This window comes from Aulostomus chinensis, chromosome 17, assembly GCF_037954235.1.
Source record: "Aulostomus chinensis isolate RoL2024-O1b breed Wild chromosome 17, RoL_Achi_v1.0, whole genome shotgun sequence".
Taxonomy (NCBI): Eukaryota; Metazoa; Chordata; class Actinopteri; order Syngnathiformes; family Aulostomidae; genus Aulostomus; species Aulostomus chinensis.
In genome coordinates, this window is record NC_141336.1 from 24,961,238 (window position 1) to 25,033,326 (window position 72,089).

Here is a 72,089-nt window from a genome sequence, read left to right on the forward strand (position 1 = left end):
GCACTGTGAGAGTTTATAGATCTACTTATATAGTTTATATCTCTTCCTCTACGGTTTTCTTAAGACGCAGCCGGGTGCTGGCAGCACTGCTAGTGAGACTGCTGTTATTGTTATTGCAAACTGTCCTGATTTTAAACAAATGCACAACATTCGTACCACGATAAAACTGGGGCCGTCTAGCTAGTCTCACAGAGACCAAGAGTGAGCCCGCCGTCACCGCTGCTGTCGCTGGGCTGGCTGACCAGAATCACAAAGATCTTCGAAAGAAAACAATACGATTTCATGAATCATCATAAGGCCAAGTATTGTCTTTGCAAGTTCTTATTTATTTTCACGTCTGCTGTGTGACAGTGAGAAAAATCAACGACTCCAACAGAAAGACTAAGAAGAGTGTGGATTATATGCATTCCTCTTGCATAGTTGTGAGGCTGGACTGGGCAGCAGGCCTGCCTGCCTGCCGGCCTGGATAATGAGGAAGTTTGGCTCTCCAGACTTGACAAGAAAGACTTTGTTTACCAGCCAGAAAACATCAGAGCCCCCGTAATAAAGATGGAGAGGAGGATGGTTGGCTAATACTGAACAGGAACATCTATCAGCTGCTTGGTATGGCCTGGAGTTCGGCCTACAGGTCACAACGTTGGGATTATTTCACCAAAATTCAGATGGAAGAAGACCACCTCTGGCTGGCTGGAAACACGGTTTTACTGTCAAATACAAATGGAGCATCCAAATGTCCTCTAAGGCTCTTCGTTTGGCTGATGGCCTTTGATGAGGACAGATCGAGTCTCAACCTCCGTCTAACACAGGATTGATTCTTAGCAGTGCGATGCACATCCAGTGTTTTTCCTCAGAGGAACCAAAACCTAGCAGGACGTCAGTCGTTCCTGCAGGAGCTCGTTCAGAGTCTGGCCTGTGATGCTAGGAATCCAAAGTTGGAGCGTTTTGATTCACAACAAAAGCAGGAAGAGTCTGAATTTGAACATGGTGACGAGGAAACCCCGCCTCTAACCTTCCATGTGTTTTAGCCACAACCACTTTATGACCGCTAGATCAGAGTAGAAGTGAAACTGCTTGTGTCTGGAGCGTGCGCGTGTGTGTGTGTGTGTGTGTGTGTGTGTGTGTGCTCTCAGCCTGTCTTTAGACAGTCTGCTGCTTTGGTACTAAAATAACACACACACACACACACACACACACACACACTCACATCAGTCCATGTCAGTTGAACCAAACGGTACCCGGATCTTACTTTATGCCATCACAGGCTGATGAAGCGGTCAAGGCTGACTGGACTACACTAGAGGCCAGCTCTGTGGTTTCTATTACCCATCAGGCCACACTGGTCCTGCCAACTTCCAGGATTTCTCTATGAATGCATATAATAGAGAGTACAGAATCAAACAAAACAAAATAAACCAGACAGATCAAGAGGGCAGATCGAAGTGGCAGCGACCACATCGATGTACAGTAACTGCTGGTAATGGTCTCCTGAAGAGCTGACCCCCCCCACCCCCCCTCCATCTCCCTTAACAGCCGTGAACACGATAAAAATAAGGCTCTGCTTGCTGTGTGTCCGTCGGTTTCTCCGTGTCCACACAGCAAACCCGTCTGCGTGTGTGTGCTCATGAATCCAGCCCAGCTTCAGGTGCTGTACTCACGTCTGACTTCAACCTCACAGTTGCTTCAGCTTTGCTTTCACTCCTGAGGTTTTGTGTACCGGACACAAACGGCCTTGAAGTGGCCTTGAGATGCTGACGCGTCGAGTGAAAGCGAAGGCTGACGCTGCTTAAACACACTCGCCGGTCGACCTTTGTAATAGCGACACACTCGAACGAGCACTTCTAAATGGCATCACACCTGCGCTCTGCTCAGACCAGCTGGTTCTGGTGTGACTCGTCAGTACTAGCTGCATCCTCCGTCCCTTCAGAAATACACCCATTGATTCAAAGTAAAAAAAATATACTGTTAATATATATTCATATATAGTCTTTAATTTTCAGGTGGACTCTTTAGTCATGTGGTAAACTGTTTGCTAGTCAGATAGCCTGAGCGACCCCCATGTGGAATGTCTGTTCTAACTCTAGCAGCAAATCACTCTGCAGCTCCAAAGTTCCAGGACTAAACTCTCCCGCTGAATCTGACCTTGACCGCAGGCTTGTCAAGCAACACATCATATCAGGCACACTGGCCTCACGCTCTGAACTCTTCCAGCTTAGAATATCTCCATTAATCTCATACCGGCGGGTTCCATCCCGGCCTCAGGCTGGAGCGTTTAGTTCTTGATGTGCTCTGAGATTGAACCAAACTCCTAGTCTCCTCGCCTTTTGTTTAGTTTTACATTCACTCACAGTGAAACAGGTGATGAGCAGAAGAAACACGTAGGAACACGGTGAGCGTTTGGAACCTCTCTGCTTTGGCTCTCGTGCACTGTAGAACTGCACTACGCTGGACTGGGAAGTCTGGGCTGCACACGGTCGACCCTGAGCGCCATGCAGAGATGGAGGATAGAAAATTTGTGCAACGATGCTGCAAACCTTCAACAACTCATCCGCGTTGGATCCGAATGTCCAACCCGAATATGCAACCCAGACAGCCAGAGGAACTTTCGGATCCCCATCAAACGGAAACTGCAGCCACCAACGTGACGGTCGGTAAATCTTTGCATGTCTGCTTTGGTCTGTTTTCACTCCAGCCAACAAAAACACAATGTGACATGTTCCCAGGTCCTGCACAGTCGAGCCCGCAGTGCAACAAGGCCAGAGTGGACTAAGAGCCACTAAGTAGGAAAAAGAGCAAAGAAATTGCCAAATGGAAAAGTACTACAAGTGTGTGTGTGTGTGTGTGTGTGTGTGTACATGTGGGCACTTTCAGATGTCTGGTTCAGTTTGTTCCACTGTGGTCTTTGGCAGCATTAAACACATCAAGGGAGGAGAGCTGATCCAGTGACTCCTATTATGAGTGAGCTAGAGGCCTGAGCTATTGTCTCCCTCCTCCTCCTCCTCCTCCTCCTCCTCCTCCTCCTCCTCCTCCAGAACCCTGAGAACGAACGATTCTGTTCCTGTTTCCTGCTGCACTGGAGGTGATAAGACTACAATGAACGTGAGCGAGCCCACCCTTCCTAAACACACACACACACACACACGATGGCTGTTCACACGCAGTCACACCATCGTTTCACACGGATGAACATACAGGCACGCTCCAAGACATGAGAGCATGTGTGCTGAAACATGCTCTAGCAACGGCAGCTCACATTAACCCTACAGTGTGACCTAAGAATGAATAACACAAAAAGCCAATATAAGTTGGGGAGAGCTGAGGTTTGGAAAGTGGTGAGACTCCAGAGGCCTTCAGGCACAAGACGGCTCAATATCTAGCCATGAGTGATGACACACAGGGATCAGGGAGAGTGAGGTTCTCCGTCGACAGGCGTTCTGTCTGCTGATGTGTGAAACTGTGTGAGCAGCAAGCGATCGGCCTGGCAGCAGCAGCGCTGCCTTCGTCGTCTCCTTGGAAATACCACACAGAGCTCTCCCCTCAACTACAATCACCTTTGGCGTGTTTGGTGAAAACTACAGAATACAGAGGCTGCTCTCATGCATATTATCTACATCCACCTTCCAGTTTTTGTGGCCTAAAAGGTTTTAATATCACAAACACAATAACTTTTGATAGAGAATCTATCCTTCATATAGGACTTTAGTTCTGCACCCACTCAGAAAGAATCTTCTCTGTGATTAGATCATATATACATTGTATGACTGGGAATATATATAATCATATTAGAGTTATAGTTTGGTAAAACCACAGCATGTGTGTTTACTCTAGACAGTCAGACTGCCACACTAACATCTGGAGAACGACAGGACATCGAGGAGGAAGCACACACGTGGAATCTGGTAAAATCAGCTCTTTAAAATCTGTTGCTTCTAAAACTTTTATTTCCTGATTTCAATGAATATCAACTGCTGTGGTTTCCTCGACCATCATCAGGCGATGACTATGTACGATACAAACTTCTAACAACGTAAAATCTCATCAAAAAAAAAAGAGAGAACAAAGCAGAGCTCTAAAAACAGAGAGAGCGATGAGAGGAAAGACTAGAGGAGGGGAGCAGAAGATAAAATAAAAACCAACACTTGTTTTGATCTGAATGTTGGCGTTTCTCTCCCCTCAAGCATCTGCGGTTTAACATACAGCTCTGCATGTCACAAAAACGCTTGGTACCAAAGTGCAATTCTCCTGAGATATGGACCAAGGACTAGAGATGAACCACCAAAGTCCTCTATAGACAAGCACACTCTTGCTGGTAGACACTGGCCCACCTCAATGCTGGTACCCTAGCTCCATGTCATGACTCGACACTGTAAACCTCTAGACTTTGATATGGACCTTCACAGTCTGCTGTGCCCAAAACCTCTGAGAGTCAACGATGACTGAGCTGCAGCCAATCAGGAGGCAAAGCCCTGCGAGTCGACGGTTAGATTCCTTGACTTTGCTTTGATATTCCTGTTATAACCCAACTGAAAAAGCCTCCATAAGACCTGTGTGTAGGGTAGCTGTCACACACAGCAACAGGACGCAACCATACTGGGCCCAGACGTCCACTGGACTACACACTACTCAGGTTCCATCTGGTCTTCAGCATCAGGCTTGATTAATGGTGAAAGTGCGGGTGTTCGTTCACCGATTTCAAAAGCTATAATCAGACGGTAAACAAGACTTGAACACCCGAGGAACCAGCCAGTAACAGACAAGAACCACCCAGAGAACCAACTACATTCACCTCAGACATCAACAGGCCCAGCAGGTCCTCTCCTGACAGCATGGATTCACAACCACTGCACCGCAACTCTCCTGCCCCCCCTCAATAAAATCTACTGGAGATATAAAATATGTGCCATTCTTTATCAACCTAAATCTTTGAAAACAAATGTATGATTAGGTTTTGGCTCGCCGAGGAGGCGAGGGTTTGTCAGATGGCAAGATAACCAGCATCATCACAGGAAAAAATAAAGGGGCTGTTTCCAAGGCAACTGTGACTCGAGAGAAACTTAAATAAAACACATGAATTGATTGTTTCCACACACCCATACTGGACATCACTACCGCCACTGTCTTGGTCACAGGGTTGGTAAAAGCCTACCTGAGACAAACAGAATTGAGCCCGACGACCCAAAACCATGTTGTGCTGTAGGAGCCGTTTCTCAGAAATATAACAAGTCTTGGCTGTCAGTGGACTCTACAATGCCCGAACTCATTTTCTGCCACGACGATACAGTAAGCCTTCACTGACAACTGGCCGACAGACTGAGGGTTTAGTTACATTCAGTGCATCTTTTCTTAATGATGAAATGTGTTTTCATACCAGAACGAGGAAGCCACTGATATATATATGGCGCAATGGAATGAACATCCAGTTTTCTCGTTCCATCGTGATGCACAATCCTGGTCTTGTATGTCACTTGATGTCATGGTTCCCTTCCATCATGGCAGCGTATAGTTGGAATTATTCAAAGGACACCAAATAACACATGTTCAGTAGAAAATGGCTCTGAACTAAAAGTCTCGATGTCTACAAGAGCAAAGCTATGCAGGGATCTTCATCCTGAATAAATAAAACAGGCGTGGATATTTACCACCAGCTCACGACAGAAGAAACACAACTCACTGTGGCTATGAACTTGGAAGACGGGGCTTCCTGTGTAGTGAGGTTTCGTATGTTGACAGGTGAGCAGGGTGGTTCAGTGTGAGGGAGGCAATCATGGAACGTTACTCTCCGCAACACTGCCAGTAAGGTGCTCAAACTCCTCATTAAAACAATTTGGCTTGGAAATGCCACTCACCAGCTCGAGACGCTCAGAACTCTGAGTCATGGCACTGACGTAGCTGTTGCTGAGAACTACATTACAACTGGTCCGCACCAGCCACAGTTAGCCATATTACAGTGGAAACTCCCACCCTGCTGGCAAGGCTCCGAACTACTGGACAAGTGTACACGAGAAGCAGCAAAGGATGTTACCCAGGAAGTGATTGGTAGTTTACACACCCAAAACTTTTGCAAGAGTGGAGCAAATAGACACAGAGTGAGGGTTTAAAAAACAAAACAAAACAAAAAAGAAATATCATCTCACAACTAAAGCTAGTAGCTTGTGTCTGAACGCACACAAAGACACCCCCCCCCACCCCACCCCCCCGGTCCACCACTCAACCAGCCTACTGGTCCTGATCAAGCTGTGAGCAGGATAAGAATATATTTGTTAAATACACACAAAGCCTCTGCAGGCAGGGGAACGACCACACAGGAAAAACTAGATTATGCACAGAATGGGTCAAAAAGATAAGGAGTCAAATAAAAAAGAAAAACAAATCAAAGTTACATCATACAGAGAGGCTCTGGAGGTTATTAAGGTGAGGGAGAGACACTGAGCTTTGATTACTCATTGTGGACAAGACCAGACCAGAGAGGACTGTGCCAGACAGGAGGACTTGTCAGGCAGCACAGTGACACGTAAATCACCATGAATTGAGAAATACTGGTGGTGAGAGATCAATGGTTGGTGTCAAACTCAGTGAATATACTGCATTTTCTTAATTTGACAAGCATGTTAAAAATCCGTTCTCTTGTCCTGGAATTGATTAGAAAATCAGGAAAGACACCTTTGAGTGTTAAAACTGCTGTGAAATGAGCTCAAAACTATAAAAGGAACTAAAAGCAAACTACATCTGCTGCCATAAATGAAATGTATGGATTGCTTGAGGTTTAGTTTGGATGTGTCAGGTCTGCTTCAGAGGTTAGAGATGACATGGACCTGCTTGGCCTGGTCTGGTCTTGACACAGTGTAGGCCGTGGTGTGTTGGATCTGTTGGTCTTGGCCTACATGCCCATGCTGAAGGCCTGGAGCTCACGGTGGAAGTGCTGGGTGGGTTCGGACAGAACCAGGCTAGAATCCAAGCAAGGGTGCCAGACACGACCCAGGCCCAGAGAAACCTCTTTGACCAGGTTATGGACCGGGTCGCCTTCCATGCACACCGACTGGTCTGGGTCAAAGTCGATGCTCTCCTCAGACACCGTCAGGACACGAAGACTGGAGCCCCGCAGCCGAGAGATGGCCACCAAGTTGTGTGACCACACAGTGTAACCTACGAGGAGAGGGCCGCTGACGTTATTACAAGAACAAACAAATAGGAACAAACTCTAATTCATGAAATGTCGAGGGTGTAAAGCCTGGTTTATGCGCCTGTGTCACGGCGACGCCGTAGGACGCAGGCCCCTACGCGGACCCTATAGCTTGGCCTGACGTGCACCTCCAAAAAATCCTGACTACGCGTCGCGTCTCCGGAAGAAAATGGCCACAAGAGGTCATGTTTGCTTTCATGAATCAAACTCTAAACTCTGAACATGACAAACAGTCGTTCAAAGAAAAGCCTCGACCCAGCACCAGCGTTACAGTTAGCTACCAGTTAGCTACTGCTTTTATTTGACAGGCACCTGGGAGCAGTTTGCCAAAAGTCATTTTATAATTCCAAAAAATGTCACCAGTCTAATTTTGATTTATTTTTGACGACTGAAGGGACCTGATGTGATAAACTGACACGTATGGAAATGAAAAGCCAGAAAATGTTCTGCATTAACGCTTGAAAATAATCCTTGAACAAAAAGCTGCTTGTCAGTTTCCTGAGCGCTGAATACTCTCAAAGCAAGTTTCTCTGTGACTGCTGGAAGTGCAAACATGATGAGCACGGACCAGAGGTTGACTCCCATCTGAGAGACACTGAACTGGTCTCACCGTGTATCACCAGTACAGCCAGGTGGGTACATCTCCATGCCAACAGGACCAGCGGGTCTTCGTTACGATTGACACTGAGGTCGGGGAAGTCAGGGTCGTCCCTCAGTAGCAGGAAGTGAGTCAGCGTTTTGTTGTATTGTTGAGAGATGAGCTCCAAGGTGGCGTCGGTCACCAGTGTGCTGTAACTGTCCAGGTGGAGGCGCTCCAGAGGAAGGCTCGGCTTTAGGACCCTGAGGAGCTCTGAGCTGTTGACCTCCAGGGCCATGATGTACACTCGCAGATTGGCACTCGCGCGGACCTGACGAGGACCAGGTAAACTTGACTATACAACACTCTGAAGCAACAACACACACAATCAGAGGTAGCTGTTGTATTACCAGAGCCTTCCAGTCGTCCTCTGTGGCTGTCCCTTCTAATGGTTTGAACTCCAGGGCCGCGCCGTTGAGCAGCAGGGAGAGGCGATGCAGTGGAGTACGGCGAGGAGAAGCTAGGAGACCACACAGCTCTGACGTCAGATCAGAGAAATCCAGAGCCAGAGAATGAAGAGAAGAGAGACGATCCAACTCTGATGGTGAAATGAGCGGACCTGAAGGTGACACGTTTGAAAAAATTCATGAATTCTTCAACCACAGATGTTTTTTTACAGAGTTTAAAGTGCACGTAACATAAACCGCTCTGAGAGCAGAAAGACATCCAATTTTTGAAGAGACTGTACAGACAAACAGAACCAACATACCCAGCTGGTGATCCAGTAAACTGAGGTGCTGCAGGGTCTCAGCTGAAGGGTTGGACAGGCAGGCTAAGGAGCAGGGGGTCACCAGACCCAGCATGAAGCTGCAGGACAACCACCGCAGCTGCCTGCTGTTGGACAACATCTCCATGAACAACTGCTGGATTCTGCAGAGAGATGAGGGGAGGAGGAGAAGAAGGAGAATTAGCTTCAGGTCATTTCCCCAGCATGAGATGCCCAGAGCCGTTCAAACACAACTAGCATGTTGCATCCTCAGTATAGCGTGATAACTCACAATGGGGATGAGTTCAATCAGTTTTACCAGGGCTGGCGACACCTCCGACGTCACACAGTCATTTTATATTGTAAAGAACCTGAGAAACAGTCCCCCATTAATACATCTTGCTCCATTTATTTGACCTTGAATGCGCTGACTGTGTGTCCCCGTCTACCAAATGCAATAATGTAATATCTGCTCAAACTTAGTTAGCTGATGAAGAATGTGACGTGTATGGCGGCTCGGGAGCAGCTACGAATGTGATCCTGATACGAGACGCTTTAATCTCTTCCTGCTGACAAGGTCAAGAATGACGGGCGCATCGGGGAGTTTTCATCAGCAACTGATAGCCAAAATATTCCATTCATCTTAATGCTCATTAATGTCTCCGCAGCTGTCCTTGAGTTTCAGTCAGGGGGATCATTGTGCTGCTGTGAGGAGGAGGAGGAGGAGGAGGAGGAGGAGGAAGGGGGTTGGTGGTGGGGTTGTCCAACTTCAGACTTGACCACTGATTCCAACGTGTCCTGTTACAGCTCGTCACTGCTAATTAACATGTCGGCAGAATCTGGTGTTGGAATATTTTAACATTATCGCCATTACTATATTAGCATTCTGACAGATCACACGCACACACACTGCTGAGGCTTACTCGTTGATTTTTTTGTCCCCCTGGTGAATCTGGTGCAGGTTGGAGCTGTCCAACAGTCCCTCCTGTTGGAGGACACATGTGTCTCCATACAGGCTCAACTTCTGCAGGTTCCTGGAAGAGAAGCAAACAACATTCAACGAGGTTCAATGGTACCGGGTCAAGGTTTTTCCACGGCTGATTACAGTTTATATTGCAGATATTTTGGGCCAGTTTTCTAATTCTATTACATGATTTAACTGAACAAAAGAATGATATAGAAAATTACTCCAACTGCTCTGCATGTGCTCATTCTCAGTTGAAAATATATCAACAAAATTATTCTCAAAATGTACTCAAACAGAAAATTTGTAACAAAATAATTTTGCGACAGGATACAAAGCATTTCCTGGTTTCTGTGAGGACCAACAAGAACTGAATTGATGCTCATTCGTCTGACGAAGCAGAACACGCAACACGGTTAAGCGAGACACGTTTTAGATGCAGCACGAAGAACAGAACTGTCACTCGTATCATCAGATGTCTGATGTATCTATTAATGTCTGGTCAGAGGAATGTTTCTCCACAAGTTGCAAACCTAAAAATAAACCCGTTGACCTCAGGAACTGAAAGAGGCTGAAAATGACAAACATACAAAACATCAGTTCCTCTTTATCTGATAAATTACAATACTAACATAAAACGATCTCAGGATGAGGTGAGTGAGAACTGAAGAGTATCGGCTGAGAAATATCACTAAACAGGTGGACACGACGCAGCCCTGCAGGGGTCTAAGATGGAGGCGCTGTGTGATGCTGCAGGGAGCAGCTGAGTGATGGAGCGCGTCTGAAGCGCACCAGCTAGCGCCCTGGTCGGATGGACTGATGCAGAAAGCAGCGGTGGCTGGTTCACTTCCTACAAAGTCCCCGCCTCACTACCTACAGGAGACAACAGATGTCTCATCCTCACATGTAAAACAGCGTTCTGTCTTTACAAAAGTGTACAATGACTTCCACGACACAGGAAGATGAACGCGCTGCCGATCGTCACTGGAGTCTCTGACAACGAAGTTTACATTTCAGCTCTCTGGTTCGTGGTTTCGGACATTAATCAATCAACCCCAATGAAGTTTAAGGGGAATCTCCTCGTGAACCGTTTCTTTAAGGACTGAGAATACTCATGTGAAGTCCACCCATGTCCAGTCCATGCACCTTCCAATCAGCCATCCTGCGCCAAACACAGACCTCGCACTCTGTACGGTGCCGAGTTGGCTCCTCTCATGCACGTTATCACGGCTGTCCTAGACTTTCAGGAACTGCTGTTTAGAGCCTGTTACATCCCGGTACCCGAAATAGATGAACAATTGGCAACACTCGAGCAGGAGTCTATTTGTTTAAAGTGAAATGCTTTGAGAAGCAGTCGAGCACACACAATTACCTTCTTCCACACAGACAGCCGACATCTGTTGTGACAATGTTTGGAAGGACAAGTTATGAGAGTAATTCACATTATGAATATGAAGAAGATTTAGAAATAGAGAGGATCATTTTCTTGTTCATCTGAAACTTCCATATAAACACAGACAACTGCAGAAGAACAACTTGTCCTCCATCATCCTGCGCCTTATTTATAACCTCCGTCTTCCTAAATCACGTTACTTTGCGAGATCCTAACGTGAGAATCCAGCCCTAATTTTCTACGTGGTCGCCCCACACATGGCTCTGCGGTAGAGACAGCACTGCCAAATCTCTACCAGTAGACGCATCTCTGCTGTTGCATTATATATAGGGTTGTATCGTCAACCCTGTTGTGAGGAAGAACTATCATCTGCCTGCATGCCACACAGCCACAGTACTACCTCATCTGTACTGTAAACATGATGTGTGAAGCCCATTTCCAGTAGGTCATTAAAAAAAACGAAGCTGTGCAAAACCACTCTGGAATGAGACCAACAATCGTCTCACGTGCAGCTACTTCCTGCTGCTGCAGGTCTCCTCTCAGCACCGTAGCAGACCACATCCGATGCAGTGGAATGAAATTCTCATTTGAGTGACCTGACAAAGTGAGAGCTGCAGTTATTTGTGTTGGTCGGTTTTTGAATCCTAATGAACAGCAACAAAAGAACAAGGTTTGTTATTGGATTCCAGCAAATCTGATTAGATTAAAATACTAATCTGCGTGGAACCTTTCGTGCAGACTAAAGGAACATACTTTGTTTGGGGTGAATAGAACGATCAGTTGTTCATTAACTGTTGCTACCTGGATGATTTTCCTATTTTAGATTTAACAGCTTCCCTGAAGCCAAAGATGAAACGACTTCCAAGGTTTAATAATGTCTGGGGTTCTGTCACCATCATCACCATCCAATAAAATGAAAACTGTTGTACTTGACAACTATTTCTCCGAATTTGCAAGGACACAATACGAATCATAATACAGTTTGTTACGAGTTGTCAACAAGTCTGGGTCAGTTTTTATTCACATCTGTCAATACCAACACTTTCCTCTTCATAATTGTCAGTACAACTCTTGTTGTTGTTGTTGTTGGGTTCAAGGTTACATCGTGAGGCTCTCCTGAACAATCTAGAACACAAAGCAAGATCCTGATGTCCGGTTCATGGTCCAGCACCAGCTAGGGAATGTAATCTGGTTTGGAATGTGGATCAGAAGTATCATGCCGATATCTGATCTGAGAATACAGTCAGGATCCCCACTTTCAGCGATATTCCAGAACAGATATCTCATCTCTGACTCAAAGGACAGAGGAGCTTTCAACCCCCTCAGTAGGTGAGCAGCCCCTCTCTGGATGGCTGCTATTTAAACACATCAAAGCATTGTAGGGAATAATGGAGAATGTGGGAGAAGCTCTAACAGAGTGGAGCTCTGCACTGAAATCAGGAAGCTTATAAAGTTTTAGAGAAAAGCAACTGGCTCAGCAGAGATGAGCCATGTGACCAGCTTTAAAATCTCTCTCTTTCTAAATTATATATATATATATATATATATATATATATATATATATATATATATATATATATATATATATATATATATACACACACACACACACACACACACACACACACGACATATACATATCCCACAACATGCATTGTCATACCAGGGCTAAATATACCAACACACATACACTGAATTAAGTCTGTCAGTGCTGAGATCAGCAAGTCAGAGCCAACAAAGCCTGTGTGGCCAGCAGCACTGCTGCGTTTTATCTGCCTCTCTGAGGATGTTACACAGACATGAGGCCTGTCAATAAAACACACGTTTAACGTGCCGCTGACACGAGAGAATACGGACGTGTGCGGTGGCTGTTCGTATAAGCAGTAAAACACTGAATACAGTTACAGTGGAGAGATATAAAGATCCGGTTTTCTCCTGGCTGCGCCGCAAAGACATGAACGAATTACGTAACTGCTAATGTCAGGGTTTGTTTATAGCTAACCAGCTAGCTGCTAACTGGCTAGCAGCTAGCTTACGACGACGCAGGAAATGCAGCGAAATGCTAAAAAAAAGAGGGGGGTGTGTGACATAGCAAGATGACGCGTTGAATTTCATTATAGCAAATACAAGGAACGTCACCCTAGAGCAAATGTTACCTGTTATTGCGGATGCTGGTGAACACACACAACACCTGGTCCAAGTAGGTGGCCACGGCGTCCCTCCATCGCTCCGAGAGCTGCGGGTCATTATCGGAACCAGGGGGCTGGTCCACCCTGGAGGGGTCGTTGTTCAGGGGGCTCAGATAACCCTCCACGGGTGCAAGTTCCAGCTGCAGCTCACGCACGAATGAACCGAACTTCCGCATGAGGAACTCCAATCTCAGGGTCTCCTCGGAGCTGGTGGAGCCGCCGCCGCCGCCGCCGCCGCCTATCCGGAGCTTGAGCTCGCTCCACAGAGCCGGATAGAAGAGACACTCCCTCCACCGCGAGCACACGGCCGAGGCCCGGAGCTTGTCTCGGTCGGACAGAAAGGAGAATATGTGGACGATAAGCTCGCTGGGTAAAGCCATGGCTCCGACACCCCCGCACAGAGCCATGGCGAGCTAAGAGAACCGTTCCGTGGGTACCAAGCAAATTCAGGTTCACAGTTACAACCGTTCTTTAAAAAAACAACAACTCCGGAACGGTTAGGGTGAGCACGGCTTCCTCTGTGGCTGAAAACAAACTGCTTTAGTTATGTCTTCGGTACTATTGGACCGCACCACCTGCTCCCGCTGCCTGGGGAGCAAAACATTACTAGAATATGTGAATCAACGCAAACAGACTGGTCCCGCGTAGTTAATGGAGATTTGAAAAATGTATTTATAAAGTGACTAACAGTTTTACCTCCACCACATTGTTGGTAAACCAGGTTAGCATCACTCTGTGCCCTCAAAAGAATGGTTTCGTCCGGTGGTGCTGTTATTTTTGCCATACTAAAGCGCGCCGCTGGAGGGTGCTGTGTCCCGGCTGCTGCTAACTCTGTTCCGACACGTGATCTTTATTTTGGAGACACACCCCCTTCATGGTTCACTCTGACAGCGGCGGGGTGTCGACGCTCAGCCGACGCAGCAGAAATAGACCAGATTCTCCATGTAGGCCTAAACTACACCCTCAAGAGAAGCACTGTGGATGGACTGGCGTCATCTAACATGCATGTGTGACGTTAGAATGTTCATGATGTGTGCGATCGATCAGGACACAACGAGGAGGCCTTTTATCCCTCATGGATTAAAAGCCTGCTGGTGCTTAATTTATGTCATATTTGATTTACTGTTATTGACGTGAGGATTTAACCACGTTGTAAGAGTATTAAAGGACCTTTAAGGTGAGTGAGTGTCAGGTTTGTCAATGGCCACATGAATGATAGGCAGATTTATCCAGTTCTTAGCAAGAATATTAGAAAAACGCCACATTTACAGTCGATGAAGTACAAATGAAGATTGTTTAAATATAAATATGAATGTAATGAATTTAAGACAGGATGAACCTAAGCGGAACCAAATAAATGAACAACTAAAAGAAAACAGTTCTCATCTAAAACAAATTAATTCAGCACATTAAAACAATGCACAAATAAATAATTGAATTTACTCTGACTTTTATTCTCTTTTAATCCGTTTGATCTCACACTCCCAGGCCATCATAAATTACTTACAACCTCACAACTACACTTAAGATAAAAGGAAGTTTGTGTCAACCACTAAAAGCAAAATAGATAAATAAATAGATCTCTTGATATCGTCTTGGGTCTCAGGGGGTCTCAGGGGGTCTCAGGGGGTCTCAGGGGGTCTTGAGTGATCCAGAGTTGACAGGCAGAATGAGTCAGAGATTGTCAGGGGGACGTTATGACATCTTAGAACCCATCGCCCCAACCCGCCAAACAACAAGCGGTAAAAGAATAGAAGTATTAGTCGTGGAAGTGGTAGTAGTGATAGTAGTAGTGGTGGTAGTAGTGGTAGTGGTAGTAGTAGTGGTGGTAGTAGTGGTAGTAGTGGTAGTGGTAGTAGTAGTGGTAGTAGTGGTAGTAGTAGTAGTAGTGGTAGTAGTAGTAGTAGTGGTATTAGTGGTAGTAGTGGTAGTAGTGGTAGTGGTAGTAGTGGTAGTAGTAGTAGTAGTAGTAGTAGTGGTAGTAGTGGTAGTAGTGGTAGTAGTAGTAGTAGTAGTAGTGGTATTAGTGGTAGTAGTGGTAGTAGTAGTGGTAGTAGTAGTAGTAGTAGTAGTAGTGGTATTAGTGGTAGTAGTGGTAGTTGTGGTAGTAGTAGTGGTAGTAGTGGTAGTAGTAGTGATAGTAGTAGTGGTGGTAGTAGTGGTAGTAGTGGTAGTGGTAGTAGTAGTGGTGGTAGTAGTGGTAGTGGTAGTAGTAGTGGTGGTAGTAGTGGTAGTAGTGGTAGTGGTAGTAGTAGTGGTAGTAGTAGTAGTAGTGGTAGTAGTAGTAGTAGTGGTATTAGTGGTAGTAGTGGTAGTGGTAGTAGTGGTAGTAGTAGTAGTAGTAGTAGTAGTAGTAGTAGTGTATTAGTGGTAGTAGTGGTAGTAGTAGTGGTATTAGTGGTAGTAGTGGTAGTAGTAGTGGTAGTAGTAGTAGTAGTAGTAGTGGTATTAGTGGTAGTAGTGGTAGTAGTGGTAGTTGTGGTAGTAGTAGTGGTAGTAGTGGTAGTAGTAGTGGTAGTAGTGGTAGTAGTGGTAGTAGTAGTAGTAGTTGTGGTAGTAGTAGTGGTAGTTGTGGTAGTAGTAGTGGTAGTAGTAGTGGTAGTTGTGGTAGTAGTAGTGGTATTAGTGGTAGTTGTGGTAGTAGTAGTGGTAGTAGTGGTAGTAGTGGTAGTAGTAGTGGTATTAGTGGTAGTAGTAGTGGTAGTAGTAGTGGTATTAGTGGTAGTAGTAGTGGTAGTAGTAGTGGTATTAGTGGTAGTAGTAGTGGTAGTAGTAGTGGTATTAGTGGTAGTAGTAGTGGTAGTAGATCAGAGTATTCAGCAAGGTTTTGTAACGACCAACAACCCCTTAAATGAGGGGCAAAGCACAAGAGGGAGGTGAATTCACACAAGAGCACAGGAGGGGGGAGCTTCACCAAACAGGCTGAGCAGCAAGGCTGCACCATGGAGCGTCTGAGAGGACAGTGGATGCTGAATAAATCACAACGTTTCCACATAAATCATGGTAAGAACATGTTAGCAGCGTGGATCGGAATTTTTACCAGAGCAGACGTGAGCCTCGGTGCACCCGCTGCATTTCCCTCTGTGAAAAGAACGAAATAGCAGCGAAAAGACAAACCGCCATGATAAGAAACGCTTACATGTGAATGCACAGGGGAATTGAGTGTCAGACAAAAAATTTGGGCTGATAGTGTTTCTTTTCCCACTGTGAACTGCTGAGATAATAATAATAATAATAATAATAATAATAATAATAATAATAATAATTACAGCCTGTAAATCCCACCAGTCAAGAAACCAGATATCATTTCGTAGCAATTTGTTTGAAATAAGCTTGTTTTCTCGGCCTTTGAGCAACGTTAAAATGCTCTGCTGAGCTGCAGGTCATCCTCTGACATCATTTTCCTCACGCTGCACAATATTTCTGTTTTTGAAGTCAGAATTCATGCGCAAAACAAATCAGATCAAGAACAAAATGTGTCCATCTGCTGATTCCAATACAAATAAAAAGTCATGTTATTGGTTTAAATGTACACACGAGGGTGTAATTACTTCCTTCTTGTCCAGTGGCGTGATCTGTCCTGCAGCATCTGACTCACAGGACAGGAGACCTTCGCCTTCCTTGCTGGCTGTTATAATTCTGCTGAATCGGCTGCTGCTATTTGTTGTGTCTTGTACAACAAGAGAGAAACTGTTTGCTCTGCGTTGTTCCTTCCATTAATTAAATCTGCCTGCTGGTCGTCCTGGTGTTTAGTGAGAGATCATTTCATCCTCTCAAGGCCAGTCGGCGTCCCGCTGAAGCGTCATTGAGCGAGATATTTAATCCCAATGTAGCTGCACCATCACCAGAGGCTAGAAGACCGACTCCCTCCTCAGATATTAAAGTACATGGCATCAAATGAAGCCGAGTGTTGTCGAATACCAATGTGCAGCAGAGATGTGCCGAAACTACAAATCTCATCTGCTGTTTTATCAAATAATCTGTGTTCAAGCGCAGAGCGAGACGGCAGCTGCTGCAGCTCTCGTGTTGGTACCTTAATGACGGTTCCTGCACTGATCCCTGGTGCCTCCCCACTCATGATTCATGTCTGTAAAAATGAGAACAAAGAAATGTTGAGTCACTTGCCCCAACACCCTGCTGCAGGTTTGCGATGGTGCACTGGGTGGCGATAAAGCACCATGACTGGAAGTCCACAGCAGCACAGTCTGATAGGTGTGGTGAGGTGCCACCACAAAGATGTGCTGAGAAGCAGCTGCAGACACCACAGCAGTAGACAGTGCAGTATAATACATGAATCCCTCCATGTTCCCCCTCTCCTCCTGTTCAGGGTGGTGGGGGTGGAGCCTATCCCAGCAGCCTTCCCCCTGGACAGGTCACCAGTCCATGGCAGGACCAACACATAGAGACAGACAACCATTGGCTCTCCCAGCCACGCCTACGGTCAATTTAGAGTCTGGATTAACCTGGTCCCTCTTGATGTCTTTGGACTGTGGAGGAAGCTGGAGTACCAGAGAGAACCCAGCAGGAACAGGGAGAACATGGAGACTCACCCAGAAAGACCCCGTGCTGCAGCCGGGGCTCCACCCACAACCCTCTTGCTGGGGGCCACCGTGAGGACCACTGCTCCACCGTGCAACAGGAAGAAAACAGACATGAATGAAAAACTACTTCTTACTGTTGGATCAAGTATCCGTTGATATTTGCCAAATGAGCAGAAATATGCAAACATAAATACTCATGAAAAAAAAAATGCTTTTTTTGGCCTTTAGGCGAATTTTTGGCATATCTACCATAATCACTTTTCATACGCACTTTTTCAGAGAAATAAGCAAAAAAAAAAAAAAAATAGCCATGTAGTTTAGTTATTTAACCAATTCAAAGACACAGAAAACAACTGAAACAAAAATAGGAATCTTGAGCTCACAATTAAGCTCTCAAAGCCTCAGGTTTTTGAGGGAGACGTGCAGATTTGGCCTGAAGCTCATGGTGACTGGCGGCTGACGACTGCAAAACCATCCTGTGAGATCCCCATCTTCTTTATTCAGCCGTGTGCTCAGTGACCCACAAACGCGTTGATTTGAGATAAAAATGTAGAAACAATAAACCTTCCGGTTCGGCAGTCATTCACAGTCGTGCAGGGCGGGACCAGCTGGCGCATTCGCTTGAATCAACTCGTTCACGCGCTCTCATGGTAGCAGGAGACGGGAGGCGGCTGTTGATTACGAAGCATGCGGCTGGATAAGGAAGCTGTGGATTACGCTGGATTAAGTGCTTGAGTTTGTCAGTGGGTGTTTTGGGGCAGTTTTGCGTCAGCCTCTATCAGCTTCAAGCTTCAAGCTCCATTTCTGCATTCTGGAGTCACAGAGAAGCAACGCAGGAGGGAAAAAATGTCTTTTTGAGCTCAAGACACCTTTGTTTGAGTTTGGGATATTTTTGATGATGTATCGCTTTAATTTTTTTTTATGGTGTTTTGGATTTTTAATTCTCTGCAACATCCCCATCACAATTGAACAGTAATTTGCAGGGAGTGAGGGATCTGAGCGAGGAGCTGCAGCTCCAGAGGGAAGACCTCAGGGAGCGTCTAATAGAGGCAGTGAGAGCTGTCAAGGGGAAAACGGTCACTCTCTGTTCTGGAGAGTGACCATCTTTTTTTTTTCCCTGGCAGCTTTTTCAGAGGAGCCTGGAGACATGATGGATGGAGGATGAGGAGGAGAGGCTTGACAGGCGGCTGGTCATGAGCACCGATAACCATCCAGAACGCCCTGCTGCTGCTGGTCATCGTGCTGTAAGAGGCTCCCCCAATCAGGGGTGAGCCACAGGGAAAATAAGCTCCCGCATCGAGTTAGTGCAGCTTTATTTCTGTCAGTATTTTTACTGTTAATCCAAAGTAAAATGCATAGTTACAGTATCTGAGGACGACTACAAAAGCCGGACAGCAGTACAGTACACGCCCGCTGACTGATGCACAGCATGCTGGCTTCCCTGGCCAAGGCTGAATTATTACTTGAGTCAATAACACACAGCGCTGATGGCATCTATATATCTGGATTTGTGTGCAGGATCAAATAAACCAAACACCGGAGGATATTTCTTCCACGTGGAGGTGAATGTGTGCAGAGGGAATAACAGATCTGGTGGGGTGATAAGGCCGCACCGACAGGAAAGCAGAGGGAGGCCTCTGACCTCTAAGTAGGTTTCCTCAAATAACGCTATAATACATCAGTTGTCACGTTAGCGGTGAAATAATATTGAGCCAGACAATGTTTCCCCTCTCTGGACTCACTCATCTCACACCTCCTGTGTGACTGTCTGCAGGTGATGTGCTGCCTGTGAGCATTCGACACCATCATGCAAAGAGCTCTTTGTGACCTGGAAAGTTTGCGACACGGAACTGCAGTTCAGTCTCCTGTTAAAGAGCTTCTTCCCCCCTAAAGTCTATCTTTTCCTTTCAAGCACTCACTAACAGGTGACCTCTGCTCACAAAGATGGTTTTCCCTCCTGTATTGCGTCTCCGTCCTGCATTAACGAGCTGCTACAGTTAGTTAGCTTCGCACAATGAACGCTAGTGGGTGGGGATTGTTAGGTTGAACGAGTTCTTTATTTTAAACATATTTAAAAAAGGCGAAAAAAACACAAAAATATGGAAATAAAACAAGAAGAAAAAGGCTGGATAGATGTTCCTGCATCACCCTGCGTCTCTCGAGACCACAACAGCTAAGTAACCGAGATGATGGCAAATATCAGAAGCCTGATGAGTCGGTGAAAGACAATAAGAGAGGAGAGAAACACTGGAGGACTGCAAGACACAAGACTGTGGATGATTAAAGAAAAAAGAGTAAAATATATCCAGAGCAAGAGTGGCCGATTGTAAATGGCACAAGACAGAATGAAGGCATAATTAGGGAGCCAGAAAAGAGGCCAGCGCTGATTAATGAATCTGAACCAGAAGCATGAGCTTGGCTTCTCGTCAGCGTAGCCCGGACGGCGTGTGTCCACCGTGACCAGGACAGCTTCAAGATCAGGACCTGGAAAGACAGACACATTAGACACACTTAGGTGTGAACATCCAGTTTTCCTTATGACAACGATTTCTGCATTTACAGAACTGGAAAACCCACTTTAAGTGCAACGTTTTAACAGGTTCACAAGCATCTAATTCCTGATTTGCAGTCCCACATCCAGCCTGTTTGCCTCGGAGCAGATGAGCACCCGTGTGTGTGTGTGAGGAGGAGGGAATACGTGTGTGAGCAGCAGGAGTGCTGAGGCTCAGGGTCACTGCAGGAATTAGCACCCCATTACTGGGCAAAGGTACACACTTTAGCAAGCTTTGATGCCTGAAACGGCTGTTTAAAGCGCTTTATTAATAAAAGGTGATACTCTGTGTTGGACAATTTATTTTGCTTTTCAACGACTTTGACATTTCATTGACATTTTGTTGATGGTATTTTGAAAGGACAACAGTTCTGTACACACAGTGGAGGCCTGCAGGCAGACCCCTCTCGAGCGCTCCACACTTCTGGTGTAAGTGGAAAGGGTGACGGTGTAATTAATTATCGATCTCAAGGCTTTTTTTCCCACCAAAACCACACTTCTGTGTGTTGCGTTTGCTGTTTAACAGCGTGAGGTTCAGATACAAGTAAAGTACAAAGACACATTTATCTGTTTTCTTCTCGTGCGCTCAAGGAGTGGGATGGAAGTCAGAGCGTCTCCTCGTAGTGCCAAAGGTCAGTTGTTGTTTTCAACATTTTTGTTATTTTGCTGTTGGTTAAACCATTTTTATTTCAGATTTCATGATTTCAGAGACGTCCTCCCCCTGCAAACACATTGTTCACATCTCTAGTAGCCTGAGCTCGTTGGAATCCTCCTGTTGTAACGTTAAAAAGAATGAAGCGAGAAATTAAGTGTCAGTCATAAAATGCTGGTGTAAGGAGCAAGCGTGACGTCACTCGCCGGTGTGTTTTGCCAGGCTGTCAGTGACAGCCCGCCCTGGTACTGCCAGGCCCTCTGGAAGCGGCTCCCAAATCTTCTTAAGTCCCGAACCCACCGAAACATTCTGCTCCCTGCTGTGTTCCCCTCCACTTCCACAGGTGGCGCTAGTGACCAGGCTAGCATTGCTAACTGCTATCGCTCACCCCATCGGATGCGCTATGCGAGGCCCGGGCCTCTACCCTCAAAATCAGGACCAGATATTAGAACTAGACTGGAAATACAGGACCCTCGAGTTCTTATTTCACTGAACCTCATCCTGTTCTCTCTCTGAAAATCGGAGTGTTTTCCTCAACAGCAAAATTTCAACAGCGTCCAAGTTATTTCACGTTGGAACTCCAACCGCGTCACAGACATTTGAACCAGACTGAAACGATGTCCGACACAATTCACATACGACACACACACACACACACTTCACATACGACACACACACACACACACACTTCACATACGACACACACACACAGTGTCCCTTCAGGTCGTACTTTATGGATACTGTGCTCGCGTGCAGCTGAACCACCACTTGCTGCTCGCGTTGATTCCTCAGGATCCTTAAGATTTGTTGGACTTTGCAGAAGCAACGGGACAAACCTTTTTGTCATACAAAAGTTTAATGAGAAGATGCTTCCACGCGGGGGCGGGGGGGGGGGGTGGCATTAGATGAAAAGGGTTGGTATCACAAAGAAGACATGCTGGAGCTCTGAGATATTTCTCTTCAGCAGTCACGTGGTGCAGGGAGGCCTGGAGTCATGGAGATTTGGCTGCTGGGGCCGTTCATGGCTCTCCATCAGAGATTATAGAGCTTTGGTACTGAAAGTTCATCCCAGTATTACAATATTATAAGGGCCATAAATTCCTAAATAAAAAGAAAAACACTCAGCGACAATACTTTCACTTCGCACTCTGACACCTCGAGCCTCAACATAGATTCCGACGTGTAGTGCGTGTGTGTGTGTGTGCGTGCGGTATCTCTGTGAGCGTTCTCACAAGAGTTCTCGAATCTTTCTCTCGCTCACCGTTAAAAGATCAACTTGAGCGGTGAGCGTACGAGTCTGGGATCTCTGGGATCCATCCATTCTTTGAAGAGGAATATTTTTGAAAGATTCTGAAGATTAAAAGCTTCCAGGCACACAAATACACAAACTAGCATGCAGAATGTCGTACTAGAGTTCTGTTTAACTTTAACTTCTTAATTTCTACTTGAACTTCAATGTGCTGCATGTCTGCCGCGCAAGCTTGAATGACTGAACGTGCAGAAGATGGCGTATCGCTGGTGTTCAGGGGAGCCTGGTGTCTTCTTCAAGGTGGAAAGGTTTCGCTGAGCTGGGATGGGAGATGATTTGCAGAATGATTGTCAGCAAAAAGCTCAAAGTGTTTGCTGTGCACAAAAGATAAAAGTGACAGGATTATCGTTGCCGTCAGTGACGTAAACCTCCCTCCCTCCTGGTTCCTGCAATGGCTGCAGTTTGACATCACCGTCAGGCTCGGGAAGAGAAATCAGCCTGGCAAAGAGTGAGAAAATTGAGCTGTCGACCATTTTAGCAGCGAGAAGGACCCGAGATGGTGACGGTGTCACGTCTCTCCTTCATCACAGGAGCTGAGTAGGTGACTCATCTGCTCCGTGGTCAATCCATCAAGGTGCCGTCGTTCGGTATACTTCCAACAGTCACCTTGAACTGGACAAAGAAGTGAATTTCTGACAGGACCTCGAACAGGATTCACAGACGACACCTTCATCACGCTGGTGTTTTGATGTCCTTGGTACATCCAGGCAGGGACATGAGAATAAAAACCTTGTGCTGCTTCTGCGAGAGCAGCAACATGATGGTGGCAAACGCTGTTAAAGCTGCTGCAAACAAGACTTTTAGCCCAACCCTGGCAGGCCAGAGCGCGGCTGTTGAGCGTTGTAGGCAGCAGCTCAGCGAGCAGAGAGGGCAGGCGTGTTAGCGTGGCGCTCAAGAACATTCCCACGAGTCGAGGGTCATCGTCGTCCTTAACAACGCCCCCTTTTGAGACACCATTTTGTTTTATGGGATCAGAAGTATCCAGGTTCACAAATACAATGCAGCCATGATCCTTTGCTCGTTTCTTTCTTGCCACGAGATGAGATCAACTGAAGTTGAGGCCGTGGAGGAGAGGATGATCCACTCAAGTGGGGAACGAGTCCTCGCCACGAGGGGAGGGGTTGAGGGACTCGGAGTAGAACCGCGTGATCCTCGATTAGAAATGCTGAACCTGCAATTAAATCTTTTATGCCTTTATTTTGTAATCATGGGATCTTCATATCCTCCTCTGAAACAAGGGCCTGGCCCGTCAGACTTGGCGTTCCCTCCTGCTCAGGTCAGTATGATGTCATATTTATTGTTTTAATGGAGGAAGAACAATCCATTGTAACATGAAGAGTCTCTCCAGAGGCTGTTGACTTTATTGTTCTCAGCACTGGATGTACAACGCCATGAACCAGCGGAGCAGAGAAACTCCTCATACGTGTTGATTGATTTTCCAAATTCCACTGAGAGAAAATGCTGAAGTGCTCAGCAGCTCCAATTAAGCGGCAACAGAAACTTGAAGCCTTAAACAGCTTCACCCTGACCACCAGGGAGAGCTGAGGCGATCACACACACCTGCACACACCTGTCGAGAAAAACTGCACCTGGACGCCGCGGTGGAGGAACAAATTCTCACCTTTTCCTTCACTATCTAACACGGCCGCCCACCAACCAGTTGTTTGTTTCAGTCCATCGCCATGAAACGGACTTCTTGCCACCCGAAGGAAGAAAACACCAACCTGGTTCGTTAGGATTCCTGCTCTAACGGACCAGTTTTCAATGTGTTTATTAGCCAATGACATAATCAACCAACTCGGCTTTTTTTCCCTTCAATTCCTATTATTGTTTCCTGATATTTCCACCTCAGGTGCCCCTGTGGAAGAAAAGCTCACCCCCCCCTCCAATTAAAATAATTCAATTAATATATTACACGCATGCTTATTCCTAAGCAGCAGATAAAGTCTAGTTGTTCAACATGGAAATACTCCTTAATAACTTTGGGTTTAATTTTGGCCACAGAGCATTTGCTAGCAGGCTGTGACAGAACAAAAGGGTTTAGTTAGTAAGTTGCATATTAATTAAATACGGGGCTTTAATGACCTGATTACTTTGTCAGCGGCGTGCAGTCTGTCAGCCATCGTGGGCTTTTCTGAAACCGTCAGCTGCTCTTGTGTGCACATCTCTCAATGACATTTTTCAAGGGAAAAACGTGCAACGAGTCTCCTGCAGATAATAAATCATCCATGAGTGAAGCTTCAGCTGCGCACAATGCAGGTATCAGGACGGGGGCAGCAGCCAGTTCATGCATACCAATGCTGAGACACTCCAGGACGACTCCTCCAAGCAAACAAAGACATTTCCACCTGATATTTGAGGGAAAGACTTGTTCCAATACGTTCTGGGCGACTTTGAAAATGGAGAAATTCTGAAGGCTCGACGAGCAGCTCAGCTAGCAGCAGGTAGCAGCTACCAGCTGGGGTCAGGGGAGGGAAACTTGTGAACCGGATCAGATGTACCCAAGGATCCACGGAGGACGCTGAATTCATGGATCTGCTGCCAGACACCAGCTGGTGCTGTTCATGTTTTGGCTGATCCCAGTGTTGAGTTCACGGCTGATGGCGCCTGATGTGGCTGTCGGGAGAAGCTAAGTTTACGTGGCTGGCTCTTTCTGCTTTCCTGTGTTACAAAGAAGCGAAGCAGCAGGGAAAAAAACATCTTAATGAGCTCAAAACTCCTAATTGTAAATACCTGAAAGGAAAAATACACTTTTTAGGTGCTTTCATTTGCAATTTTCCCCACAATCTCCTCTTTTAAAAAGTATTTTATCCACTACAGTCCCACATCACCCTGTCCATCCGTCTGATACTCCACTAAAATTGCAAAAAAGTGGGTTTCCCAGCAGCTGCCAACCCCCAGTGGAGTGTTTCGACTGGGAGCGTCGCTCTCCAGAGATCTGCTGCCCTTTTCCTCATTCTCACTCAGTCTGTCTCTCCGTCTTTTACTCGGCTGCCATTTTCTCATTGTGGATGGACCGAGGCGGAGCAAAGGTTACAAAACAGCCTACCTGGAGAATGGAAGGAGAACAATCATCTGTGTGTGTGTGTGTGTGCGTGTGTGTGTTCTCCACAGAGACAAACCCATTAGAAATAGCTGCAACTGCACACACGCTTTGTGCTTCTCTGAGGACTTGAATACATTCCCGGGCTAAACTGCTCACATCGCCCGCGACTCAACCTTCACCCGATTCTGACCCCAATTTTGAAACCAAGTCTGAAACCTCCCTCCCTTCACTTTGTAGGTCAAGAACTGTAAACTGCCTCAAAAAAACAAGAAAAAACCAAAACCCTCCTAAAATTCGGTCTCTCCAACGCTCAATCGTTCAGGTTTGTCCTCAAATAATCGCACAAGGACACACAAGGACTCACCCTCCACTTCTCAGGATAAGAAGAGAACTTTTGATCATATAAATGTTTCATTCTCAGTCTCATGTCCTTCTGTATTCACCCCCCCCCCCCCCTTTTTAAGGACCAGAATCAAACTCATGATTTTTCGAATTTGAAGGACAGAGGAGAAAATGACTTTCATCACTCGGTTCATCGCAGGTGAGATTTTGTTCCCTAAAAGTTCAGGACTGACTGAAGACTAATCAAAGTTCCTTGAGTCCCGTGGAAGGCGCCAGACGTCCAGAGTGACAGAGGAAGGACTGATGTCACAGTATGCAGGGCGACTGAGAGGTACTTGCTAGTAAAAGTAAGTGCACACACACATCCCTGAACACACACAGGAGCTGTAATCCAAGGGGTTAATACCTCACCTGCAACTGTAATGAAGTGACTCGTACCACAGTCCGGCGGTGAATACTGGCGCCTGATTGGCTGCGGGGTGTCTAACAATCCCTGACCTTGTTTAGTCCAGGTATTAAGATGTGGTTTTTGTGATCAGACCACAAGTGGAGACACACAACCCAGTGTAGAGGACCTCAGATCACCGAGGCAGTCTGGGATGCGTTTGACCACATCGGCGTTGTAAACACTGATGCGTCTCTGACAAGGACGGAACTGGAAAATACATCATCAATTCAGAGCGTGCTTTTTACTGGTGACGGCTCATTACAGCTGACCTGGAGAACTGGACAGAGGACAGCGTGTGTGTGTGTGTGTGTGTGTGTGTGTGTGTGTGGAGAGCACAAGATGTCTCATCTCCATTTAGACAGAAGTTTCAGCCCAGAGAAAACTAGTGGATCATAACCGGGCCGTTGACCAGGGAGCCGCTCAGCTGACGGAGGGAAGTCACGAGCACTTGCAGCTGGCGTGCGTAAAGCCAGGCAGGGGGACTGCGTCTGGAGCGGCGGTGTGAGGTTAAAGAGCGCAGTGGAGGTGAGGATCTTCTCAGGTCACGAGAGGTCAGCCGCACGCATTCTAACCGCGGGTTTAATCAGTGACGTGTCACAAAAAGACATGTAAAACCAAGTGTTGGCTGAACCACTGACACACCCAAGGAGTTCCAGTCAAACTGCCTCTTCTGAATGAGTGTGCTGGCTATGTGTAACCATAGCAACAGGGAAGCAGCTAAATCTGTTTACAATCTAGTTGGACGGCTGGATGGACGCACACCTCCACCTGTTGAAGACTCTCCATGCTACGCTCGCGACTCCCCAGGAGAGAGAAGTCTACCATCCTCAAAGGGTTCTGACGCCACTCGACTCCTCCACTCGGTGGTCACCGCGGCCTCTGGCAGTCGAGGCACTTCAAACACACCGAACCCGCAGAGGGACTGGGATGCATTCATTCATTAGGGAACCATTACATATTCAAACGAGTGGATTAAACTATAAATTGACCTCTGCAGTCAGCCAGACTCTGGGTTCAGGGCTCAGGCTGCGTTCAGCGCGTGAGGAGGGAGGAAGTTGGATTAGGACTCCGTTAATTAATTTAGTCTAAACGACAAACCCACCATGCATGTAAAGCGAGAGAGTTACACAGAATGGAGATTTACAGTATGACCCATCAGCTGTGGATTAACTGCTTTATACACTCACACACACACACACACACACACACTCACACACACACACACACACGCAGAGTTCAAATAAATTTAAATTCGGGGTGAGGCCAATTGTGAATATTTAATAGTGTCATTTCTCTGAAACAGTCTCTGAGCCACTGAATGAATGACTCATAGCCGTGTGTGTGTGTGTGTGTGTGTGTGTGTCTTTGTACTTGCTCTATTCCTATTGAATAACTTGCACCATCCCTTCTCTGTGCGTCACTGAGTGAAGCTGGATTCCTCCATCAGAACAACGCGCGGCCTTGTAATGTTTCACCTTTGATCAACAAGTCATTTGTTTCCCCACAGTGAAGACGTTTCATCATGGTGGTGACCACAGACGTTCCCTCAGCTTCTCCCTGTTCAACCATCAACGTAACACCTACAGGCTTGGAAACTGGATCTTCACCAGCTCTGGTCCCAGTGGACTCCATCCACTTCAGCTGTCTGAACCATCAGTCTGGCGCCGTTCAGAGCTACACACAGCATCTTTAGCTTTATTTAGTTCTAATTTCTTGTTATCGTGTCTCAGTCCCCTCCGAGGACAAAATGATGTCTCCATCAGCGCCGCGATGGGACGTGTCTCTTCTGTCTCTGCCTCGCGGTGCTCATCCTGTGGGGCCGCTGCCTGATACTCAACCACACAGACTGACGACTTCATCAGCAGACGTGCTTGATACCAGCCACAGAGCACTTCAGCACACACAGACACAGTCTATACAAGATCAGCTTCTACGGGGGGGACACAGGGGGCACTGTTGATCCGTACAAGACCACCCAGCTGTGTGTGTGTGTGTAAATCTTCCTCTCTTCCTTCATGCCAAAAATTAATGAATTAATTAATTCCATCCTCTCTACTGTTCTCTCTCCCTCACTCTCTCAGAGACACTCACACACACACACACACACACACACACACACACACACACACTCACAACGATTGCCTTGAAACTGTTAAGTATTGCCTAATTTTTGTTGTTTGTGACAGCAACCTACGAGCCTAGCACTTGCTGTGACTCTGCAAGTGCGTGAGTGTGCGAGTGTGTAAGCGCGTGAGTGTGCGAGTGTGTAAGCGCGTGAGTGTGCGAGTGTGTAAGCGTGAGTGTGTAAGCGTGTGAGTGTGTAAGCGTGAGTGTGCGAGTGTGTAAGCGCGTGAGTGTGCGAGTGTGTAAGCGCGTGAGTGTGCGAGTGTGTAAGCGTGAGTGTGTAAGCGTGTGAGTGTGTAAGCGTGTGAGTGTGCGAGTGTGTAAGCGTGAGTGTGTAAGCGTGAGTGTGTAAGCGTGAGTGTGTAAGCGTGTGAGTGTGTAAGCGTGTGAGTGTGCGAGTGTGTAAGTGTGAGTGTGCTCTGCTTCCTGCGCCTCTGTGGGGGAGGCGACTGCTTTGACTCACCTGTTGTTGCTCAGACTCCTACAACATCTGGATATAAATAGTCGCCATTCTGGCCCGCAGACGAGGATCCGGCTCCTCCTCTGCTGGAGGCCGGCCCTGTGTGGTCCTCTGCTCCATAAGCAAGTAATCCATGCTGTGATGGAAATGGGTTTTGTTTTTATTATTTTCATTAAAAGCAATGGCAAATCTTCCTTACAGCAAAACTCTGCTGCCAGCAGTTTGGCTTGTTTTCCACCCTAAGGACGGAGGCCTGATGCAGGGACCAATCAGGGATGCCTGACTCAGGGCAGCACCTCAGATGTACGTTTTGGAGCAGAAGTTTGAAGTAATGGTTAGAAAAACAACAGAAATCAGGTGAGGGCAAAATAAGCTTTTCACCTGCTGAAACAGTGAGTCAGTTGGGAGGCTGATAACGAGTTGGGACTGTCCCCGCGAGGATCCTACCTTTTACTGCTCCACTTGTAAAATATTCATGCATACTGTCTCCAGACGGAGCTGAGGTTTGGGCTGTGGGGCCGGCTCAGCCACTGCTGGGGAAGGAGGTGGGATTTACTGGAGAAGAAAACATGTCTTTGAGCGTAAGAAAGTCCCGTCTCCGAGAAGCGAGGTGGTCAATTTTGGAGTTGAAATGGAAAAATGTAATGTGCTGCGAGATGAATCGCTACTGCCAGACACAGAGCAGTAACTTACAAATTACACCCACACATTCACAAAGACTTGGCTGGGGTTTGGGGGAACGTGTGCTTGAATTACACGAGAACACATGATTTCCCCCCCGAAAAACATAGAGGAGTGTAATCTTTCACCTCGGCTAAAGTGAGAAATACATCCTCTTTTTGTTTGTCTCTTGTCTCTCTCTCTCTTCCTCTTTCTTGTCAGAGGAAATTGTCTTTTTCAAGGCTTCCATTCAAACTGCTTTGCTGTTTGTACTGAATATATTATTTGGGTTTGAAAAGACTTTAAGAGCACACAGGAGCATCGTTATGAGCTGACAAACTCAAATTAGATTTCCTTCAAATTTCGCCTGAAATCTGGTTTCAAATGGGTTTCTTTGAATACTGCGTTTTCCCTTTCCTCCCAGCAATAAATCAGTGTGGCAGACTGAATTATGCCTCCACATACGAGGAGTTGATATTCCTCTTCTGTGCAATAATCCAACAATATTTCTGGGCATGAATACAGCTGCAAAACACTGGAAAGAGGCGGCTCTTCATCAGGAGATGAGGGGATTTCTGTGCAGAGAGGAGAGTTCTCCCAATGTTGGTTCTATCGTTCTATTTTAGGAGACGAGTTCTATCTGTGAGATACAGTGAGGCAGACGGAGCACTTAGTCAAAGCACTTAAGCTGCGACGCCCAAGTCCATTACAGCCTCTGAAATAGCAGACCCTCCGCTGGATGATGAAGCAACGCCGAGGACGATGAGTTCTCCTGCCGTGGTTTTCCTCAGAACAGCGGATCAGAGGTCAAACAGCCATCTGAGACGCGATCGATTCACTTTTGCATCGCGTCCAGCAACGGCTGAAGGACTGGACATGAGACGACTCACTCAGGAAGCACAGCGGGCCGGGGCATGCAGCGGTGTCAGAAATGAGAGAAGATGTGGGGGCTGGTGTGTGTGTGTGTGTGTGTGTGTGTGTGTGTGTTTGTACCAACGCATGGTACAATGGTACACACAGATTTCTTTCTGTCTTTTCAGGATCTTTTTAGCTCTTTGCAGCATCTGTTGTGTTACAAAGCCCTCAAATGGCCATTTTGTGTGTGTGTGAGTGTACAATATTATATATATTCTATGATATTTCTTGTTCCCACAATGTGATTATCTTCAGATCACAAGTTACCACTGCCTCCTAATTAATTAATTCATGATCACAAGAGAAAGTAAGTAGTTCCAGCTTGCAGCCCCCCCAAAAAAGCTACATTGTCAGGAAAAAGTGAGATATTTTTGCCTCAAAGTAACGACATGTTGGGAAGGAGTTCAAATAATTTGCAGACTCAGTATTTGTCCATCTTCCCTCCCTGTGGTTGGTTGAGGGCTCTGTGGTCCAGACGCCTTGTAACATGAAAGTCTTCGAAGTTTGCAAGTCGGTGATTGTTAGTTACAATGTTGAGGAGTTGCATTTTCACGTTACAGATACACGCACGCCAGGGAGCGATACACGCACGCCAGGGAGCCATACACGCACGCCAGGGAGCCATACACGCACGCCAGGGAGCCATACACGCACGCCAGGGAGCGATACACGCACGCCAGGGAGCCATACACGCACGCCAGGGAGCCATACACGCACGCCAGGGAGCCATACACGCACGCCAGGGAGCCATACACGCACGCCAGGGAGCGATACACGCACGCCAGGGAGCCATACACGCACGCCAGGGAGCGATACACGCACGCCAGGGAGCGATACACGCACGCCAGGGAGCCATACACGCACGCCAGGGAGCGATACACTCACGCCAGGGAGCGATACACTCACGCCAGGGAGCCATACACGCACGCCAGGGAGCCATACACGCACGCCAGGGAGCGATCCACGCACGCCAGGGAGCGATACACTCACGGTGGAAAATGTCTGTCGTCTTCCTTCACTTGCTATGTTGTTATTTCTCCTCCAGTGACTTCAATGATTTATAATTTAAATCTCCAGGATCTTATTTTAGATTGAGCATAACTCATAAACATGAACCTCATGAAAGATTCAATTTGTATGTTGCATTAAGCTGCTTGACGCACGCACGCACGCACGCACTCACACACACACACACACACACACACGAGCTAATTTGATTCCATCTCTCTCTTCATCCGGCCTTCTAATTCTGTTGGCTTCACTCATTCATCACTTGGATTGGGATTATTTCAGTTTTGTAATGGCTTGTTAAGTAATTGATTATACTAATAGACATAATATTTCAGCAGATGTTAAACGTTAAGCACAGCATAAAATATGTTTTGCATAGAATCAGTGACACAGATTCACACACCCACACACAGATGCTCACGAAAGGAATGACAGTGGAAACAGATTCCATCCATGACTTTTGCTATCTTGGAAATTAATATTTTGCCAACGACCATGCATGAACCAGAATATTGATCGTGATAAGAAGGGGAAAGAGTGTGAAGGATTTTTAATAATGCTGCCGAAAACTTGAGGAAGACTTTCAGAGAGATGCTCATCTCCTAAATCAGGGGTGTCAGACTGGTCCAGTAAGGGCCGGTGTGGCTGCAGGTTTTCAATCCAACCCAGCAAAAGCAACACCTGATCCAACAAATGAGCAGTGTGGACACAGCTTGATTGATTTAAGTAGAATCAGGTGTTGCTTTTGCTGGGTTGGAATGAAAACCTGCAGCCACACCGGCCCTTTACTGGACCAGTTTGACACCTGTGTCCTAAATGAAGCAGCGGTTCAAAAACATCTTTCGACGTTTAATCATTGGTTATCAAATTTGATCAGTTTGAGCTCAGTTGTGTTGCGCTTCTCCCCAGTTGTGCATCAATAATTCGCTCTACGTCCCTGCTGTCCTGCTCACTGCCCACAGATCTGCTCCAAACTCTAGAGCACCGTCTGGTGGTGAATGAGCCTGTGTGTTGCATGGGAGCCATGTTGGAGACAACTGTAGCCCCGCCCAGTTGTGCAGGACGTCACCAATCCTGTCGTTGGAGATTCACAGGAATCGGCACAAATCAATAGTGGACCAGGTTTTGGTTTCATGAGATGACGTTGCCTCAATCCTGATTTGATGCGACTCCCAGCTCTGGTGCAGGGTTGAACGTGGCAGGAGGTCGAGTTTCCGTTATCTTTACTTCAGCATTGAAACACATTCATGAAAAAAAGCAGCAGCTGAGCCAGGCTCCGCCTCCTGCATCACACCAGACACGGCACATTAAAACACTGACCCAGGACCTGATGTGTGCACATGCAGGTGCATGCATGGCTGTGTGTTCATGTGAAGTGTGTGTGTGTGTGTGTGTGTTAATGTGAAGTGGGTGTGTATGTGTGTGTGTGCACACCTATTTTCCTTTGGCTGTCAAATAAGTTCACAACGCTCATTTAATGAATCCATAAATACGAACCTGGCAGGCAGCAAATATAATTAACCCACATTAACAAGGTAGAATGTTTGTATGCTTGCGCATGCACACACACACAGACTCAGACACACACACACACACAGACTCAGACACACACACACACAGACTCAGACACACACACACAGAGACTCAGACACACACACACACACACACACACACACACACACACACACACACACACACACACACACACACACACACACACAGAGTTCTGGAGGTACAAACACAGACCACACAGGAGCACAGCCTCATGCATGAATGTCATTTATGATGACTTCTTTCGGTTTTTTTGGTTAGGATTTGCTCTTTTATAAAACAAGAAGAGAAAAACAAGAAAATCTTACGAGGCTTCGTGACCCGTCAGCTAATCTGTTCCGTCCCACTCCGGCCTCCGTCTCTCCATCCTGCTGTCTTTGCTTCTGGCCGGTCGAGGCAGATGGCCGCTCCCACAGCTCCTGGGCCCCTGGATGTTTCTACCTGGTAAAATGCTATTTTTCATCGAGCTGAACTAACAAAAATGACTTGAATTGATTTCCACCGACATTCCACAAACTCTCCACTGGGATCACCAGGACCACCTTATCTAGCATGCAGGCCTCCCAGGGGCAGGGGAGATTTAATCTGTCAAGCACAGCATCAGCTATGGTGGCGGTCCGATGACGCAGCCCATCACCTCAGAGGACCTCAGCGGCTTGGCTGTTGGCAATCGACACGACCTCAAATCACCTCGACGAAGAAGAAATATTCAACCTGGGAAACTGCGTACTAGACATTTGAACTGTACACACACACACACACACACACACACACACACACACACACACACAGCACTGGTTGACGACTGCACTTCTGATCTGTTACTGGAAAAAAAAGCTTTCCTGAATATTTCATTTGGTTCACAGAGCAACTGAGTCAAGGGGTTTTTGTATTCAAGGCTGTTTTTGGTCTGAACTGGTTCTGTCGGGGTTTCCCAAAGTGGGGCCTGAGGTAGATCTGGTTCAGATGTAAATCTATACCAAAGTAGAAATCAGCATGGACTGTCCCATATTCCCAACCGGAGCGATTCTACATCTCACCCGGTCTGGGAACGGCTCCGGGCCCCCAGGAGGAGCTTGGTGGACGGATGGTTTGAAAAGTGGATGAAGTTTTCATTGATTCTTTCTCTTCACTTTGGCAAGAGGGAATAATTCACTTTAAGTAAAACACAAGTGTAATAAGTATAACAGTGATGCAGTCAGACGCCAGGGATCACTCAGGAGGGGAGAACGCTGCCGGCGGCAGAACCGGGCCCACCGTCACCACCTCTCTGCAGAAACCGAATTTCTCTTTGGGGACAGAAAGTGTTTCAGTAATTAAATTGAAGTGAAGTGAACGAATTTACATTTCCTGTCCATTTAGAGGAGCATTTCACAAGGCAGCAGTCGTTCCATTAGGCTGTTCTGTGATTAGAGGCTACAGGGACCTCCCCGCCGATCGGCCTTGTTTTTGTTTCTGTCTCTGACATTTTCTTGTTATTGCACAAGGGAGCGTTTCATCAGATCCTGTATATTCTGTGTTTGTGCCTGGGGAGGGAAAGGATTGGCCCCGTCCTCGAATGAACCGTTGAGGAGGTTCTATGTTATCAGCCACGCTTCTGTAAACTTCTAGCTGTGAGGAAAATAATGCAAGAAATTTGGTAAACTCATAAGCCCAGGGCGCGCAGCTCAGCTCGCGTGTCTCCCTTTCTTGTGTTTTCCTCTTCTGTTCTCCCTCTTCGCTCGTCTCACTCCTTTTTACTATCTCACCTTCTCTCACCCTCCTTCCCCTCTGTCTGGATCACTCCACCCCCCCCCCCCTTTCCAGTGAATGCCTCTGTAATTCCTATTCTTATCTACTCACCAGCACGAGGATAAGAGCCTTTCTACTTATGTGCTCCTACTCTCTGTGGGGAAGAAGAAACAGAAAAAACATTTTCAAAAACTAAAATTACATGCAGGGAAGCAGGGCAGAGGAGGAGAAGGTGGGAGGGGAACAGAGAAGGAACATTGTACACTGGAATCACATGCAAAGCTGGCGAGCGCAGAGAGAAGAGGGTTGATAATAAAAATATATATATATATATATTAATTATCCCGGGGATGTTCACTTCAAGTTGAGCTAATCCTGTCTGGGGATGTTTTGTGTTTTTCTGGCGATGCTCAGAATCCCTCGCAGGCCTCCGTGACAGAAAATAAGCTTTTTAAAGAAACTACTGTCGATTCTCACAAAACTACACACACACACACACACACACACACACACACACACACACACACACACACACACACACACAGAGGTTTGTGTGGCTATCCTTATTAGGACATTCCATTGACTTCCATTCCTGTGAATATCCTAACCCCAGCCCTAATCTTAATCCGAACCAGTTGGTGCCTCACCTCAACCTCAAGCTGACTGCAGGTTCCACCTTCACTCTACCTTTGACCAGGTGTTCATAAATGAAGTTCTGCTGCATCAGGACCGCTCTTTGGTCGCGTGAGGACTAGGGGTCCTGATAAGGTCAGTGTTTATATCAGAAGAGGTCTCCAAAAGATAACAAAAACCAAGTACACACACACAAACTTATATTTTTGTGAGGACCTTCATTGACGTAATTCACTTTCTAGCCCCTTTTACCCCAAATGTAACCCTTTCTTCTCCACCTATGACAAAATTGTAACCCCGACCCTAAAACGTTCACACGCATTCTTTTTTGCTCGTAACAAGTGAATAGATTAGCACAGCAAGAAGGTTCCAGGTTTGAATCTGCTGGCCAACTTGGGCCCTGTGGTGTGGAACCTGTATGTTCTCAGCGTGCGTTCCCCACAGCCGTGACAACTTCCTCCCACACGCCACTAAAGTTCTAAATCCCCTGAGGTTGAGGATGTGTCTATGTGTGCATGTGATGGACTGGCGACCTGGCCGGCGTGTACGCCAGGCTGGCGTATCCAGATCCATCTTACGGTTGGGTGAAATGATCCGTCAGAGGAGTGAGAGGAACCCAAGTCGTCGTGGTTGTAGGTTACTGTGTCAACATCTCAGCATAGCGACCCCAGAACTGAACCAGGGTCAGTAGACATCAGTCTGGGCTTCAAAAAAAGTTATTAGTGGGTGTGGTTTTTATCCTTGAAAGTGGCTTAAGTCTTTCTCTCTCTCTCTCTCTCTCACACACACACACTTGCATATCGTGGTGTGCGGGTTCAGGCTGGCCCTACAGGGACTGTCACACACCGACTGCTCATTAAAAGATTTCATTAGGTTTCAATCAGGCCATAAGTAGGTCAGCTGCTCGACTGCAGTGAATATTTGACTAGAACATGACTGCAAGAGACATGATATAATCAATGAATCAGTGTGTGTGTGTGTGTGTGTGTGTGTGTGTGTGTGTGTGAGAAGCATTTCGTTGAATCAGAAGTTGGGGGGGGGGCAGTAGATTGAATCACTCTCAAAGTGTTTTCTCTCCTCTGTTGAAAGTTTAATGTTTGTCCTCGGTGACTTTCTCCAGCAGCGTCAGAGATAACATCCGGCCCACATCCACATCAGGGAGAAGGTGGCAGCAGGCTGGAAGTAATAGAAAAAACAATCATGGTATCCGAAGCCGAGCTCTTCAGGCAGCGGAAGATAGACGGCCAAATTTAACAAGTGGCAGATGAATAATCCAGACTGGGAATTAGGTTGCTCTCAGTTGTGAAATTGGAGGATGACAGAAAATTATTAATATTGATCAAATTTGTTGAAAAGAGAAAACTTGAATGCTCGTCGAGGGACCAGCACAGTTGTTTTTATACTTTCTCACAGACGAATCGCTCCCGTCTTCAGCCCTGCTGCTGGAGTTCCCTACATTCATTTTACATGAGTGATATTTCACATTATACTGTCGTTACACAACAGATTACAGGAAAGCAATTTTCATGCCAGAATAGACGATGCCAACATTTCCAAACCTTAAGAAACAATCCCAGACTTGCCGCATTTATTTAGCTTGAAGCTAATGGCGCCTAACAGCCACCGGCGACCAATAACAGCAAAATCACCCGAAAACATCAGTGCAACAAACCAACAAAGCAGAAGTGTGTTTGTGGATTACTAAGAAAACAGTTCAAAAAGATGTGTATTATAGAGAATGATGACAGCAGTGCCGTTGTTAGCCTCCATCTAAGTCTCCATTGGCTTCAAGCTAAATAGACACAGCTGGCTCTTCCTGCGTTCTGGAGACACAAAGAAGAGATGCAGGAGTGTCTTGTGAGCTCAGGACTTCTATTTATGAGAATTTGAGAACGAAATAAAAGGCACTTTTTGAAGAAAGCATCAGTTTAATCCTCTTATTCATCCTACCTGCGCCTATCAGTGTCGCACCACTGGAACTAGATGCTCTGGGAGGAGTAACTTTTATCTCATCCTAACTTTGTGTGAATTCTCCCAAAGTCATCATTTTGTTTGTCAACTGGAGCAGCTCTCCTTTGGAGGACAAAAAAAAAAACAAACAGCCCAGGAAATATTTCAAACTAATTGAAAATGATGAGGAAAGGGCATGGCGTGCTGCTAAAAATGCATCCAGTGTGATCGCAGAGTGAGTCAGGGTTGATTTTCCAGGCTGCTGAGTCACTTCGACTCCACGCCGGGTCATTTGTCTTCTGAGACACTGAAAAAATCATTAGGTGTTATAAAGAAGGATCCTTATTCACAGCAGGGGTGGACTGCAGTGAGAAGGTGATATCTGGCCCAGCATTGACCTGATACATGATTCTAACCCACACAGAGGTGCATGATAAGAGCTGAGAAATAAAGAGAGCAAACACAAGCATGATATAATAGAAAGTGTACATAAACACAAGAGCACAAATAGAATTTGGCAGTGCAGCAGCAGCTTCTACCTACAGGCCAAGCTCTATTTACTATTGCTGTTCTTATTTGATTACACAAAGACCCCAAGGCATGTTGCCAGATGAGCAGCATCACAAACAAAGAGAAAACCCCACAATAACCCACCAATGTCTGAAAACAACTCTTAAATATGCCTCCAGGCGTAAATATTACTGCTGAATGAATTTCTGTTCAATCCCATCACCTACAGAATAAACAAATACAGATATATTCCTCCAAATATCTCCAGCATCAAATACCCAGAGGGCTTGAATATTAATGTTGAACCTTTTGCTGCTGTTCGAGCGGTTGGTGGCAGGAGGAAGGAGCGCACACGTGGAGAGGCGAGTGCACATAAATAAACCACTGAGATGGCCAGCAGAACCTGTGAGGTGATGCAAGGCGACAGTACTTGGAATGGGCTGGACTGGGTTATCGCTGTTACACCGAGAGAGGAGGAAGAGGAGGAGGAGGAGGAAGGGGAGGAGGAGGAAAGGATGAGAGGACACACGAGGGCGTAAAAGACAGTAAAATAGTTCTGTGAGGAGGGTTGAGGGAAAATAAGGAGAGAAAGGAATGAGAATGTGAGGAGGAAATCAAGGAGGAATGGGAGGACACAAGAGAGGAGAGAAGGAAGGAAAAAAGGAGGCGAGAAGTCAAACAATAACACGGAAATAAAAAGTGGAGATAAAAGAAGCTAATTGAAAGATGAAAGGAAGGAAAACGAGCCAGGGAGAGGAAAGGCAGCGGCCCTTACACATGCATTATAACCTGAGCGGTTACCATAGCAACCTGGGGACACCTATTATCCCAGTCTGTCACTCTGATGTAGATGACTGTGTGTGTGTGTGTGTGTGTGTGTTTACATGCTTGTATCGAAGCGTTCGGAGATTGACTGGTGCTAATCTCTCCGAGTTGATTTGTTTCTGGACTGATTCAATGATAAAGTCTAACGAAGTGCAATGATAATGCACATCTCACACACACACACACACACACACACACACACACACACACACACACACACACACACACACACCAGTTTTCAGTGGCCTTTCACTGGCTTTTACGTGCCACAGTAGATGCAAACGGCTTTCCACCTGAGGTGACAGCTGCTTTCTGATGTACAACCTTTGAACTCTCGTGTTTCAAATCTGGTCGCACATGTCAGTCTGATGTCATCGGCGCGCTCAGCGGTGTCTGATGTGGTGACCTGGCAGTCCCTGGTGTAAAGGGTTATTCACACTCACCTGCTGTCATGCACAGATCAGAGCGGATGAGGAGCGACTGCTGCATCTCTGGGCCGCTGAAATGTGGCTCTTGTGGAATTTAGAATGAATATTTGACAGCTTTATTGAATGAGTAAGATTTTACAATTACACCTCGAGAGGAAGGCGAGAATAATGTGACAAAGATGAGCTGCACAAGTTATTATCAATTATTTACCCTGGAGAGATGGGAGTGTTTTTGTTGGACGACCTGGAAGTCAGCCTCGGCGTAAATTCTGTGGATGACGGGGTTCTTAGGCTGGATTTACTGCTGCCATAAACAGAAGTTAGAGACACTTTCACCTTTTATTCAGCAAGATAAACTCCACTGATTAGCACCCCCCCCCCCCCAATTTTTTAAGCATAAATGCAACTGCTAGAAGAACAAAGTTATGCTATGAGCGAACACCACGGACACATGACTTCCACGTCATCACTGCGTCAAATCACAGGACGTTCAGCCTGTAGTCTGCTTTAGCTTGGTGCTACTGCTGTAGTGCTTGTTTGTCTCCGTTAGCTTCAAGCTAAACATATGTGGCTGGCTCTTTCTGCATTCTGGAGTCACAAAGAAGTGATGCAGAAGGGACCAATGTCGGTGGGCTGAAGACACCTACTTGTGGGTGCTTGAAAGGTAAAACGCACTTAGAATCTCAGAAAGTCTCCTCATTTGGAGGGCCGCCATGATCCAATCGCTCGTGATTCTCACTACAATTCTCCGATGATCGGCCGGTCTGTCGTGTCCCGTGTTGGTTCTGGCATGGAGACCACAGTGCAACTACTCCCGTAACCTCATTACTCTCATGAAATGTTTATGAGGTTATTTCTCCAACGCCCTGGACCAAAACAGAGGTTTACAAATTATCCCGTAATCATGGAAGTATAATCAAGAGCACCTGCTGTCACTGTAATGTGCAGCGTGCAAGAGGACGCTGGGGATTAGAGCTTCACCGTGAACACAAGCAAAGGCAAACTCTCTGCTGAGGGGTCGGAGAGGAATGAGAGTGTCTCAACTCATCTTTCCCTTGGGATGAGATCAACGTGCACCTGCCTGACACAGATTCAGCCACCATGGCCGCACAATTACCTGTGCCAGGCCTGCTGGAACAGCAAGGTGCCGGGATCAGCTCAAGACAGATCCCTCTTCACGGCCGACTGTTGGGCATCTAACACCTCAAGAACATAATAAACATAATGGACATTGTTTTAAAACGCCTCCCTCAAGCCAAGAGTTCCACTAAACACACACACACACACACACACACACACACACACACACACACACACCTCATTTACGACAGCTATTTGCGGGCTTCAGTCAGATAGGAGGAGAGCCACTAGATCACGCCCACGAGGATAAAAGCCAATCAGAATCAACGGTCCAACAAGCCAAAGTGTTCACGGTTAATAATCCGACACCAGCAGACAAAAGAACAGACGCGTGGCACTGATTTCACTCCTGATCCATTCATTACTACTTTGCCGTTCACTGCTGAGATGTCGTCCAAACTTGTCTCCATACGCTCTATCAGCAGTTCGTGTACTCTCACCAGACGTGAATCACAGCTTCCTGTCTTCTCTGACGTGTGTTTGAGCTCCCGCCTGCATCAACCAGGCCTGGAGGTTCCAGGCTGTGCCGACGACGTTCAAAACTGGAACAGTGAAGGACGTTCAACATGAGACAGATGTCACATCCAACCTTGTGATTAACGAATGATGAATCCTCTCCAGGGATTGGTTCAGACATGAGAGACGTTCATTTCACTGACCCCTGTGACTCTCATCCTATTGAAAGCAGCTGATTACTGGATCCACTCTCTGGAGATAACAGTCTAATTGAAAACTAGATGGATCCTCTGAACTTTGAAGTTAATTATACAGTATACTGACGTTGATTATTCTCTCTCAGACTGGACCCGAAGTTGGGAGGAGAGGAAATTAAATTGGTCTGCCCCATTATTCTGGGGATGGTTTTGACAGGGAACGTTTGATTTTGTTTCACAGTTGGTATTGACTTTCTGATGCTGCACAAATCCTGCAGTGTGTTCGCCAAGAAAAGTTGTGCAGGGGGAAATCTGACATGCCTCCTTTGGTATTTTAACTGACCTGCCTTCAAATAATCCTGCACTTCACACACCGTCTCCAGCCTCAGACAAAATGCAATAACACATGCTAAAATATTCACACATAATACATTTATGCTACACACACAGACACACACACACACTAATGGGCTTGTTGTCCATCGTTTTTACAGCCACAGGAGCAGATACAGATGCTCCTCTGTGTTTATCACGGAGCACCAGACCCCCATGAGATAGCTGACTGCTAGTTAGCTTAGCTGCAATGAACACCAGCTAGCTTACAATCCCAAAACTCAAGTATGCTTTTCTCCAGAACAGTCTGTGCCAGTCGTCCAGGAGGGGCTCCACAGTGTGTGGACCTGCGCTCTCGTGTCTGAGCGCCACGGAACCCTCTTACATCAGAAACACACTTCAGACTTTCGAATGCTTCCATCACTCTCAACTTTGGAGTGTGTGGGCCGGTTGGAGGTTACTCCTGTTACTTGGGGAGGTGTGGAGCAAAATGTGAGAATCCTTCTGCTTAGAAAAATACATTGTGTATAAAAAAAAAGAAAAAAAAAAAGACAAATTTACCAACATTCTGGCCCATAAAGAAGAAGCAGTGAGGATGGAAGCAGGGACAGCGCTCTGCCTTGGAGCCGCGCCGTGTCGCCGGTGGGACTGTGTTTACCGGTACACGCCTGCACTCTCTAATTTCAGAGATTGACCCGTGAGTCTAATGTAGACGTGATGTTCTAATGCTTTCATATTTGACTAAGAGAGAAGATAAACTGGGTTTAGTTTAAGGCCAACGGCAACCAAATCTGTCTTTGAACACGCAGCAGGCGTCTCCTGCAGGCAGCAGTCACATGGTGAGGGAAGGTTAAACACATTTACATCTACAACAAGAACAAGTCCCTGGGGACGCCAGAGGTTAATTTCCTCGGCATAGACCACCTAATAGCAGCTGCTTATGGAGGGAGAGTATTACTCATTTTCTTGCTGAACAGATTTCCTCCAGAGAATCCAACTCAATTACTAACTTTCACTGTTCCGTTAACCTTCCACAAGCGGGGGATAAATTAAAGGTTAATTTCCATAAGTCCCTCAGAATTGATTACTCCTCTTATTGACCTCTGCTCTGCATTTTAATTTTACATGCTGAATACATATTTTGCGAGTAATGTGCTGATTATGACTGTGCTCTTAATACTGAATGAATGCGCCGACACTCTTTGCTAAACACCAGCACTCATCGTGTCAGCTTCAAATCTCAGCGTCGCACTGGAGAATTTAACCTGAAGTTGCAACTTTTCTTTTTCTTTTATTTATTAAGTGTATTTTCAATTTTCCCTTAAAAACCCAGAATGAACTTGAAAAAGTCTTTAGGTATGGCAGAAAAGAATATTTGTGCCGAATGGAGCTGGAGAAATGTGTGGATTGATAAAAGATGAACTTGAATAACTGCACTGGAAGCTCAACGATGACTCACTGCACGTCGGGGCTCGTGGTGGTCGACCAGGAGAGCACGCGATCCCTCCATTTCATTATCAATCGATGAGTTTGACTGGCAATCTACCTTCTTTGTTAACAGACAGGAGAATTAGCGTGGATAAAATTTCAAATATGGGGGCGCAAAGACATAAAACCAGAACAGCATCCACTTTCAGGAGATTTCAGGAGTGACACGAGCGAGCGGCTGCAGACAGTGAGAGCTGTCGGACGCTAAACGCTGCTTCATCGATGTATCACTGGTAAGATTTATGGCAGTCAGACGAGCTGATTGACCAGCTGATGAGCCGTCAGACAGGAGCTGGGCAGCTGCTGGTGCATGTGACTTTAATGTTCTGCCTGATGCCAAAGCTCAGATTGATAGGAGGGTGTCAGTGTTGGCAGCAGAGCCGAGGTGTTGAACCTCCGAGCGCTGAAACGCGTCACGCTCTACAAACGGAGCCTTCTTCTACTCTACCGAACTAATTAGCTCTGCATCATTAGTCCCCAAAATTAGACTACAGGAGGAGTTCAGTCCTTTCATCTTTAATGATGTTGTCCTTGTTAGTCCAGTCAGGGCAAAGACCCCAGCTCCCTACAGCACCGCTTCTAAGTCTGGGTTCCACAAGAACCACAACAACAGGACACAATTCAACATCTGGACTGATTCAAATGGAGTAATGAGCTCCAGATGGAAATTATGAAATGAATTACCATGAAATGTGTGTAATATCTTTGCTGATGTTCCTCTCAGGACAAGCTTCTCTGACCTGGTGGCTAAGTGGCTAAGTAGTTAGCACTCATGGCCAGAAGCCCCCCCCCAGCATCAGAAACACGTACCGGTGCATGCGGGACTGCTTTAAATAGGGACAGGATGTTCCTTGTCTTCAGACTTGTCTAAGGTCTTAGGGAACATCCTCACACATGTGATACTTCAGCCTGCTCAACATTACGAATTACTCCTCAAACACACACATGCAACTGAGTGTGTCTAAGTGGAAATGTGTGTGTGTGTTTGAGAGTAAATCCTTTGTCCCCCTGCTTTAATCCAACAAGGTATGCTTCCAGAGATACTCCAGCGGCTACAAATCCTATTTTCCCTCTGAAGTAGCCATTTTTCCTCCTCTTCTTCGTTCTCACCTTCAAACACTCTGAAACAACAGGAAGCTTTTCATCTTACACACTTTTCAGCGATACGGTGAGAATGTTAAATATGTCTCCCTGCACTCGTCTCCTAATTCCAGTTTCTCCTCTTTTCATCCGCTGGTGTCTGACACCAGAGACTCTTGCTTGTGTCTTCATCACATCTGTTCTCCTCTTCCTCTCAGTCTTAATTATCGGGCTCCACACACAAGTCCTGCCGCGTTCTTACTCTTTCCTTTACTCTTCCTCTTCGTGTTTTCTGGTTCTAGCTTTTCTCTCCCGACACACTGAAGGGTTCTCTAAGTAAGTGAAATGAATGTAATGCGTGTGGACCAAGACGGTGTGAATTATTCAGCAGCCAGGATCATTCTGAACGAGTCCTATTGAAGTCTGCTGGAGTGGTGTTATTCTCATAATAAAGAGGCTCTTGTGAGTCACTGACACATGATGAGGTTCTGGAAATGTGAATTAAAGCGAGAGCCAAAATCAAATGATGTGATTTTAAACTCTGCAGGAGGAGTAAGAAAGGAGCAGGTCAGACCATTAAATGCTTACAAATGGCTGTTTGCTGCTCTTCTGTTTCTTTTGAACTTGGCTGCCGTTTCTCCACAGCTGAGTGTCCTGCACTCGTCGCCGTTCTTCTTTTCAACGAGCGAGTGTGCGGGGTCTCCTTTTTACAGCTCATTCACGCTTGCGTTTGATGTCTTTTTCCTTCCTTTATGCGTTTTGCCAAATAAATCTGCATCACTGCCTCCCACATCGGAGAGTGAGAACAAGTTATCACAATTACTACGTTGTATGTCTTCTTTTCTTTTCCCCCTTTTCTTCATGCATCAAAACTGCAGGAGCAAGATTGGATTTTTATTTTCTTAGCTGAATGGGATGTTTCTATAAAAGTTTGCAAGAAGAAGAAAAATCCTGGGAAAAAAGGACTGTCACGGCACACACACAGCACACGTGACACACTCACACTCTTATATTTACTTCCCCAAGTCTCTGGAACTGTAGAGTTACTCAATCGTGACCCAGTCAGTCATGCTAATGGGTGGTTTTTATACAGTTGACTACCTCAATTACACTCAAGGGTGGGATCCATCGAGAGTCCCGACTAAATCGAGGTCAACAGAACCTGCTCTGGTAGATTAAGGTCACAGAAAAGGTAGCTTCAATCCACTTTGATCTTCACAGCTTGGATACACTTCTCTCATTTCCATACATGCGCTGGGTTTGCATTCTAGGTATTCCAGTGACGATGAGGGTAATTTTTCATTTCCATAACATCTCCATATCATTATCATAACCTTTATGGCTAATCATCGAGACGAAAGTCAGTAAAATCCCAAGCCTGCATCTGAAGGACGTGCAGCCATGGAGTTTTACTTCAACGTGAGCGCATGGGATTACAAACAGAACACAGCTTTAAGGACATCTCTCATGTCATGTGTGTACTTTCATAGTTTTCCTGGTGTGTCTTAATGCCCTGCAGACCTCGAGACGACACCTGGGGCGTCACATTTTGAAGACATTGAAGCTGAGAATTAGACGGATGCATTAACGCAACCTTGGCGTCATATTGAAGCAGCTCTAACTGGTCTGACTGGATATGGCTCGACCCACCTGCTCGTTCCAGTAGAAACTTAAACTGGAGTGTGACAGTAATTTGTGTTGAGCTCAGTCAGGGTACAGCCGAGCATAGAGACGTGGATTACACCTGCAGACGCACTTGAGAGTTGGCAACAGACATTTTTGTATGGATTAGCTGTTGTTCGCCATCATTCTCCATTAGCTTCAAGCTAATGCACGTGGCTGGCTCTGTCTGCATTTTATATTCACAAAGAAGAAATGCAGGAGGGAAAAAAACTCTTTGGGAACTTAAGGCACCTTTGAGTGAGTACTTGAAGGCCAAAAACACAGTTTGCTTGCGGTACTGCTTCAAGGCAATGCAGCCTGTGCAGCATTGCTACCAGGCGCTTCACCCCAGTGCTCCCAGCAGCCTGCCACTGGCTGTGTGGACACAAGTGGATGCCGAAGATCAGCAGCATTCACACCCATATTTTCTCCTCATATCTGCATCTATCTATATTTACTGACCTGATCAGAAGCACAGAAGAACTTCTCTTTGAAAAGCTTTAAATTACTGAAGGATGAGCGAGTGTTTCTCAGTAAGCGCTGCTGCGGTTAATCCTGAGCTGGAGGGGAAAATCACTTTCTTACATGTTCCAGATGAGATGGAAATTCACAACTGGAGCAGTTACTATTAAAATAATCCCTCAGGTGTGACGAGCAATGCACCAACAATGACCAGGGTGATGAAGAAAGAGTCAAGCAAAGACGGAAGCCACTCAGGATCCAAACGCACGTGAACAGAGTTTAACGTGAGGAAGCAAGGGAGGAAGCAAGTGAGGAAGCAAGGGAGGAAGCAAGGGAGGAAGCAAGGGAGGAAGCAAGGGTCAGGTGTCGACTCGCTGACTCAAGCTCGTCTTCTAGCCAACCAGCAATGTGCTCTCAACACTGACTCGCCTTTGCTTCCTAGCAGCAGCAATAGATTTCTGATCTGCTCCATGAAACACGCGTTAACACCTCGGCTGCTAATGGATATTATATCAGAGCTCCATTTCTTTTGCCCGCAGCAATATGATTCGACTGGTGCTTTGTCGGTTGTAATAGAGTTTTACGTCCTGGTCTGATGGATGATGTGGAAGGTTAGAGGTGAACGGTGAGAAACCAGCAGCCACCAGCTCAAGGTCGTTCAATAATCTTTGCCCCCCGCCCCCCGCCGTCTGACAGCTCGACTGCACAAGCCTGAAATGAATACTAACAGAGTTCCTGTCTGCAACAAGGTTGTAAAAAAAATCTCCACAGACTCTGTTGACTTTGTTAGAGAAATTAACTCACTGTCTTATACCCTCCAATACAGGGAACCAGCAGGACTCCATTTCTATCCCCGGGGTAGAACCGTTGTACTTTAGAAGGTACTGCCCCAGCAACGGGCCAGGGTACCCTTAAAGGTACAAGGAGGTATTTTCCTTTCGCAGAGTGTGTGCTGAATATTAACTGCTGCTGAAGCAAATGTTTAAGGGGCCCAGACCAGAAGTTACGGTGTAATTTAGTCAAGATGACAACATGTTAATTTACTTTCTTAGCTTGGTGATGTAATCAAAGTCCCATCCCTGAAATACACCTGTGAGCTCCCCTTCACCAACAGAGGAAGCTGGCAGCATAATTATCTGCTGCTGTATGAATCCAGAGCTACTGTGCCTGTAAATCCATCCAAGTTCCATTGTCTTATCTATTTTTCTCCGAGGCAGGTGGGGGGATGCCTGTATCATGAGATTCCCCCCAGAGGGAGTTGAGAGACACAGGAAAGCCAGAGATCTCTCAGGAAAAAAACCAACAAGAAACTCTGTATTGGTACCAGTACCAATACCAAAGATTTTGGTACCAATTCTTAAATGTCAAAGGTGAAGGATGAACTTTGAAACATCTTTACAAGAAAAGATTTTTGATAATGAGATAATCTGACTGCTCTTTCTACATTCGGCCTTCATCACTAGACGCAGGAACAATGAACACAGGGCCGCGGTTTACGTCTGGAAATGTGTACTTTGACCTGAAAGCACATTTAAAAGAAGTAAACTGAAGAAGTACACTAGAATAAAGCTTTTCTTTCGGAAGGAAGACAGAGAAATAGTGGTATTTTCTAATCTCTCTGCTCTCCTCTCTTCCTCTCCTCCGCTGTGCATACAGGTTGTCAGAGTTCAGATTCTATTCCTCCTGAATCCTTTTCAACACATTTTCCCTTCACCTCCATATCAAAGCCAACAAAGGCAGTTAATTTGCCTCGGTAGCGGAATAGGTTGTGCTCACCATGGGTTTCTCTGCAGCTATGCTCCCCAACTCTGTGCAGATACGGGGCAGCAAAATGAGAGACTGCATGATGAAATCAGCATAAAAGTGCATCTGACTGTTAAGTTCACTGGCTTATTGTGTTAGAAGAGAGTCGATGAGACAGACGGAGGTGCAGGAAGAAAGAGATGGCGAGAGATAGATGGAGAACATGCGGATCCAGACTGATGGTGATGGGGAGAGCAGCCCAGCTCGGGGACTAATTAAACCACCATTGTTGGCTTTGATACAGGGGAGGAAGAATGATACTGAGAGTGATTCAGCAGGAATGGAGTTTTCAACTTCAGTAGCACTACAGAGCCGGTTCAGACGCCGTTTGAATTCCTCCATCTTCATCCTGCATCATTAGAACCACGGCAGCCATTCAACATTATTAGCCTCACTTTTATTTAAAGAAGCACTGACCATTGCTCCAGCACAAGCCTCTCACAGATAAATGTCCTAGGGATTCCCTCACACTTTTCCTACGATTATTTTTATGTTACAACCCCCAAGTTAGCCATTAGCCTCATATCTTTGTGCCTTTATAAATGAGGCCACATTTCCTCTCCTCTGTGCTATCAGGACACAAAATGGTTTTATTGTCCAATAATCCCTTATCATGAAATTATTTTCTGTTGTAATTCGTGACAGCCTCATTTAGCATGAGGGGGAAGCAGCTAATAATGAGGAAAGTTCGGTGATAATAATATTAGATTCCACTCTATTGATATCAGGAGAAGTTGATTACCTCACAGCTCATAGATCAACTCAATACAAAACCAAAATGTGTATCCTGTTACACAATTTCTGCAATTAAGCATCTGGACAAGTGCGGTTATTCAGCCACAGCAAACTCTCCCACACAAAGCGGTCAATCAAACCAAGTCAAGTTTGATTTCCACTGCTGTGGATAACGGTAACAACACGTTGTCATGCAGTGCAAACGATATCTCAGGGGATTCACCCAATCCCTTAAGAGACCGGATTAATTGAAATACTTGTTTTATGGATTAGAAACCCAAACAATCCCAATATGTGTTATCGTAGTGTCAGACTGTCAAGCCTTATGAGATTTAAATAATGAAGATATAATGGTTTCTCCCATATCTCAGTATTACACACAATCTCACAATTAGAAAGCTGAGACTGGGAAGGCGGGCAAAATTAAAACCAATAATCCCAGAGGAGTAGTGGGATTAGACCTGGGAGCAATTACTATTTCTATTAACAAGACTGTAACAGGGTCACTGACTGGATAACCAAGAGCGATGGATTTTATTGTGTGTGTGTGTGAGAGAGAGAGAGAGAGAGACAGGGAGAGACAGGGGGAAGCGAGACAGATTACCAGTCATATGTAATTCTGAGTCCTTCATCCTTTATGAATGTTATCAGCTGCTATCAGCAAATGCTGGAGCTCAATTGTAATTTTCACTGTAATTAAAATACATTAAAATTGATTGTTGGATTTACAACATCTCCCAAACGAATGTAAACCTCCAAAACAAAAGGAGTCACCGAGGACAACTTCTGTTTTAGCTGTGTGAGTGTGTGTTTCCTTCAGCGTGGCTTAAGAGAAAAAAAGATTTCGCTGTTTGTAAATTCGCCCTGACATTCACCTTATTCTGCCACGTCCAGTTTCAAGGTGAGAATTTGTTTCATCCGCTTTCACGCTCTCCCTGCGGTCTGACAACAAAACAAAGACATTTTTCTCAATATGATGTCTTCATGGAGCTCACCACCACTGAAGGGCTCCTCCAGGGCGGCGTGGCGCTGGAGGAGACGGCGGCGTGGCGCTGGAGGGGACAGCGACGCGCATCCAGGCCAAAGACTCACAGGTATCGAGGTCCATTTGGATTCATGTCTTCTTCTTTTTCCTTTGTGCTCCGTGATTTCACACCCTGATCCTGTAACCTCCTGGAATCGTTTCCTCCTGGTTCGAAGCCTCAGGAACAGCGGCCAACGGCCGAACCAACACGCCGCCTCTGACGATGTCTATGCATTTTCCTCACAGATACAAGACACCGCTACAACATTCACACACACACACACACACACACAGACATGTATTTCAGTAGGAAATGTACAGATAAGTTAATTTTACTCAACATTCCAGTTGTAATGTAGCTGGACTCGTTTATCGGAGGTCGCCACATGGCCCCTGAGTTGGTTGCTCCCCTCCTCTGCTGTCAGACATCGCGTCTCGGTAGATCAGCGGAAAGAACCACCTGCCTACCTTCTAATTCAATTTCCCTTTTTAAAGGTCATTTTTGGTCCTGGCGTCATCCAGTTGTCTAAACTAGACCTGTCAGTCCATTAAAAAAATTAATCCGATGAATCGCATGGTTGTCCATAGTTAACTCATGATTAATCACATATTTTTATCTGCACTAAATCTTCCTTAAACTGATATTTTTCATTTTTTTAATTAACCATATCAACATGGGAGTAGGCAAATAGATGCTTTCTGCAAATGCAGCATGTTTATTAGTGTTGGAGCAATGTACTGTCCAGAAGTACAAACAAAAGAGAAAAAAAATCCATCCATTTTCTACCACTTATCCTGTTAAGGGTCGCGGGGGGTGGAGCCTATCCCAGCAGCTACAGGTGAGAGGTGTGGTTCACCCTGGACAGGTCACCAGTCCATGGCAGGGCCAACACATACAGACAGACAACCATTGGCTCTCCCAGCCACGCCTACGGTCAATTTAGAGTCTGGATTAACCTGGTCCCTCTTGATGTCTTTGGACTGTGGAGGAAGCTGGAGTACCAGAGAGAACCCAGCAGGAACAGGGAGAACATGGAGACTCACACAGAGAGACCCCGTGCTGCAGCCGGGGCTCCACCCACAACCTTCTTGCTGGGGGGCCACAGGGAGGACCACTGCTCCACCCACAACCTTCTTGCTGTGAGGCGACAGTGCTGACCTCTGCACCACCGTGCTGCCCCAACACAAAAGATGCATAGGGTTAAAAAAAAAAAAAAATTATAAACTCAAGCCCAACAAATATACTAGTAATGATTACTAGTACGAACTGAAGTAGTTGAACTATTAAGCCATTAACACAAAAGGATGACCCTTATGCATTGCATCAAACTGTGATGCACAGAATAAATTAAATTAAATAAAAGCAATGAATGAAGTGCTCATTAAACAGGGGGCAGTGCAACACAGGACAGGACTCCAATGATATGGTGGGGATATCGCGGGTGCTGGACGCCTCCAATGGGCTCCGTCGTGCCAAACAATCTAGCGTGGTTTGATTTAGGCCAGAAGGGAGCGGAGGGCTCTCTGCATCAGCTGTGTGCTTCGTGGACAAGTGACACTTAAGACTGCTCGTACTCAAGTGGAAACTAAATTCAGCTTTTCAGTGAAAGCATGTCACATTTTTCCTGTCGAGTCTGCCGTCTAGCAGGACTTTGAAGTTGAACTTTCCGTTTAAAACGGATGTATTCTTTTCCATGTTCGTCCTTCCTTAACGCTCATCTGCTCTCAGTTTTTTGTTTGTTTACAAGCTGCAACCGGCTGCATCTCACGTCTGACGAGTGGTGCGTTCACGTCTGGTTTTCCGCAAACTACGGCATGGTCAAAGGGTCAAAAAGCACCGTGCGCATTAATCACGATAAAAAAAATTATCGGCGATAAAGGGACGTTGTGTTAACGCGTTAATAACGCGTTAACACTGACACCTGTAGTCTAGACATGACACTGGTTACATCATCAGAGGGAAAAGTGGGTGCTGTTGGACAAGTTCATTTAGTCTTCTGCCTCAAAAAGGCACCCAAAGCCCAAGTATTTTATAAAGTAGCTTAGAGTTCAAGTAAGTGAGATGAGAAGAGGCGAGCACCAGGTGTCGTCAGCATGAGCTACCTTTGAATTAACAAAACACTGGAGGTGTATGAACCTTCCTTATGAAGAAAAGAGGAGGTTGCAAACAACAATGGACAGCAAAAGAAATAAACAGCACTTCAAGACTGTGCTGAAAGACGAGATGGCTGGAGAGGTTAAATAACACCTATTTACATTTAGATTATGTCCTCTGTGACGAGGGGAGACGACAAAGACCTCAGCTTTGGGAGGTCAAACTTTGCATCTGGACACCAGTGTTCTTTAAACCTAGCGTGCCGATGTCAACCCAAACCACAATCCTTCACCTAACCCCAGGCGGTCTGTGCCCCTACCTGCTCAAGCACAGTACTGACACACCCTAAAATACAAGGAAGCACGATGGTGAGTCCCGTCCTGAGGCAACAAGGGCGAGCAGATGGCGAGCTGTACAACATCAGGACAACTGAGATGATCCCACCCAACAGACACATTTGTCAGGAGCTGAGGACGGTGTATGTTACACCTCAGCTCCTGACTAATTGCCTGTAGATGGATGTATTTCTCTGTGTGTCTGTGCCTGATTGAGTCGAGAGATTGTTGGAAGTGTTTGACTGAGTGTGAAAATGGGAATATAAAGTTAGTGTAGTGTTGCAACAGATGAGGTATTTGAAGTGTGGTGACAGAAACTGCTGTACTTCGCTCCGCCAGCCATCCTTCCTCCCTTTTAATCATTATTCTGTCTCTCCGTCTTTGCTCCATTTCTCCCACTTAGTCAGATAGAAGGACCACCACTGTCAGCCGGCTAGTTCCGACCGTTGAGAGTGTTCCCTCATTCTGTTGACATGCTGGTTTAATGCTAAAATTACAGTGTAGTGGGACACGGGGCGCATTTAATCCGAATTTAATCAAAAGAGCAACAAATGGCAAACACACGAACACCATACGTAGTTATCTTGTCTCTTTATCTCTGAGTATCGAAGCCATCACACAAACGCCGCTGCTTCCATCGTGTGACAGGCTTTGACGTACGCTGGACTGTGTGTGTGTGTGTGTGTGTGTGTGCGCTAGATATGGTTTCTAATAGAGTTCTGCCCATGAAAACCTGCACCCAAGTGATAAAAGTACAGAGTGACATAGTCCACAAAGAGAGGAAGTAGACGGATGGAAAAATAAAATAAAATAAAATAAAATGAAGCAATAAAACTAAGATGGAGGAAATGGCTTTTCATTTCAACATTGTATCTGGGAACCAAGATGACAAAAAGCCCCCTCGCCTGAACAAAGCTGTTGAGATAAGCTGAGAAGAGCTTCTTAAACCCTTCCTATGGTGGAAACAAATCACATATTGCATCTTGAGTTAACAGGACGTCAACTCTGCTGTTGTAACATTGGGTTATTTGTTATAGGAGGATCCAACACAAGATGCTGTCCTGTCAGTTGAGCTTGTGGATCAATTACTGCTTCTACAGTGCAGGAAAGCAAAGAGCAATGATGTGTTGTTTCCCTCTGCTTGGAGGACTTGAGGTTTTATATTGGCCCAGATGAAGGACGCCTGGGACAGTTCACTTGTCTTGGGCTTCTCATAGACTTGGGGCTCAGGAGTCGTTCAAACCCGCTCAGTAGAATGACAGTTGAACTGTTCTAAACTGATTCCAAATCAGTTTCTCAAAATAAGAGGTAATTTGTTTTGGTCCTGGTGTCATCCGGTGTGTCTAAACATGACACTGGTTACATCATCAGAGGGAAAAGTGGGTGCTGTTGGACCAAGTTCATTTAGTCTTCCCCCTCAAGATGACACCCACAGCTGAAGCATCTCATAAAGTAGCTTAGAGTTCAAGTAAGTGAGATTAGAATATAAAAGCACCGGGATCAACCACCAAGCGCTGGAATATCTCCAGGTCCCTGGTTCAATCCTAGGTTTCGGCAGAGGAACGGCGTGAGCTACCTTTGAATTAACAAAACTTGGCAACATGGTCTTTCTCCAACTCATGTTGGATTTTTCCACAGAAAATCTCAGACAATCAAGTCGACGGTGAGGTAACTATCGCCGCATCAGCAGAAGTGCCTGGGTAGCTCAGAAGGTAGAGCATCAGACTTTTAATCTGAGGGTCCAGGGTTCAAGTCCCTGTGCAGGCGGTGCAAGACTTCCTCATTTGAGAATCTGCATCTCAAAGCAGAGTCTTACAAGCAGGCCACTAGTGATTCCTGTCAAGTCTAAGGAAACAGTATGTCACATGATGATGTTTCTGAAGGCATCGCAACATCGGCAGACTGGAAACCAGTTACTGAAAGATCAGGCACAATTATTCTTTCACCTCTGAAGCTAAAATGCTCTCATAACTTACAGTTCAAGGAAATTAAATCATGTGATGACAGCAACATTTCACGTTGACAGCTCAGTTGGGAGAGCGTTACACTGAAGATTTAAAGGTGATCGGTTCAATCCTGGGTTTAGGCAGAGATGTGACAGTAACTGCTCTGTATTTTTGCAAAACACTGAAGGATGAAGCATGAGACTGAGAGTGAGAGTCACCAGCAAGGAACCAGGGTGTCACGTGACGACGCTCCTGAGCCCACGACAGCAGAACATCAAACACAATCAGAGGCTGCGTCCGAAATGCCACACTTCCACCCTCACAAGGTCGCAAAAACAGTATTTGAGATTTCTTCGTGCGTCCGAAACGTTAGCATGTACTCAGTAGTTTGCGCTATTCATATTTATTCAGGAGAAATTTCCTGGTATGGATTAATGGACACTGGCCCAACGAACAACTACTACAGCAAAAAGGTCCAGACACCTCCATATGGTGGCTCATACTGGAAGGTACATTCTGTCAGCTCATGTTTTTAAATAAACTAACCATGAAACTACACAAGTACATTTCAACGTACTGCAAATGTGTGTAATTTAATGGGTAGACACGTCAAATATGAATGACATCGCCTGAGGAGGTCTGCTGCTGTAATCAAGCTCAATATATTCACAAGATATTCTATATCTTTAAAATAAACCATTCAATTATTTCATATTTAATTTGTTATTCACAAGCCCACAACACATTGTGTGATTTTAAGTGTAGTATATCAAGTAGAAGTTGATAAATGACATTCCTAGTATATGTCTGCCTTTTCCTCTACACAGAGGTGATGGAGTTCCCTGTCCGAGTCCCGACAACTAAGTCTTCTTCTTCTTCTCTCTCTTTTTATTGTGAGAAGTTGAACAGGCAACAAGAAAACGACAGTGCAGGAGAAATGCTATTTTTTTCCCTGCCAGGTACACAGAGAAGGTGCAGAGCACTGCGGTGACAGGAGCGGTCACCATGGTAACAACTCAGCAGCAGGAAGCAGGAAGCATCATGTGCAGTCTGAGTAGTACATCCAAATTGATGCGTACTATTGAGATTTACTCGAAATTGTGTTGAACCTGAGTAGACTTTGAGTATGCAGTGTTTAGTATGGCATTTTGGACGCACCAACTGTGAAAACTGGTGGCTGTCGGACTTCTAATTAGTGTTTTACTTCAAATTGTCCTCGATAGAGAAGAGAGCACCAGGTGGCGTGAACAAGTGCCGAAATAGCTCAGTTGGGAGAGCGTTAGACTGAAGATCTAAAGGTCCCTGGTTCAATCCCGGGTTTCGGCAGAGACATGGCAGTAGCTTCCCTTGAGACGAACAAAATGCTGGAGGTTGCCAGCTAAGAACGTCATGAAGGAAGGTGCACACCCCTGACGCCATCTGTTAGGGCTCCTCCTGTCAGGCAGCACTTCAGATTAATCCAGCATGCACAAACGGACTAAAAAACAACTTCTTCACAAAAGCTGTAGCTGTCAGACTTTCCTCACCCTGACAAGACCGATGTTTAGCTGCTATTATTAGTGTGTGTGTGCAGTCATACCCTAGAGTGCCGCCACACTTCTGTCACCCTGCGTGTTTCCTGCACTCTGCTGCTGACGACTCTACACACTCATTAGTTGCGTTCTGTTGTTGATGACTGTTTAAAATTTGTCCTCTTCTTTTATACTTTCACAAATGTCTTTCATAAATACGTCCAAGGTCTTGGTTAAATCTCAAGCCTGAACACAGTTGAGATGAGGTCATAGAACGGCGTGTTTATGTTGGAGTGGCCCGACAGATGACATTCCTCTGTGCAGGGACACGACAGCCTGCTGGGAGTTTGCTAAATGCACCTGATCAACTCTCAGACTATGAGGAGCAAAGCTCCCCTCACAAAAGAAGACTGGGGTGCGTGGCCACAAACTACCGGGGGAGTGTTTGGAGGAGCCTCCCCTCATTAACGCTCTCCCCACGGTCAAACGACACAATGGAGGCATCCCGGGACACTAATAAGGACAGAGGGAAAGATGGATGAAGGAAAATACTGCCAATCCTAAAGGTTTACACAATGACCTGAAGCATGTCAACAAGAGACAGGAGGCTGGGGGGGCAGCTCTGAAGAGAAAGGTGTGCTGATATTTCCAAGGAGGCTGTGAACTGCTGCTTTAACTGTATTTACTTAATTAAGTCCATGAAAAGTTTGAATATTTATGGACGTGGGTTATTTCTGGTTTTGCAGGACCCAAGAACCAGATGAAGATGTCAGGGGCTCACAGGGACTCAGACACCGACCAGCTCTTCTTATTCAAATTAAAACACCGAGGGAAGGAGAAGCCGATGGCGGTGACGGTGACACGTCGGCGCTTCATCACAGAACCGGAGGGGTTCTGGTGTTTGTGGATTACTGAGCACGTCTGGATGAAGGAGACCTGGATTACCTGGATGTTTTGTACAGTTTAGCTTGAAGCTAAATCTACATGGCCGGCTCTCTGGAGTCACAGACAGGGGATGCGGGAAGGGAAAAAAAAAACAACCTCTTTGTATTTGAAAAGTAAAATACACTTCTTGGGTGATGTATTGCTTTAAACCTGCTGGTGCAGAGGGCCTCAGCTTCATTCCTTTTTATCATTTCAGCAGACTGCTCTCTCTTCAAAGCTGCCCCAGGTGTCACGGATGTGCCGGCTGACTCTTCCTCAGTAAAAACAGACTCAGCCACGATCTACACACTGTCAGTGAAATGAAGTACAAGCTGCAAGTGTACAGCAGTTACTGAGGTACCTTGGTGAAAATACTCCTTTGGCATTGAAAGTGTTTCAGCTGACTCAGTGTCTGATAACCACAGACAAGGAAACAGATATAAATCTGTCAAAATCATATTCTGTAATAACACACCAGACACACACCATAACAACTATTACTTTCCAAGTGACAGGAGCTAATGAAAGTTTCTACCCCGGTTTTAGCTGACTCGGTGTGTGTGTGTGTGTGTGTGTGTGTGTGTGTGTGTGTGTGAGACATAGAATGAAAATTGTCCTGATATGAGCCCAGAGAACATTCTCCTGGGACAGCTGATGTTCGAGCTGACTTAACAATTCAGCCTCAAACACAATGAAATCTAAACAGGATGTCAGAGAGATCACTTTTAAACAAATAAGCAAAGCCCCCGTGTGATCAATATCTTTCTATAAAAACTCACTAGTGTATTAATCTTTTTCATGTCTTGCTTACAAAATCTTTATAACTGATAAAATTTTAACATGAGTACTCTGAATCCTTTGCACTGTAGATAGCCAATTAAAGTTGGAGAGTCTGAAATACAACTGTGCCAACGGCTAAAACGCTGCTGTTGTAAAAGTTACACTTTCCTTCTACTTTAAACGGTAAAAGTTAAACACGGCACAGTGGGTCTCGTTTATAGTATTTAGAGTTCTAATTTAAGCACAATTAAAACCTAAGCTGGCTTTTCTCCTAGACAAAAACGTCTGCTATCGTCGTCGTCGTCCTGCTGCGCTACGTAGCAGCAGACGTTAGCTCATCTAAAATCCTACTTTGGTTTACACCCCCAGATCAAGCGTTCGGGGGCGGACTTACTCAGACGTACAGAGAGAGTAATTTCATGTTACAAGTCCAAACTTCCAGTCATTATCTCAACAGGATCACTGCTCATCCTCCTCAGCTGGCACTGACATCTTCTGTGTATATTATGCAGGTATTATATCTGTGTGTGTGTGTGTGTGTGTGTGGAGTGAAAATTACCTGACTTGTCATGATATGAGCCCAGAAAATGTTCCCCTGGGACGCCTGCTGTTCCGGCTGACTTGACAGTTCAGGCTCAGACACGGTGAAATTTAAGCAGGATGTCAGATTAACTTCTTAATTCTGTAAAATTGATCAAACAAACTCATCAGTTTGTGTGTGTGTGTTTTTTCTGTCCCTTGAAGGTGTAGCTACAGTAGCAGCCCTCCGCTCTCTGTTTCCAACGAATTCACTGTGATTGTCATACTCGCTAACTAACCCCCCACCCCCACCCCCCACTGAGTCAACAAGTAAACACTTTGTCAAAACCACTTAACTCTGCAGGACCTCAGCGGAATCAGCGCCACACGCTGGGCCAACTTGTGTATGACGTTAAATATGGCATGTATGGGATCGCCCATTGTGTCAGTGATTGATTTTAGCTGCATGATGTCTTGCACTTAAGTAAATCAATGAGCCTTCAGTCAATATAACCCGCACAAAGGCACACAGATCATTCAAGGACCTCCATACACACTCTCTCTCTCTCTCACCCTCTCCCTCTTTCTCTCTCTCATCCAACCTTTCACATCCATCCGGCCTCCTAACTGCTCAGCTAATTCGGGGCCTCAGCCAGTAACGTTTACCGTTTCGTGTAATATTTCCCAGGAAATCAGGCAGAACAATGGCATTTTTCTTCCAGTGATTTGCTAAATTGAAATGATTATCATAATGAGAAAAACAAATTTACCCCTGAAAGAAAAAAGTTGACGGAGTAAATTGAGTATGTGCTCTTGCATAGCTTAGCCATGTCCCTTAATGGTATTTGTACAGTTGATTCCCATGGGGGTGCTGCAGTCGTGCGGCGCAGAAAGAGATTTTTCTAATGATAAACTAGCTATGTGCTAACGGCACGTTTCATATTTAACCTGAGTGTTTTACAGCCAGCATGTGATCATGTTAGCAGCCTGTGTGGGCGACTTGGAGACTTTGGGGGTGTTGAACAATCCTTCTGCTTAGATTTTTCGTCCCTCCTGAAATCTGCATGTCTCAGACTCTTTTACTCCAGCTGTGGTTGTTGGACATGTTCCATCATTCTGTAACTAAGTAATAATGATTAAGGTGGGGGGAAAGATGTTTGGTCGCCAGCGAGGCCTCCGTTGGCTCCTGGGCGGCTCCAGCAGAGTAATACAGACACAAGCAGCAACTCATACTGCAGGCAGGTTGGATAGCGCGCACCAATAAAAATGATTCTAACAAAAGCTTTTGTCTGAGGCTGTCTGGCACTTTGAGTGTAGCAGATGAAGTTCATATACATACAAACACACAATATTACTCTTTTCTCTCCGTCTAATCCAGATATCCATAGAGAATGAATGAGTGAGTCTCACTGAGGAATGAATCAGTGTTGCATGATGGTCCATATGTACTGTGTGTGTGTGTGAGAGAGAGAGAGAGAGAGAGAGAATCAGGAAGCTATCATTGCTCTGATGAGCTCTCTTACACACACACACACACACACACGGGTCTTGTTTATAGCGTCTAAAGCGAATCACACAAGAGCCTTTGGGGCGTGTCCAAGCTACTCAAGTCTCAAGTTAGTTCAATGTTGTGTGAAAAGTAAGATTTATTGTCTAAAAAATATTTTGGGAGCTGAGAGTTTAACTGTGTTTCCCCTGGAGAGGTTCCTCTGTCCTGTCAAGTTCAGAGCGGCGGTCTGTTGTGCTGCTGCAGGGACGTGACTGCACGCAAGGAAACGTCAACTGAAAACAGAAATACAGGAGCACCATGATGAATCACGCTGATGATCCTCCCCGAGGTTTGGCTCCTCAGCCAACACTTGTCACTTGTGGAGACACACGAGTCACACGTCTGATCTGGACATTTGTTTATCCTGTTATCACACCAGTTGTTAGCGGCATCCTGCAGCTTTGGAACGTGATGCTGCAGCTCCACAATCGGTTCCACGGGTCGTTTCTTTTTTTTGCTTCGCCCTCTTTCTTCATTCTGAGTGCAGCTCATTTTTCCAGAGATCAATAGTTCATGTAACCTCCAGAGATTTTGTGTCATCTTTAGGGCCGTAATCTCCCAGTCGACTGGTCGATTCATCAGTCGATACGTTCTGGCTCGCCCAAAATTCTGATTGGTCAATTTTTTTTGCCCGGTTAATTTCATCAGGAGGAAAGTACCAAGTGCTAATGGGGGTGTTTTCAAAGCACCCCTGTTTCACAGATAACAATCCATCTTTGAACACCCCCTTGTTTTTGCTATTTTGGACTGGCCCGACCCGCTAGAGACAGACAAACTGAAGAGGACTAGAAGGCCCACGTCTGGTGGTTTGATGAATGTCTATTTTGTGTTGACGGTTTCATTCCAAGTCAGTCCTCGTCCACCACGTCAAAGACGTCTGCAGCGTGGCAGCATTTCATGAAAACAGATCATGGAAAAAAAGTCGAATGCAAAGTTTGCCAGCACCAGTTTTCATGTCACAGCTCCACCACAAACACGACGTGTCACCTAGAAACGGTGAGCTAACGTGTCCACCTCAGGTTGTCCTGTCAGTTTTGAGTACATGAACACATCAGAATTGACAGTTCAATGTTTTAGTCCAATAATTGTTTTTGTTTTAATTGTAAACATTTTTTACCGTGGACTTGCCTTTTGTGTTTAAGAGTAAAGTTTTAAGTTAAAAGTCTATTTGTGTCTCAGCCACGATGCTGAGCTCCTGTGTTCAGTCTGGCTCTGTCGGGACCAACGATGGCGTCGCTCAGTTGTTACAACCTGACAGAAACAATTGTCTCAATGTTCCTCAGCAGGTTTGTGCTGATAGTTGACACAGTAGAGTTTTCATGTATAAAATTAGTCAATTTGTAGTCGAAATTTGAGGGCTTCAGTCCACCAAGAAGTTCTTTGGTTGACTGCAGCCCTCGTCGTCTTTACAAGAGCAAATGTTACTAATTAATCTTGTTTGTCTTCAAAGGCTTTTTTTCCAGCATGTTTCCTGAGTCTTTTACAAACACCGGGTTTTATCATTGGAGTTTTCTTAATTTACGAGTCAATTTCATTGACGGCCTGAGATGATTTAGACCTTGGCTTTGCTTGTCTGCAGGCCATTCATGCAAAAAAATGCACTTATCAACAACAATTTAATAATTAATGTAAAATTTCAAAGAAAACCAATATTACTTGTAAAATATTGTGATCTGTGAGCAAAGAACTTTAAATCCACAGTAAAAGGTTCTTTAGCAACTAAAATAAAATCTCTCTAGGCATCAATAATCACAACATAAAGTCTCACCACTAAACTATGATAATCAGGCAAACATTATGATACAGCAGAGGCTGTCATAAATTAAAAACCAACTAATTATGAGGTCAAGCCAAATTTGCATGTATTTCAGATGCGGTATAAAATGTTTTCGGTGGATCTGGATGTCGATGAAACAGTCAGGACATTACTAACTCATCAAACTTGACACTGAAATTGACCAAACTGATCTTCCATTCCTGTTCTCGTTTCCATTCAAAGTCGGGCCAGTGACTGGAGACACGCCCCCTCCCGTGGCCTCTGTCACATTCCTCCTCTGCAGCGCTGCTTTTCCTTCGTCTGACATTCAGTGTTCAAATAGAGCAGCAGCAGCAGCCATCAGCCTGATAGCATCTACTGCCTGGAGGTGAACACACAGGAGCAGATGCTGTGACTACAGCCCATGTCTTGAACTGGACGTCCCACATTACGTATGTCACGCCAACACGCTGTCTTTCCATCACCCCATGTGTCCTTTTTTTTTTTGTCTGTTAAATTTGCTTCCGCCCTGAACTGAGCCGGCATCAACCTGCTCATCTTCACATCAAACCTGCAGCCACAGCGGCCTGGGTGGCAGAGAGCCAAGGAGACGTGTTCGGCGGATTCACCAGGAGGCACAATCAGTGCGCCCTCAGAAGCCATTTAAAATGTCACACACAAACGGCTTCACCTCCGAATCCAGACCAGAATGAATCTATTAGTTTATTGAGTACTGATAAATATTACACTTCCACTGAATAAACAGACCTGGAATCAGAAATAATCAACGCCTGACTACAATTTGGGTTTTTTTACACTTAAAGACATTTAATGAAGTAGTCGCTGTAAAGTTTATCTCTTTAAGAACAATCCCATTATATGCTGAACTTTCACTGCAAAGTTCTTCTTATGCACCCAAGATAAAAAACAACAACAACTTCAGAGCACTCTGGGTGAGAGTGAGCACCGAGCGTCAGGGCCTGTTCCAGGAGCAGCCTCAGCAGTTTGTGCTGTCAATATTTTTATGTGATTTTGATGGTGGGACTTAGGGCCTGCGCTCAGCAGGGGGCCAATCAGCTGCCCCGCAGAGACTCATTTTCAATGGCTGCACATTGACACCAGACAAACACACACACACACACACACACACACACACGACAAAAACATGTTCAAATGTGGAGGAGAGGATGAGAGGGAGTCTCTCTCCCTCTCATCCTCTCACAGAAGGCGCCACATTCTGTGATATCAACAGGAATCAAATGTGTTAAAGCACAACTACTGATTACCTCCCCACCAAGCAGATGTTGTTGCGCCGACACACAGAACGACTAACTGAAGCCCTCCAGCACCCAGCTCAGGGTAACAAGACTATCTTCTCTGACAGAAGACCTGGATTATATCGCACAATGACCATGACAGTTTGTAAATGTTTTCTATTTGGACAGCTTAGCTGTTGTTAGCTTCAAGCTAAATATACGTGGCTGGTTCGTCCTGCATTCTGGAGTCAGGAAGATGTGATGCAGGAGGGTGATAAACATCCTGGTGAGCTCAAGACTCCTGTTAGTGAGGACCTGAAAGGCAAAACCACACTTTCTGGGTGAAGTTTCACTTTGAAAACTAAATCTTAGTTAATGACATTCACCTGTCACAACTTGAACCTGTGATTGATACCACACTTAATTCACAGTCACATCTCCTTGTAATTTCACAGCGGCTCTAAAATCCTTCCTCCACCTGCCATGTTTCTGGATGACGAATGTTTCTGAGCGAGGCGAGTTGTTCCCAGGAACCACAGCTCCTCACACTCACACCTTGATGGATGCTGCTACTCTCGTCTTGTGTGTGTAAGCTGACAGCCTGGAATTACACCGCTGCAGGTTTGACCACATCAACTTTTTGCAGTCAAACACCAGACAGACAATCTGGAGATGTATCAGCTTCCGTCTCACTACGTATGATAAAATACACAGAGATTAAAGTTGCTCCCTCAGATCTTAGCTGCTATTTTACCCGTGTGTGACTGTCGCTGCTCTCGTTGTGTCGTGTCTGAGCAAAGCAGGCAGCCGTTTCCAGAGGAAATGTTTGATAAGCCACTGTACACGACCTGCACCTGACGGCACAGTCGACCACTGGCTGGCGAACACTGAGCAGACAGCCAGATGTTCCCCTCAGGAGTTGAGAGAGAGCGAAACAGAGAGAATGAATACTCTAAAACCTGCCAACAGAAGTGAAGCTGGAGGAGAATCAGACTTTGGATGTTTTAGTCACCAGACCTCAGCCAACACACGGGCCAATGTGTGACAGCAGACGATGGAACATCTTCACTCGTGGCCTTGTCGGGACCAACTGGACATCTCCACTGGCTTCCCTATGAACTGCATGATTTCCATGTCAACTGAAGCAGAAACTGAATGGTTCCAGCTGATTTGCCCAAACAATCCTGCAGAGCCAGGACGTGCTTTTACAGGCGGAATCTTCCTATCTATACAAAAACACCAGCCTACGACGACTGTCTGCCTAGTCGCCGCTCTGAAAGAGTGTGTGAGTTTCAACTGAATGCTTTTTTGAAAGGCGCTTCAGTTATTATGGTGTTAATTCTGTTCCTCACCATTTTGTGGCCCACCACGAAACAACGCAGACACACAGTTTTGCTGGGAAAGCTTGAAATGTGATTTGATTATTATTCACCCCCCCCCCCCAAAAAAAAAACCTTGTACTGTTATGGGCAAAACTACACTTAAAAATATTCAAAGTACAGATGAATGATTAGAAAAGCTTTAAAAAAAGGCACGCACGCCTCCACATGCGGCTGTTTTCAGCAATGACTCATTAACTGCCTCTATGACAGCCACAGACTTGCGTTGCCACGCTGAAGTTTACTGTGCATGATTGCAATGCCTGTGTTTGCTTTTGTACCTGTGCATTTTCTTTGTCTTTGGCTGCCGCCGCTCAGGCGATGAGACAGAAAGTGAGAAGTCAATAAGTTCTACTGGTGCTGCTGGAACACACAGTGACAGTAGCTGGAGCTCCAGCTGAGAACCAAACCCACCTGTCTGAGAACCATTTCTTCTTGAATAAGGCCCTTTAGCACCCAGTATGTGTCCTCACTTGCTCTCATATGGATCAATGGTTAAAATGATCTTGTCCCAGGACCATGGCAGCAGCAGTGGACGTAGAGCATCAGCTCTGCTCCAGCGCTTCCATCACCATCTCCTCCAGAGCTTGCACTAATGTTAGCAGTGCTAGCTTAGCCGCTGTGGGTGCTCGTGCCCTCTGTGGAGGTAGAGGGGTACACAGGAGGAGGTTGAAAGCTTCAAGCCCAAAAAAGTTTGAGAAGCATTGTGTCTGACCATTTTTAATGTCTTTTCCTGCTCTTTTGAATCACTTTTGGCTCCAAGGACCTTTAATTCCAACCCTTCCACCTACCCAGGCTGCCATGTTACAGTTTGTTTTCCCTCTCAGAGCAGCTGATGTGCTGTATCCTTGTGGGAAAATCAGCGCTTACACTATCAATAGCTGAAGGCTATGGCAGCATAGAGAACTGGCAGTTGCAGTACATCTGTTTCTCACACTTTCAAACTGCTTGCTGATCTTTGAAACACTTTGCATCACTCAAAACTGTAGGACCAAGCTTGAATCACCACCTGAAGGTGACATGATAGCTTTATATTGAGGATGTTGGCTTTGTTGTTGTGGGTCGCTCTGACAGCCGCTCCCCTGTGGCGTGACTCCACTCAGAAGCTGTCAGCTGAGCTCTGTGTTTATCAACCTGCCTGTCAAATACACAATTAACACCACCGTGCTGATAAATCAATTAGTCCTCCCAGGTGATCCCGCCTCATCATCAGAATCCAATCATCTCCCAGAGTTACGAAACCAGTCAGATTTGACTGAATCCATTATTAGAACATGCTGCTAAACCGCTCTCTGGGGTTTGAAAATGACTCATTTTTTGAATCAATAGCAAGTCTGGAACCTTTAAGGCCAAGCTGTTTCTAACTGTATCAAAGAGGAAACACTCCCACGCATGGTTAATTTGAATAAAGTCTCATTCCTGCAGCCTCATTTGATCTTTTGAGGCTTTTTTTTTTTAACACAACTTTCTGGAGTTTCATTGTACTTTTCGAATCATACCTCTGTAATGGAGTGATACCTACGACAGAGCCAGGCACTCCAGCCGGTACATAACCTACATGATCATGCGCCACCAGCCGGATGTGGGGATTTGCAGCCATGGCTGTTGTGACATAGCTGGGGGTTTCTTCTCATTCATAAGATTTGTATGTAAACCCAAACCTCGACCTTTCTCTGATCCAAAAAAAAAAAAAAAAAGAAATCCCAAAATATTTTATTTTCCACTGAGATGAACAGGAATGTCCATCATTTCGCTTGAGGTTCTCAGGGTTTGTGCAGGTGGGACCGCCGCGGGGGAGGCAGACCTACCAGCAAGGAGGCTAAATCCTGTGTGCTAACACCTGACACCGGCACATCTGTGAGGGAGTTGTTGGGTGGTGAGCCTGCTGGGGGGGCTGGTCGTGTCTGTCCTTCAGTATTTTTAGAGATTATGCATGGAATACTTGCATACCTCTCTGAAATATATCATACCGATTTTTACAATGTTGCTACTTGCAGAGGCAAGTCAGTATAGGTGGAGTGACATTCTGTGCTACTAAACAAAATACTAAACACACTCATGGGTGAAATAAAGGAAGCCGGCTAACGCTGGTCGTCAGCTCAGTGGCTCTAATGCTGCCATCGGTGAAGTGCTGTCTAGGGTTCGCTTGCCATTCTGTTTCAGATCATACTGACAACTTCCACCTTGACACTTGCAGCATCAAGCAGCATTGGGAGCCTGAATGCGCTGGTGTTGGTAAAAAGTCAAACTTTGTGATGAACTTCGCCCACGCTATGCATGAGGGAGTCATTTTGGTTGACAGCTTGTATCTGAGGATCACGGATCTCCTACCAGCTTCCTATTTATAGAGCAGCTGTTTGAATGTTTCTTATCTGCCATTCAAATGTCAAATCAGTCAAACAGCTCTCCCAAGTTAGCAGCATACCTGCGGTGCACATGCATAATAACCATGGAACGCATCAGGAAACAATCTACTGCTTCTCCTCTGATATCCTCACACTTGTGCCCACATTTATATATTTATCTTTATGGAAATAAACTGTCAGCAACACTCACAAAGAGGAGAAAACAGTGAGAAGTGAGGGAAGCAGTTGTTATGGTATCACGTTGGTTGATTAGTAACATTACACAGTTACAATTGGTCAAGTGTGTGTGTGTGTGTGTGTGTGTTGTTTTAGGAGCCAGACAATGAAAATGATACTTTATGTGTTTGTTAATACAGGATGTGGTCAAGAAGAATGTTGACAGTGTGAATCTGTTTGTGGGATCACTGTGTGTGTGTGTGTGTGTGTGTGTGTGTGAGCGTGTGTGAGTGAGTGAGTGTATGTGTATGTGCGTGTGAGTGTGTGTCTGTGTATAACCTCCAAACCCTCTGATGAAATACTGCCGTTTCCTTCCCGCCTGGAGACAAGTTGAGCATATATGAGCAGGGCTACTAGTCATAAATCAAGAGGAAAGTCATGCGATGAAAGAATGAAATAAGAAAGAAGGAGATGAGGGAGAAAGAAATGTAGCTGAGTGAAGAGAGGAGGAGGAGGAGGAGGAAGGATGGAGAAAATACTGCTGTGCGTGCAGTAACGTAATTTCATATGCACTTAAAAAAGTGGATGCACCCTGAACAACAAGCTACAGTATCATCTGATGGACAGAGTCGATGGATGAGGATGTGACAGCACAGCCCACAAACCAAAAAGTTTGGTGCTGTTAAAGTAAAAATGACTGTTGACACCACACAGAAAGATACGAATTAATTCAATTAAGACATGAACCGTCTGGCAGGCAGGACATGAAGAATAACCACCAATAACACACCAGCGATGTGTATATGTTGAGATACTGTATATATTAGAAGATGACTGAGGGACACACACACACACACACACACACACACACACACACACACACACACACGCGAATCATGGATGGAGGTCAATAAGAGTGTCCTTCCTGCACCAGCTGTGTGTTCATGAGAATGAGAAGAGGGGACAGAATTGGAACACCTTCACACAGATAGACAGACTGATTCACAGACAGACAGAGAGACTCAGACAGACAGACTCAGACAGACAGACAGAGAGACTCAGACAGACAGACTCAGACAGACAGACTCAGACAGACAGACAGAGACAGACTCAGACAGACAGACAGAGACAGACACAGACGCAGACGGGTTTGAAGCAGCACTACAAGCTGGTTTCATGTCTGGAACGCAGAGGCAGCGTTCTGTGTATTCCCAGGTTGAATCTTCTCACAGGTGCTGAACAGTTCCAGCTGATTTGAGGTCTCAGCACGATGAGGTTAACTTGACCGATGAAGCCTGGTGAGACTGACTGGCTGACTGACTGACTGACTGACTGACTGACTGACTGACTGACTGACTATCCATCCATCCACCATCTATCCATCATCCATCTATCATCTATTTATCCATCTTTCCATCCCTCTATCCATCCATGTGTGTATCTTGTCGTTCTTGCAGGTCAGGACCTGACCCCTGCAGCTACGTCCAGGACCACCAGGAGTGTTTAGTGAGGCCTGACTTTTAACTGCTCTCCAGAATTCAAACACACCTCTTGGTGTTGGAGTGACGTAGGGAAGTCGTGTGTGCCTGTGCGTGACGTGAAGATAATGAAACATTAATGACACTGTGACTGGGAGCTGGTGTCGCTGGTGTTGCCGTTTGTTACATCACTTGATGGGTGCGACTGTCTGAACCGTCAGCCATTACTCCTCTGTGAAACGTCTTTAGAGTAATGATGAAACGTCTGCATAGAAGACAGTCCACCTTCACTCGGTGCTCTCAGACAAGAGCGCCGCAGCGACGGGCCGTCCCACAGCTTAGCGTCAGCACCCATGGTTCCCTCCTCCTTACATTTCTGAATTTTGATTTATGACTTTCAGAAAACAATAATGCCTTAAAAAAAATTACATTGATGGCACCCTTGTATTAACCCCAGACTTTATTTCAAGCATTGAAGTTACAAACTAAAAAAACCCCAAACCTTTCAACCCTGAGATGAAGGACCTGAACGTTCATCAACTTATTTCCAGGTATTTGGCCTTAAAAACTCCATTTCAAGCTACGTTGTCACAAGCTAGCACTGACAAGTCACCCGCGTCTGTTAAAGCCGCAGTACATTAACTTCATCGGCGTTATTCTCTCCTCGCCAGCCTCGTCGGAGACGGGCTTTATTTTCAGAAGCAAAAAAGTCAACCGTTTTACATAAACCAGGTCCATGAAACCAGATTCATGTGGCGGCTCTGCGTGCTTGTTGTATTGACAGTGTTTGCTGGGCTGACAGCAGTTACTGCACACGATCGATGAGCAGAGAGGAAGAGGCAGAGAGCCATAACTCGTGTTCTGAGAGTGACATTGATCTGACCTCGGACGACACGAGCCACAGGGATTCATTAACCTCAAAGAACTCAAGAGATGTGTTCGCCCACTGGAACCCGCAGGAAAACTACAGAGTAATTTGTCTTGTACTATGTCTCTGTTCTCTATGTAACCAGTTATTACTGCATTCCAAAGAGGTGAGAAACTTCACCCTTCATCCTAATCAGAAGCTTGAAACTGTCAAGCAGCAAACGGGCTGTGGGGTCCACGTGTGTTCGGCTTATGACACATTTGTTTGTTGTGTTTAATCACTTCCACATCCTCCGAATGTGGTCGTTCCTGTCGGACCGTGCTACCTGCACCCTATTCATTCCAGGGGATCGTCCTTATTTTGAGAGTTAACGTTTTTGTTGCTTCTTTATCTCTTCTGTTTTCCACCCTTCTCACTCTTGTCAAGGAAACATCTCTGGAACACCCATGAGGGAATGTCCTCAAAACTGACACGGATACCCTCTGCTACCTACTGGGAATTCCTTGAGGGAAAGTCCCTCGCATCCACTGAGACTTGAAGAGGAACTGGTAGTCAAAGGTCCCTGTTATTTCATATGTATGTGATATATGTCACATTCTTGTGGATGTCACATATCACCTTGAGGGAATTTGTGTCCACTGGGACTGGGTGATAAACTGGATGTCAGTATTTTGGTGATCAAAGGTCAAGCTCACCTCACAACAACGTGATATCTGAGGAACTCTTGAGGAAATTTCTTCAAAGTCAGCTGAGGAGGGGCTTAAAATTGTGGATGTTAAAGTTCACGGTCAGGCAGATGCAATGCTGCTAGTCTTTCAGCCGATTGATGACTTCAAATCACAGTCTGAGAAGTCAGGACAGAGCGAGGAAGCGCGTCTGTGTATGGTTGCATCATCGGGATTTTGTCTGCATTGTCTAACATCTTCTTGGAGCAGGAGGACCGTCTGGGGGAAAAACCTCCACTTCTCTGTCTGGAGCCGTCACACGAAACCCACTGTGAAAAGAGAGAGCCGTTTTACAAACCTGGATGCAAACACTGTCTACGCTGCTGGGTATGGGTGGAGGTAACGGAGCTAACAGGCTAGCGTCCTTCACCTTTCCCTTTAAGACGCAGTTGGGACGGATTAGCCATAAAAACAACGCACTCGATGATACAGCTTTGTATCATCATTATTACATACATCATTGACTGTACACGGACTGGAGGGGCATATAAAAGCAAGGGTGGCTTAAATAAAGACCGAATGAAAAGATTAAGACAGAGAGAGAGAGAGAGAGAGAGTTATGAAGACAGACTCAGAGGTTTATGGAGGTCTAAAGGTCAGTGTAAAAGTCTGGCCTTCACTTTGACTGATGCCACTGACATTTAAACACACACGCACACACACACACACACACACACACACACACACACACACACACACACACACACACACACACACACTCTACTGCAAGCACAATATTTTCCGTTGAACTGTTGCTGTACAGAGGGAAGTCTACCCGATATGAACCCAGACTATCAGAGTTAAATACCCAGCAGGCTGCTCAGCATCTGCCTGGGTTCTGGACTTGTGGACCCTTTTAGCGGCGCCCTCCCTTTATTTGCTTGTGTTCATCTTTCAGTCCCTCTGCAGAGACTCTAGACCTCAAGTTGTTTTCAACTCGAAGGGTTTTTCTGTCCTCTTTTTCTCCAGTTTGCTGATGCATTTCATGGACCAAAAAAACTACAGTATAGTCCACGCAAAGTTGTTATCCTGGGGAAGGAAACTTGTAAAAACCTGGATACATTTTTACACGATGATGAACAGATTCATCTGGAAACGTGACGAGTTCTTCCTCGGTCAATCCTACCCCCCCAAGTTTGATGCAACTTTTTTTGCAGTTCTGCAGACAGATGGACAGACAGTCAGACAGAAGGACAGACAGATGGACAGACAGCACAGAAAACACAATGTCCTTGGTGGAAATAACAGAGGTGCCACAGCAGAACATGAGTTTGGATAGGAGCTCTGATCATGTGTTCCTCTCTGACGAGCCTGCTGTGGTTTATTTGTCCCTGGAACTGGAGCTTGTGCGGTGCTACACCAGCCACACAACATTAAGCATAATATGCAAATCTCTCTCACTCTCTACTCCGTTCTGTTTACCTGAAACTGCTGCTGGAGGTACGGACTTTAAAAAGTAATTACTGCTTGTGTAAACGTGAAAGAGAATCTGTATTAGCTCCACTTATTTCACTGTTACGAGTCCCGCAACTGCCTAATAGTGTAATAAAATGACAAATTGGAAGCATTCTGTTTTCAGAGACTTAAGACTAAATCCTTGGACTGGGGAGCTTGTTTGTCTGGCTCAACATGGCTTTTGTGAATGCAGGTTTTGGAGGAAGATTTGACTCATGGGACTTCTGCCACTGATCTGATGTCACCAGAATCAGGTCACTAACGGTTCTGTGTTAGCTGGGATGTCTAGTGTTATCCCATATTTTGGGCTGCGTAGATCCAATAGCAACATCTGGGCCTTACAGGACATCCCGCGTCCATCAGGAGCCTCTGGAGAGATGGGAATATGAAGGGAAGCAAGAAGAAGGCCAGGAGAAAGAGATGAGGGAGGGAAAGAAGAAAGAGAGGTAAATATTAACTGGAGCAGACGTGAGAATGACACGAGGAGGCAGGAGGGCAGAAGTGGAGAAGTGGTGTTGCAAGTTTGGATTTGAGGAGTGAAGAAATGGGAGGAAAAGAATGAAAGAAAGATGAGGAAATGGGATGTAAAAGACTGTGAAAATGGAGAGGAAGGGCGAAAGAAGAGCAGATTTACGAGAACAAACATGAATCCTGCTGCATCCTCAGTTTATGATCAGAAACTTTTTTAGTTTCATATTTGAACATAAATTTTGTCTCTTTTCAGGGAACAGAAGTGAAGATGATTCGTCCTCAGCGTTTGAGGAGTGCAATTAGATAAACTATAGAATGACTGAGGTCTAAAGTCCATGTCCTGCAGATTGTTAGACCTTCTTTTCAATCAAAAGTCTAATGAAATAGTGTTTTATATACAGTGACATCTGCATATCCAGGAGATGGCGGCCCTCTCCTGGGTTGCATTCAAAGCAAGGTGAGCAGTGGTTTGATTTCAGTTAATCAAGTTTAGTTGAAATTATCCATCGCTTAACAAACGCGATGTTAATTAGCATCTGTTGTCCCAAGGGGGGCAATTATTCGATTCAAAGCTTAAAATCACCCCAGAGACACGACTGCAAGTAAAACCTGATCAAATTAAAGTTCAAGGTTTAATGCTCCTCCTGTTGGTGGTTTTTGAGATGAAAACCATCAGGGCGCCATTATGGAATGAGAACGCATCAGAAGCAGTGGAACATTTGATCAAAAACTGTATGCAAATCTGACAAGATAATTAATGTTGAAGACATTGTTATTTTTACAGAATTAAACACAAAAATGCAGGATCTTCTCCTCTGTAGCTGAGCTGTGTACATTCACACAGCAACATGAGCTGAACTTTTACTTTGATTTTCCCAGCTGGGCAACGTTCTACTTCGCATTTACATTTGTATATTTTACTAATTAATCACAGATTGTCTCACTGTGGAGAAAACAAACGAGATCTGAAGACAGCAGTTCAGTAGCATCTAAATGCTACGAGCGTGGATCAGAGAGAATTCTCCTTAATTACACCTCAGGGAGGCAAATCAGTTCTTAACCACCATCATCAAATCTTTGCTGTCCTGCAGATGTGTCCTATCGTTGCGTGTTTTTCCAGTTGGGTGAAAGTGTGTAAAAGTCTTTTCACACCCATGACTGTATCAATATTGATACTCTAGTTAGTGCACAGGGTTCTGAAGCCAGTCAGACATCTGCCCACAGCACCCAGGACTACGCACACAACTTCAGACAGATTTGGCGAGGAGATGAACAGGAAACAGACTGTCGTCAGGTCAAACTCCTTCACTCTACACTTCAGCTCTGATGCAAGAGGAAGAAAAGACAGAATGAGAGAGAAAGAGTAGAGAGAGGACAACATACGTTC

The 72,089-nt window shown here is 45.6% G+C and overlaps 1 protein-coding gene, 1 long non-coding RNA gene and 1 other non-coding gene across 3 annotated transcripts; 1 reads left to right on the forward strand and 2 right to left on the reverse strand.

The window, feature by feature from the left end:
* Positions 1 to 347: 347 nt before the first annotated feature.
* Positions 348 to 13,622, reverse strand: fbxo33 (F-box protein 33). Its single transcript, XM_086182752.1, has 6 exons — positions 13,034 to 13,622; positions 9,444 to 9,554; positions 8,524 to 8,684; positions 8,165 to 8,373; positions 7,788 to 8,085; positions 348 to 7,140 (listed from the first exon to the last, which is right to left on the reverse strand). Exons 1-6 carry the CDS (start codon positions 13,471 to 13,473, stop codon positions 6,875 to 6,877), a joined length of 1,485 nt encoding a protein of 494 aa, XP_086038878.1. The 5' UTR covers positions 13,474 to 13,622; the 3' UTR covers positions 348 to 6,874.
* A 19,265-nt stretch (positions 13,623 to 32,887) lies between these two features.
* On the reverse strand, positions 32,888 to 34,707 carry LOC147246908 (uncharacterized). Its single transcript, XR_015109740.1, has 3 exons — positions 34,519 to 34,707; positions 33,219 to 33,418; positions 32,888 to 33,117 (listed from the first exon to the last, which is right to left on the reverse strand). It is a non-coding gene; the product is annotated as an uncharacterized LOC147246908 (long non-coding RNA).
* A 20,055-nt stretch (positions 34,708 to 54,762) lies between these two features.
* On the forward strand, positions 54,763 to 54,835 carry trnaf-gaa (transfer RNA phenylalanine (anticodon GAA)). Its single transcript has one exon. It is a non-coding gene; the product is annotated as a tRNA-Phe (tRNA).
* Positions 54,836 to 72,089: the final 17,254 nt, after the last annotated feature.

Bases quoted from the DNA above. Each gene is read 5' to 3' on its own strand.
- fbxo33 (XM_086182752.1), bottom strand. From the start codon at position 13,473: ATGGCTCTGTGCGGGGGTGTCGGAGCCATGGCTTTACCCAGCGAGCTT. The intron at 9,555-13,033 runs GTAACATTTGCT...CTTCTCTTCCAG, and splicing joins ACCAGCATCCGCAATAACAG to GAACCTGCAGAAGTTGAGCC. The intron at 7,141-7,787 runs GTGAGACCAGTT...CTCTCCTCGTAG, and splicing joins GGCTGTACTGGTGATACACG to GTTACACTGTGTGGTCACAC.